At 37.9% G+C, this 72,089-nt stretch overlaps 3 protein-coding genes across 3 annotated transcripts; 1 reads left to right on the top strand and 2 right to left on the bottom strand.

Annotated features, from left to right (window-relative positions):
- Positions 1-7,337: 7,337 nt before the first annotated feature.
- Positions 7,338-10,035, top strand: LOC149174735 (uncharacterized). Its single transcript, XM_089420948.1, has 3 exons — positions 7,338-8,783; positions 8,995-9,063; positions 9,439-10,035. The coding sequence occupies exons 1-3, from the start codon at positions 7,338-7,340 to the stop codon at positions 10,033-10,035; spliced, it is 2,112 nt and encodes a 703-aa protein (XP_089277074.1).
- A 7,291-nt stretch (positions 10,036-17,326) lies between these two features.
- On the bottom strand, positions 17,327-19,717 carry LOC149174734 (LEAF RUST 10 DISEASE-RESISTANCE LOCUS RECEPTOR-LIKE PROTEIN KINASE-like 1.2). The gene is made up of 3 exons (XM_089422672.1): positions 18,363-19,717; positions 17,952-17,996; positions 17,327-17,847 (listed from the first exon to the last, which is right to left on the bottom strand). Exons 1-3 carry the CDS (start codon positions 19,126-19,128, stop codon positions 17,633-17,635), a joined length of 1,026 nt encoding a protein of 341 aa, XP_089278798.1. The 5' UTR covers positions 19,129-19,717; the 3' UTR covers positions 17,327-17,632.
- Positions 19,718-43,129: 23,412 nt separating this feature from the next.
- On the bottom strand, positions 43,130-46,611 carry LOC149174733 (uncharacterized). Its single transcript, XM_089422671.1, has 3 exons — positions 45,263-46,611; positions 43,610-43,654; positions 43,130-43,505 (listed from the first exon to the last, which is right to left on the bottom strand). Exons 1-3 carry the CDS (start codon positions 45,528-45,530, stop codon positions 43,291-43,293), a joined length of 528 nt encoding a protein of 175 aa, XP_089278797.1. The 5' UTR covers positions 45,531-46,611; the 3' UTR covers positions 43,130-43,290.
- Positions 46,612-72,089: the final 25,478 nt, after the last annotated feature.

Below are 72,089 nucleotides of genomic sequence, written 5' to 3'. Positions count from 1 at the left end.
TCTTCTCTACCTAGACTACTTGTCTGCCAAGATTAAACAGTTTGGACAGACTTCTTTCTCTATTCTACAACTGGAAATTCAAAACATGGCATGATCCAGATTAGGTTGTTGGACCATCCATCAAAAATGAGACAACATCAAGCTATATACACAGATTGTTTTCTCTTGGAAATATGTGATCTTTGCATGATCAAAGCAGAGCATATTTGGAACTTTTCATTGTCAATCATGAAATATGAAACCTATTGGTATAGGTAGCTAACATGTGGCACGCCAGTGCATTGGGTTCCCTCGAAGCATGTAGACGAACAACGCATAGGTCATGTATTCTTCAAAGATTCCATGTCTTTCGCATGAGCCTACAATGCCGACCGTGTGCCTAACCAAGGCTACGTGTCCTCCACCATCATATGTTTTATGTGACAAGTTATCCGAGAGATTTTCCGAGATAATGAAGTCGTTTCCATAAGACATACTTTCCGTAAGAGAAACTCTATAGTTAGTCATGATAAATATGTAGAGATTCAAAACAGATATGAGGACTCAGCTTGTCATCTGGCCCTCCTTCTAGTGCAAAAATGTTGATGGTGCTGGACCCACCAACATGTTAGGGGATCTCCCTGGTAAGAAGTCCCAATTAAACCTCAGATCATTTGGTGTAGGATTCCCAACAGTGGGTCATACGGTATCACCTTGACTGCGATTTCACACAGAGGCAAGTAAGTTGTCCCTGTTGGTAGCAAGGGTATGACATATGTAGTAAGTCAAGGAGGTGCATGAGAGGTTCTAACACACGGAGGGTGAGGTGAGTGCGCCCCTTGGAAACTTGTGATAGCACAAAGTTAAGAAGGGAACACACGAGCAAAGATGCACCAAAACATGGAAGGAAAGTTAACTAGCAATCCATAGTGTTGGTTAAACCAACAACACATTTCAATAAGATTCATACATACATATATAGAAAATAGCTACACATGCATGCGTAAGCAAACAGATACATATATCATTTAGAGTACTCAAGATAGTTGAAATACAATACAACATATGCATGAAACGTGTTGGTTATGTGATATTAAAGTGTAAGTTCCAGTCATACAATACATCCATGTCCAACCACTAGTTCCCACAGCGGAACGTTACAACCACAACCGCCTGCTCCTCCAAAGAGATATACTAGCTCTGCACAGTGGAGAAGCCAAAGCTCATTACAATATTGTCCAAGATTTCTCTAAGATACTCCTATTGGAAGCCTGGCTGGCCAAAAGCCTTTATAATGAGTTATAAGGGACTATTTATAGCAAAGGGTGGGTTGACCCTTGACATTCCCCGTTGTGACCATTCATATCCCCTCACGACTCTTCAAATACTCTATGACTATTACATTCAACTATTGACACTTGAACTTCCACTTGACAAGATGTTACGTTACAATGCACATGTGCCCATGTGAGACAAAATGACTTGAGCAAGCAATGCAAGGCATCACTGACACTCGAACTGTTGTGGTGAGACAAACTCTTTGACATCCTCGTGATGGTCGAAGGTGGTGAACTGATGCCAATCTTGGTCATCCGTGATGGTGTCCGTGCGCTCAATGGTGACATCTGGCTTAAGCGAACTCTTGCCTTTCTTGCATTCGGGTACACTGATATGGCTCCTCCATCCAACTCATCTGATAGCATGCGCATGGTCATCCTGGGTGCAACCGGACCGATAATATGTTGATGCATAGTGTCTACACTGATCTCCAAGCATGTGTTGGTGGCTGTGCGCATCAACTTGTCAAAATACACGTACAGATTAAGTCGGACTTGCTTCTTGTATTCGCCTCGATGAGTGTGCCAAATGGGTGGGATCGCATGTGTGCACACAATGACATGCATGATGTTTCATATGTTACATTCCCTTGCATGCGATCGATAACATTGCTCACCATGTCTACTTCGTGCTAGCTGCTAGGATGGATCTATAACTTGTATGGGTGCAGTTTCATCCGTCTGTGCATGTTGCGCTCCCTACTGTACCTGTTCTTGCTGCAACTCATTCTCTCGTTTGTGCAGTTCTTTTTCTTCCTTGAGTTGCTACTTCATCACCTAAAACTCCTTCTCTACTCCTTTCTCTGTCCTCATGTGATCTTTGTGTTGCGTCATCACCTGGTAGCCTCACTCTCCAAAGCTTCTTTTGTCATGAGTGGATCTGCTTTGAACTTGCAGCTTTGCTCCGCCTCTATGCTATTAACAACATTCCTCTTCCATTCGCCGTGCATGGGTGCGTTTCCTTCTGCTACTGCTGATGGTGCTACTCGTTGTGATGTTGTTTCCATATCATTTTGATGTCCTTGTTCATGAACAACTTGATGCCTTCATATATAGGCAAGTTCGTAGACACTTGATCGACTGCATCCCCAAGTGTGCTCTGAACGGTGTCTTCGACTCTGCTCTCCTGGAAACCATTGTACCTGTGTTGCTGAGAGGCCGGAAAACACTTGCGATACCTAGAGACATAGCAACATTCATGGCCAGAAATCTATTAGTCAAAAACCAAAACAAACTTGAGAACTGACTTGCAACATACCTTTGTGACTGATCATGAAGGTTGTGCAATTTCCACCGGGAGGTCGGGAGACTGACTGCCAAAATAGCACAAGGCATAGTTCAGGATGTCAGGAGGATGACTAACCACTAGAACTATGCAATGCATAGTCCAACCTAACCCACTGAGGACTGAAACTGCGCAATGCGCAATTTCAGTCAACAGTGACATGCAACTAACAAACTGCATTGCGTAGTTTCTGGGGTCAGCAGGACACTGCCTCCAAGAATTGCACAATTCAAACCCAGAGGTCAGTGTTGGTCCAGAATTGCACAATTTCTAGAGGGAAGGCAGAGCCTTCGCTTCTGGAAATATGTAGTGCTAGTCGGGCAAGGCACGATCCGGGCCAAGGCAACTTAGACTGACCGACGGGTGACCGAAAACATGAGAAGTGTGAATGCATGATGATATGAGTGCAAACAAGAGTGAATGATCATACATGCAAACAGCAAGTGCAGGATTCAGAAAACGGGAAAGTATGCATGTGTGTGAAGCGAGTCGCCGCAACGATGATCATCCATGCAAAAACAGTGTCATGCATGTGATAGCAATGAGATGCGAATGAAAACTAAAATGGTGCTTCTACAAGCTAACATAAATCAAAACGATAACAAGCACTCATTGAAATCAAGCAGACAACACTCACACAAAGCAAAACACAAAAAGCGACAGAAACACAACACTAGACATGAAAATCAGGCTTACCCCAAACAAATGAGTTGAACGTGCCAATGACTCCTAGATGCATTGTGGGATGTTAGAGCTGCAAGGTCGATGTGAGGAATGAGCTCTGCAGCATCCGATTAATGAGTTTTGATAAAATCGAGGGTGTGACGCGCATGCCAGAAATCTAGGAAAAGCAACACTTGACGGGGGGTTTTTGAATTGATCCTTACATGTAACCTCCATCTGCTAAAAATAGATCCTTGAATCAAGGGATGCCTTTGCATGCTGCCTTGGGAGAAGTAGTCCATGCATGGAACTCAATTTTTCTCGGTCCTGGAGGGAACTAGTCAACCTGAAGGCACATGCATCGGTCTGCGAGCTTGGGATGAAAATCTGCACAGTTTCTAGGCTCAGCGGAGATGGATGTTCCAGAGGGATTGCACAATTTCTAATAGGAACAGGTGACTGTCTCCCAGGATTGTGCAATTTCTGGGCTCATCTGCTATCTTGGGTCAGACCTCGCAATTTTCTCAAGGAAGCCTGTCTAACTGTATTGCATGATTTCTGAACCCAACAGGCTACTTGGATGGATTTTTGTAATTTCTGCTAGTTGTTGGGCTAGATGTCCCAGATGGATTGCGCAATTTTTGGGAGAAACATGTGACTGTTGCCCAAAATTGTGCAATTTCTGGGCTAAGCAACCGTCCTGGGATGAATTGCACAAATTTTTAGAGGAAGACTGTTAGGAAGAATTTCATAATTCTAGAGCCCAACTGGGTGTCCAGCTAAGTTTGCGCAATTTCTGGAGGGAAGGTTGGTTCCCCTCCAGAATTACGGAATTCCCGTAGGGAGCTACTCAACCAGTAATTGACACGAAGTCTGAAAAGAAATATGTGAAGGGGGTGGAACAAACTTACATGCACAGGCTGACAAGGCTCTACGAAACAGCTGAAGCTGATGTGCCTGACAGTGCAAGACATGCTACTGAGGATGGTCGGTAAGGAGGCTCCAAAACGAAGCTAAGGAAAAATTTTGGAGGGTGGTTGTAGCCGCTACAACAGATCCCAAATTCATGCTTGGAATATGGCATGGGGGTGATTGGCAAAAAGAAATATTTGGTGCAATCCAATCTATGGTCGGGTGGTACGTGGAAGTCCTTGACTTGGTTGGCTTTTGCATAATTTAATATGGGCTAGTCCTCCCATGTAATTAATGAGCACAATTACTTGTTTTTATGAGGATTTTATGGTTGATTTGTCATAGTTTCTATTATGGTTATATACCTGGTTATATGATGCGCTATAGTTATGGCTCTTGTTCATGATTTGATAGTTTATTGAATGGTTAATGAATGCATGGGATAAAAAGTGTTGTTGCAACTAGCTTGAGAGGGAATTGAGCCTTCTTGGTGATTCTCAGATGAGGTTCAAAAGTTTATGATTAGATATGCATTCATGACCTATAGCTTATATGTTTATCATGTGTTTGACGAAATGTCTATCATGTACTAGGCATGTTCTAGTCAAGATGTTGTTCAAGTTTTGAATGGTTAGTCTTTTTATCATGTTATTTATGATTCTTGAAAGTTAGCGACAGTTCTGGGCGGTGGTCTAGAGGCTTGCCTGAAAACGTGGGATAGGTCTCACAACCGCATGCTCTAAATTGAGGAATTTGGGTCATAACCACATGCAGGCCAGCTATGGGTGTAGTTACAACTTTCCAACAACATGCATAGAGTGTCAAGGGTGCGGTTGGGGAGTTTCTCTTGTGAAAAAGAGCTCCAACTCAGGGACCGAACACTTGGGGTGGTTTGCAGGCTCCTCAGTGGTATATAATCCCTTAGTGATGGTTGTAAGTTGCTGGTTATTCGACCCAACTTCCATAACTGGAACTTGGAGGTCGAGTCATACCATAGTAACTCTCAGCTCACATTAACCTTGGAGAGCTTTTCAAAGAGGATAAATGTGGGAGGAGGCATTACAACTAGAACATATATTACAAACTACAATTTTCTAAAATATGTCAAACTAACTACCATATAAGCCATAAACAATCCTGCTAAAGCCCAAAACATAAATTAGGTTTTTTCTTATACAAAATTACCTAATTTTCATTAATACTATAAACCCTCTAATATATGCCTAATATTCTAAAATTTTTGAAAAACATGAAAAACTAACATAGAGCACAGTGACTGATAATATCCTCTAGAGTTGGGTTTGCTTTTCTTTTTTCTAGTTCATAGCTTCCATCTATTTTTCAAATTGATTATAATTCCTTCTCTTTAAAACTCTTTAGTGGATGAGTTGGATATCATCCTTTGCTTAGAAGTTATAGGATAATCGCCCTTGTGTAAATTTAGAGACCAATTCCAAAGAAGACTACACTTAACTTTCACTACTTCCAACTACTTCTTCAAATTAAAAAAAAAAATACCACATAATTTCTACCACTTGTGTGGCAATTTGACAAATTCCATTTCATGATTTTTTGAGATAAGAATGAGAATTCTTGACGCATTATAATGCACTTGATCCTCATGACCTCCAAGTTCATGGTATATTTCTTAAATCTCTCTAGAGTCCATTTGATAACCTGTATAACAAATTTATTTAAAGAAGGGAATGTGTTGTACTCTCCCCACTATGACTATGCCTCTCCTCAAATCCTTAGCACTCAAATATTACCGAAGTTGAAGAGGTACCAGCTAGTGTATCTATTGGATTCCATAGTCGTTGTAGTTATGGAATCTTTAATGGCTCTATAATTTGGGATTTTACTAAGGGGTTGTATCCCCTAAGAGATCCAAAGCACCAAGAAAATATTATGCATAAATGACCTTGTTGGGGGATTTAACAATCCACTAGAGGCTACTTAATAAGAAATACCATTATCCATAATGAGTTGAAGCAATAAGCACCATTGAGAGATAAGTAGTAAGGTTAATACCTAAAGCATGTGGCTAGTGGAGTCCCATCCCTTTACAATAGAGTTTGTATAGTTAATAGGATCAATAATGTATGTGAAAACTAATGGAATTCTTGTAGCTTTCCATATGTCTTTCCATGTGATGCTTTAAGGCCATTAAACAAGTCATATTATTAATCAATAAGTTAGGCGATGGATTGTTGGCTTAGTGTGCCATTAACCACTAATTCCTTAATTTTAAAACTTGAACCATAGTTTTACCACTAGTTTACTTCTTGGTTATTTAATGCAAGCCATGTAAAAATTGATGAGGGAGAACAAACATGCTTCCTACTTGCTATGATCATGAATTAAAGTTATGGAATACTCTGATGGATTAGATATTTATACCATACTGATTTTGGAATATTCTATCACTATAAACAATTAAATATTAATTCCTTTGGTCACTTTAAATCCATGCCATAGAACATAAGCTTCTACCTCATTGTTTGAAACATTGTCAAAAACTCAAACATAATACTCTTCAACTGTCGTTCAAAATTCATTATAATCCCTCACACTTTCTCAATTAATTTCCCTTCTCAATTCCATAATAATCCTCACACTTACCATCATATAATAATTTTTTTAACTATTAAAAAAACAAAACAAACTCAATCTATCATGAAATAGAACACACAATCATACTTATTTATTCTTACCTAAGTGGAATGAGCTTTCCACAAAACTCGAATTAGATTTAATAAAGGCCACTCTTTCATTTATATATGACATTTTTGTATCACTATTCATGACATTATATGACTGGTTATGTATATGTGCGGGAACATGAATGATTTCCTTTTATCATTTATGCAATAATTTTATTTTGAAAGTAAAGGTTAAGCCTACATTAAACATTGTTATGGGATTACATAATGTGCAAATATATAAATGAAAAATCTACTTGGTGATATTTTCAGATCGGAGATGCAGGGATCGGGGAAGAAAGGGTTTCTGAAGCATCAGGGTTAGCAGCGGTGGGAACGCAAGAGAAGCGAAAGCCGAGATCAGGGCAGGGAGGCGGGCTTCCTGCGTTCAACTAGATCAGCGACAGCATAGAAAAGTGGAGGGTGGTATCATAAAACAGGGAGGAACTGAAAAACGCCATGGCAGGGGAACCAGGGAGGGGAGAGATCCCCTCCTACAAAAACGTAACGGTGGGAGAATCAAGTGGAAGCGGATTACAAAGAGACCCAAAGGAAAACAGTAGAGATTCGCCAGTAATGGGAAACCGATGGCAAACAAGACTAGGGGGCAGATGCCTTCCCAGAGCTCTGAAAAAACCCAGATTCGTAATTCCGAATAACAAACTTGAAGAGTATAGATGCTATATGAGGGACCATGCGTTAATATGTAAGTTTGTAGGGTTTTGGTCGTCCGAAAAGGACCTGGCAAAGTGGATACAACAAAGATGGAAACCGAAAGGGCATATAGATCTGAAGCTGGGGGCAAAGGGTTTTTTTACAGTGATATTCTCAAATCTAGAGGACAAGGAAAAAACCTTTGAAGGGGGACCGTATTTTATGAATAACGCTGGTTTATTCATGAGGCACTGGGAGGACTGCTACAATCCAGACCAAGAAAAGATGTTAGCAGCGCCCATCTGGGTAAGACTGTTCGGCTTACCAATAGAGTTTTGGGACCCTGAGATTCTTGAAGGAATAGGTAATACAATCGGAACATTTGTCAAAGTAGCAGAGACCACAAAAAGAGGGAGATATACATCCTATGCAAGGATATGTGTATACATGAATATATCAGAACCCCTGCCGGAGTACGTAGAGTTAGAATACCACGACGAAGTCTGGCAGCAACCGATGGATTATGAACACATCCCCTTCCGCTGCAGAAGATGCCATGAATACGGCCACCTCTTCAAACAATGCCCATTAAATGCTGTAGAAGAAACATCAAAGAAAAAAGAAGAAGAGAAGAGGAGAACAGAAGCCACCGAAGGAGAGGAGGAGGGTTTCCAGGAAGTACCCATAAAAAGAAGACAGGGGAAAGGAACGCCAAGAATGCAACAACCTGTCAAAACAGTGCCAGTAGAATGCCAAAATAAGTTCAAAGTACTTCAGGAAGAAGAAGGGGAGATGGAAAAAGGAGAAAGCGCAGAAGAACCTATGGAACCAGCTAAAGATACAAAGGAGCCAGACTTAAACCAGAGAAACATGGAACAAGAAGGAACAGAGGAAAATATGGACATGACAGTTGAGCAATCACAGATGGAGATTGATTTCCAAAAGGACAGTGGAAGCGATGAGGAGAGAATAATGAAAAACCTGCTACAGGAATGGAAGAACCTAGATGAGAGGTTCATACCTGACGACCAAAAGCAATTGTATAAAGAGATGTTCCAGAAATACAAAGAAAAAAAAGGAACTATTCTGGCAAGTCAACTGGAACAAATAGGAGCGCAAGGAGGACAGAGCATGGGAATGGGTAGCACTGGCAAAGGAGGTAGAAAAAGAGGGAGAAGGCCATTGAGCGAAACCATTCAGGTGGTAGGGGAGATGCTGGTAAACTCAGGTAGAGTCATACCTCTTTCAGAGGTATTTCAACAACCATCCAAAAAATTTTAAAATGATAGTCACAAGTTGGAACATCAGAGGTCTTAATAGCAAAGGAAAACAGAGGTATCTGAAGGAAAGGGTGAAGAAAGACAAGCCCAGTATAATGATAATCCAAGAAACAAAGATCAGTTCCCAAAAGTTAGAAGAAATAATGAGAAAACACAATATTCATTATGAAGTAATGGGTCAGGACGCGGCAGGCACGGCAGGAGGATTGGCAATCCTTTGGAACCCTGAGGAAGTGCAATTCCAAAACTGGGTCAGCCTTCCTAGAATCCTCTCAGGAACTTTCAGAATGATAGGATCGTCTGAGTGGATACTCATCACAGGAGTCTATGGACCGCACCTATCAAGGGAACGCAAAAATTTTCTCCAAGACATGAAAACAATCCGAAGGATCTTTCCAGAGACTCCATGGATTGTAGGGGGGGACTTTAATATGATTAAAACCTTAGGAGAAAAGAGAGGAGGTTTAAAAAGACTAGACCAAGACATGGAAGCTTTCTGCGAAATGATAACGGAGCAAAGACTAGTAGATATTCCAACAATAAATGGGATCCATACCTGGAATAATAGAAGAGGAGGCAGAAACCAAATAGCATCGAGACTGGATAGGTTCTTAATATCGGAACAGATCATCAACAGGGACGTATTTGTAGAATCAATGATCCTTCCTGCCATGGGATCAGATCATTGGCCCATCCGATTGGAGATAGACATCAAGAAGAGCCCTAACAAATGGCCCTTCAGATTTGAGGCCTTTTGGCTCAGGAATCAGCAGTTCATGCCGAAGGTGGAGGAATGGTGGACTCAGAGTCAACAGAGAGGACGAAGCAAGATGCAAACCTTTCAGTTAAAGCTCAAAGAACTCAAAGGGAAAATCAAAAAATGGAATAAAGAGGAGTTCGGGAACATATTAATGGAGAAGCAACGATTAGAACAAAAAATGGAAGAGATGCAACAAAAAATTATAGAAGAAGGCCGAAACGAGGAAAGAAGCAGAGAAGAGGGAGCATTGATAAGCCAATTAGAGGAACAGAGAAAACAGGAAGAAATTTTATGGAAACAAAAGTCCAGGATAAACTGGCTTCGTGATGGAGAAAGGAACACAAAGTTCTTCCACCAAGCTATGGTTCAACACAGACAAAGGAACAGAATTTTCTCTATCAAAAATGAAGAAGGGCAAAGAATAACACAGCATGAGGGAATTGAACAGGTATTAGTTGGGTAATACAAAGTCATGCTGACCGAACCCCAAGTTGACAGAGAAGAGGCTACAGGAAGGATCTGCAACGAAATCCCAAAAATAATAACAAGGGACTAAAACATGGCCTTGATGAGGGTAGCAACGTTGGAAGGAGTGGAGGACATAGTGAAGGGAATGAAAAAAAACAATGCCCCTGGACCTGACGGATTTACGACGGAATTTTACCAAGCAGGCTGGCATTTTCTTGGACAAGACATTCTAGAGGTGGTAGAGGTATCTCGCAGACACCAGAAGGTATGGCCAGGTCTTAACTATACTCTTTTAACTCTTATTCCTAAATCTGCTAAATCAGCAAATGCCCAAGCTTTCCGCCCAATATCCCTTTGTAATGTAATTTATAAAATAATTGCTACACTAATGGTGAAAAGATTGAAACCAATTCTCTCCAGTATAATCTCCCTGGAACAAACTGGGTTTTTGGAAGGGAGACAAATCCTAGATGGTTTGGTTGTATCTCAGGAAGTGATCCATTCTCTAAAACAAAAAATGGAGAGGGGAATGATGATAAAACTGGACCTGTCAAAAGCTTATGACCGCCTAAACTGGAAGTACCTCAAATCAATTCTTATGGCATTTGGTTTTAGTAATATATGGATAGACTGGATCTATAACATGATATCAATGCCTAATTTCTCTATCCTGCTGAATGGGACGCCAACTTCGACCTTTAACGCCACAAGAGGGCTGAGACAGGGGGATCCCTTATCCCCCTTCTTGTTCATTATTGCGGCAGAAGGACTTGGAAGATACTTCAAGAAAGAGATGAGGGAAAGAAAGATTAAAGGCCTGAGGCTATGGGGAAACAACTTACCTATCACCCATCAGCAGTTCGTAGACGACATTATGCTCTTTTGTGAGGTCTCACTAAAAGAAGTGAAGAGGGTAAAAAAGATTCTGGACTTATTCATGGAAGCCTCGGGTATGGAAATCAACAAAGAAAAATCCTGTACATTTCTCTTTAACACCCCAGAACCGATCAAAGCCCACTTGACAAGAACGTTGGGATTCCGCCCAGGCGAATTACCAACAAAATACTTGGGGAATCAATTAGCTTTAAATCCTCTAAGAATAGCAAACTGGCAGCAAACGATGGAAAAACTCAAGAACAGACTCGCAAATTGGTCCTTTCGATCCCTGAACATAGCAGGAAGACTGGTGCTACTGAAATCAATTCTCCAGGCTATTCCAATCTATCCCCTTTCGGTGATGGCGGCCCCCAAAGGAGTATGCACAAGAATGAAGGAAATTTTCGGAAAATTTATTTGGGGAGGACCTAAACAGCAAAGGAAATGGGCCCTTGTGTCTTGGAAAGGTCTGTCAAAACAAAAGGAAGAAGGAGGACTAGGTCTCAGGGATCCAGGCATCTTAAACCAAGTTCTAGGGGCGAAGCTGTGGTGGAGGTGGATGAGGGGTGGTAATGATTTATGGAAAAGGATATGGACCCAAAAATATAATATGCCCTCAACTGCAGAAGGTATTCTCAGAGTGGAGGAAGTCCCAAAAGGATCCACAATATGGGACCTGGCCAGCCAGAACAGAGATATCATAAGCCATTATGCCTTCTGGGAAATTAGGAACGGAAGAATAGCCAAATTTTGGGAGGAGGCATGGCAGTAAAGGGAAAGAATGGTAGGCATACAAGCTCTGCAAAGTACATATCAGAAGGCTGTAATGGGGGGGCTAAAGTACGTCAAAGAATACTGGAAAGAAGAAGAGCTAGATGAGACATGGAAAACTTGGAGGAAATCGGAAGAATGGGACAGAAATATAGACCAAGAGCAGAAAGAGATACTAGTAAAAGAGATGGAATCAAGAAGAATCAAAATAAGATTGGGACCAGATATTCTCAGATGGGGAAGATCCACAAGGGGGACCTTCACAGTCAAAGAAGCCTATTATTTAATCACCCGTCAGGAACAATAAGAGGAAGTTCTGGATTGGAAGCAAATATGGAGGAACAAGTGGTGGCCGAAGGTAACTATGTTCGCCTGGTTAGTAGGAAAGGGAAGAATCCTGACGTGGGACCAGTTACAGAAGCGAGGATTCTAGGGACCCCCCAGATGTAGCCTTTGCAAACAAGAAAACGAAACACAGGAACACATTCTGAACTCTTGTCCCTTTGCCCAGCATCAATGGGATGAAGTCAGGAACCTCTTTGGAAAATCAAATAGGGACCCCCATGATATTAAACAGACCATCTTCCAATGGGGAAAGGGTCAATTTTCATGCCCGGTAGTAAGGAGAGCCTGGAGTCTAGCTGTGGGATTCGTCATATGGCTTATATGGAAAGAGAGAAATCAAAGAATCTTTCAAGATAAAGACAATCCACCAGAAAGGATCTGGAGAAGAACGCAAAAATTAATAAGGGAGACGGTTCTAGCAGAGACTTGGGAGGAAGAAGACTGGAAATCGACTCCAGATGAGGTTCGAATCTTAGCTAACCTAAATATGGATTACAACATGGTGTATCCCCATAAGAAAAGAAACCAATGACCACAGATCCAGAGTTCAGCTCAGTTCAATTATCCTGGCGAAAACTTCATTAAACTGAATTTTGACGGGGCTTCCAAAGGAAACCCAGGGCCAGCAGGATTCGGAGGTATCTTCAGAGATAGCGAAAGACGCATTAGATGGGTGTATGCTGACCGGGGAGGCATAATGACCAATAATGAAGCAGAATTGATGGCAGTCTACCAAGGCATCAGAATAGCAATAAGAAATGGATACACAAACCTGGAAATTGAAGGTGACTCACAGATAGTAGTTGAAATGCTTAGGAATCTTAATAATGGGAAGAATTGGGAACAGGTAGCAAAGAGCTGGAGGACTGCAGGGATAATTCAAGACTTGGCAGACATACTGAATCGAATTGAGTATAAAATCATTAATCATGTAAGGAGAGATGGAAATAAAGCAGCAGACTTCCTCGCAAACTGGGGATGCAATGAACAGGAGGGGAGGGTAGACAACAAATGGCCAACTTTAAGGAACAATCCTCGATGGGAGACACTCAACTCCATTATCACTCAAGATAATAATGAAATCACAGCTGTATAAAAAGGATCACCAATGGCCCCCAATCGGGGTGAAAATGGCGGCGACGAGGGAGATTATTGCAATGACAGGGAGGGGGTATGATAAGCCACCTTGCACAAGGATAATAACTCAGGTTGACAGGACAGTCTACAGGCAGGGCATAATTCCAAGGAGCTGTGGAGACGGAGCAATGAAAGGCAGAGGTGGGGAAAGAGGCGGTGCTCCAACGATGGGACACAGGTTAGCTGGCGCAGAATTAAGCAGAGGAGGAGTGGGAGATCATGGAGAATGCAAGCGACAGAGGGAGGAGGTACAGAAGAACAGAGGCGGGCGGCAAGATAAGGTAAGTGGATACGGGAAAAGGCGTGTGGGAAGGAAATCTGTTAATGACCTCGGAGATAGCTTGGATAGGAGTAAGGATTCGAACGGAAGTTCAAGGAAAAAAGCAGGCAGGCGAAAGCAGAAGGATCGGCCACCCATCCTTGGAAAAACCAAACGAAAGGCAACAGAGAGAAGAATGAGAAAGACAACAACTGATATGAGCAGGGTAGGAAGCTGGATGGGGCAGGAAAGAAGCATAGCTGACCCCCGCGAAGTTATGGAACAGAATCAGTCGGGCATGGAGAGGAAGATAGGAGGGGCGGAGCTGAAAAATCCAGAACAGGGGTATCATGTGCAGACGCGGAAAAGTGGTATGGGGAAGGGGAGGCCTCCTGAGGATAGGCTACCAGAAGAGGCAAAGAACCTGGAGAAGAAAGCTAAGGGGCATGGAGATGAAGGATGCCTGGGTGGCCCCTCTGTCATAGCTGGTCAGGGAAGCAAAGTAAAGGAAGACAATAAAGCTGGTAGCTCAGGCCGAGGAAGGGGCCGTAGAGGCAGGGTGAGAGGGTGCCAAGCTGGTAGCCAGGAGCGGAGCTCCTCATCTCCGGTTGGAAAGCGTCGTGGCAGAAAGACGCTGAAGCATCAGGTCCAGAATGCGGAGAGAGCGTATAGTGAGGAAACTAATGCTAACATTCGGAGGATAATTCAGGAGTTGGAGGTTGCGGCCACGCAGGAGGAGTCGGAATATGAAATGGAAGATTGGGAATATCTGTTGCTGGACCCAGGAAACACCAGAGGCCGCATGTCCCTATATAAGCAGGCCCTTCATGTTTACTGGGTAATGAAGAGGTTGCTGGCAAAAGCAATGGAACAGGTAGCTATGGAGATGGCAGAAATGGCCCAGGGTATTCCAAATTTGAAAAAAGAGATGAAGAACCTTCAGATAACTCTTCTCATGCAGGATGGAAAGCTCGATGAGATTCAGCAGCAGTTAAAGAAGATAGCTCCTGGAACAAAGGAAGAAGACAATCAGCAGGGTACTATGGCAGACTGATACCTCCGGTTATGTATAAGGTTCTCTTAGTTAGGTTGCTGAGAGCATGCTTTCATTTTGTTATAGTTCATTATGCAAATAGGAAACAAGATTAGTCTCTTTGGTTGTTTAGTATACTTAGCATGGACAAGCAGGCTTAGTATTTTTTGTTTTTGGATGGCATATAAAAACCTAAGGTGGCCAACAGACCCGGTTTCCCTTCGGGGCGGGTTGAGGCCACTGTATGCATGTACAGTGTTTTAACCTGAATTAATAGAACACGAAAGGTCCTATGTTAGCTTACAAAAAAAAATGTGCAAATATATAAACACAAATAAAGATTGTTTACTTATGGGTTATAAAGCCGGGTCAAGTTTTTAAGTTTTTATTTAACTTAGTAAATTTTAGGATTAGAATCTTAATTTAAGTGGATAAATAAGTTTTTAGTTATTAGAATTTAATTTAAGATAAAAATTTGAAATATAAATATATATATATATATATATATATTATTTCATTTTAATTTTTGATTTACTAAATATTAAGATAAATTAATTTTTTCAAAATGTGAATTTGAATAAAGATTTGTCCTTTAAAAGACTTGAACCTTATTCACACTTATATATTTGAATTGATTTTTTATAATACTATTTATATTATGTATAAATTTCATATCTCTATAGATAAAAATATTTTTACTTTTAATTACACTAAAACTCTTATAATACATACAGCGATAAAACTCTTATAATACATACAGCGATATTTGCTTGTGTATGAAATTTTTCTAACATGTTTAATAATTTTATTGATTCTAATTTCTTAATTTGATATGTGTGATGTAGATTTTTTTACAAGTATTAAATTTTTATATGCTTATTAACTAAATTTTAATATGAAATTCAAATATTATGATTATTGATATTACATTTGAAAATAATAAAATAACACTTACACTAACAAATTAAAAATACTAGTAACCAAAAAAATCAATGTCCCCCATAAATAAAATATTTAAATTTCTATCTTAATTTTAAGTCAAAGTTTACATAGCTAAATCAAGCAATTAAAACTAAAAGAAATTTAATTTGTTTTTTAATATGAGGGAGGTAGCAATTCCTTTACTATGGAGTTGACAATGACATGTAAAAACAATATTATTGACCATAGATTATGTGCGCATTATTTTATGTTGAATTGACATGTAAGTTTAATATTGGTTGTAATTCAAATATTTCAATATGTATGTTAAGTAAAAGACTTTAATATCATATCATATATATACATAGAGATATTAATAAGTTTTTATTTCATTAATAAGTTCTTTCTAATTCAAGACATGATAGAGATTTGCCACATTTTAAATGTTGAGGTTTTCCATTACACTAAAACCAGTAGGCAAAGGTAAACTTCCAAACCATTATCATTACCTTTATGAGTGGTCCCACGGTGGATCCGAGAGTGGTGGTTAGTCCATGTGATCAATTCCAAACGAGGTGAGTGTGGAAATACAATGTTCTCCCTCAAAGGAAAATCGGGGAATCAAACCTAGGCTGGGGAATCAAACCTAGGCCAAGACTCTGATACCATATTGTAGTTTTCCATTACACCAAAACCAGCAAGCAAAGGTAAACTTCCAAACCATTATCATTACCTTTATGAGTTGTCCAAGGTGACGTGAGTGTGAAAATCCAACATTAAAAAATATTGATAATGTCCAGGGTGCTATGGCACTGTGAGCAAGGATGTTGGTCCCAGAGGTTCCTAGTTCAAGTCCTCCCTTGGTGAAAAATGTAATCATATGTAATAATGTGTCAACCTACAAAAAAAAAAAAGTATGAATAATAAAAATAATTCAATGTAATTTGTGTATATATATAAAGAGATGTAACATTTTAAAAAATATTAATAATAATTTTTTTTACAAATTATATAAAATAAGTGAAAACTAAAATTTCTTATAGTAAAAACATTTTATTAGTGCTTTGTTTAAAATAAAAATAGATCCATCTTATCTCTACAACTACCAAGAGCTCAGAGAAGAATCAAATCTCTCATCTGTAAACTTTTCCTCAAATTTTACACTCAACAAGAGATTTGCATCTTAAAAGATTTGATCCCTCTTAACTCTAAATAAATATAGAATTAATATAAATCTCTGGTGATTGCATATAGTTCAAATAACTTTATACATAAAAATATTATTTTTAAATTTTATTAAAATCTTAAAAAAAACACACACACATATCATTTTTCTTCAATATATATTATTTTAAGTATTAATTTTTTATATAGTTTATTAACAAAAATTTTATGGTGTTTAATATGAATAATTATTATTATTTTTTTTAATGTGATAATTGTTTTATATATTTTTTGAATAAAAACAAAATTACACGAAAGGAAAATTAAATAAATTTTAACTTATTATGATTATTATTTTTTTCCCGTACTTAATGTTTATTTATTTATTTATTCAATATTTCATTAAAATATTTAAATTGTTTATTTATTTATTTATTCAATATTTCATTAAAATATTTAAATTAAATTGTATAATAACTTTAAGGTAATAAACTAATCAAACATAATAAAGAATATAAATATAACACTATCATATCCCAAATCCAATAACCTTAATCCTAACAATTTTCCTTAAATAACAATTATTAACTTTATCTCGGATATCCACTGCAAACCGATTCCCTTTCCTTTAATACCGATTCCCTTTCCCTTTCCTTTATATTTTCCCCTTTCAGATAATTGAGTCCTTTCCAACTTGAAAAACTTACCACCCACAATCAACATATATAATTAATAATGCACAAGCATACACATGAATCATGATTCACAAACAATAGACAATGCAATTTAATGGTGTCTACTCATTTTATTAAAATATAAAACAACATCGCAATTTTTGTGAAATTTTATGTATGATTCACCTCTCTTGTGAAACAAGAGTCAGTCATCTATAACACCACTTGAAAGACCATTCAAGATTGCGAAAGAACTGGAAAACAACATTCATATAAAAGAAATAGGCAAAGGTGAAGTGCCGTTTCTACCTAACTCTGTTCCCAATTCATAGAGTCACACATATGGTATCTACAAGCGATTGGGGAACAATTCAAAGACCTGTACTGACTAAAGGCAGTCTAATGTACAAATCTAGACTCCAATTTCAATGGAGGAAGATTTTTCAGTGGAAGTAAATACAGAGCTTTTGAGTGCAGAGGAGGGAGGGGCAGGATTGGCCACGTAGTTTCCATTTCCTTGTGATATTTGAGGAGGAGGTGCGTTTCTCTTCTTGCAGGCATCATATGTCGAGAACAGTACTACTGCTACTGCTATAGCTGTTACCGCCACTCCTGCAAAGAAGTAACCTGCGGTGGAATGAACATATTGATGTCAGTCTTTCGACCCCACAAAATTGAAATTCACCTTGCCATTAAATTGGAGATACAGAATAGGAAGAAATTATCTTTACCTGTTGCAATCACTGACATTTTTCGATCATCTGTATCTTCAGTACCTGCAAGGAAACGGATTTACTGTTTAAGATGGGAAACACATAATATACATAACATGAATCAAGAGTACACTGGAAAATTAGAGTATTAAATATATCTTTACAGATTGATAAGTTAGGGTTTAATTCAAGAAATTTTGGGAATATTTCATTAGATAATATTTCAAAATCTAATGAATAGAAGTAAATTGCTAAATTATTTTGAAAATATTCAAAAGTTTGCTAACAGATTTTAAAGAATTTAAAATATCTCAGAATTTAAATAAACAAAAGCATTCCTAAATATTTCCTGAATCTGCAATGGACTTAAATTCAACAATATTCAACAAATAATTAATTAGTAATGAGAAAATTTGATCAGAAACCCACCAGGTTCGGGGCATTTGTCTGGATATGTATTGCCGTCTGGACAAAAGCAAAGAAATGCCGTCGGTTCCTGCATGCCGTAACCACATCTCCCGTTACTGTGCAGACAAGCTTCACAGCTTTGATATCTGTTGGTGTCGACATGCCATGTTACCTCAAAACCCTCCCATGGAAACGTCTCATTCATATTCATGAAATGCTGATACTCTCTGTGAATTGGCAGTTGAAAATGCGTTTTACAGCGGTGCGTCCCCTTTTCTGGTCTCCGCATATTGTAATACCAATCGTTGCCACATAACTCACCAGATCTTAATGGAAAAAATTCTTTAGTGATTTCAGGGCATTCTCCCCAAATTGTGATATTGGTGTACGTATCTGCAATCTGAAAATGAGAGGCAGGAAACCAGAATTGAGAGTAATTGCCTGAAAGATCGCATTTACTGCTCCACAGATTGTTGTTAATAATTCTCATGGAATTATTATTGACACCTCTCATCAAGAAAAAGGGCTCCAGTATCCGATACTCGTCTCCGCCAATATTAATGAGAGGATTGCCGCCCTGGTAATCACAGTGAAGCTGAAAGTCAGGGTCACCGCAACCGCTGTTTTTCAACCCGAAAGGGTACCCGAAAAGAAAGCTCCCACACTGAGAAATAGCACAAACGTCATAGTAAGAGGCGAGACAAAAGGATATGGAGGAACAGAGGAAGAGGCAAAGGTAAACTTTGACAGCCATTGAATTTGTAAGAAAGACACTCAGAATTCTCATGTTCTGCTCTTCTAATGGGGATAAAAAGAAAAAATCTTGAAATGCACTAAGAAGACGCAGAGGAGATGATCAGACGATCTTGGAGAGCGTGGACGTGAGGGCAAAGACTGCAAACCAACGGGCAAATTCTTGATTTCTCGCAAATCTTGAAATCTTGCAATGCACTAAGAAGACGCAGAGGAGATTATCGGACGATCTTGGAGAGCGTGGGCGTGAGGGCAAAGACTACAAGGCAACGAGCAAATTCTTGATTTCTCACAAATCTTGAAATCTTCTTGAAAATATCTTTAAATCTTGAAATCTTCTTGAAAATATCTTGAAATCTTGAAATCTTCTAATGGGAAACGGGGCAAAGACTGCAAGGGAAGCAGACTTGGCTTGACTGATTGTCCGAATTATCCGGCCATGTCTATAATGCCGTCTTTGTTTTGACTAATTAAATTCCAGACGCCTTCTCGCATCGGTCCATTCAAAGTTGTGGAAAGATTTAGACTGGAGACTCTTGGAAGCGGTGATGAAAGCTCAACGTCTGGTAGAAATTCATCGGAGCCATCATAATTACCATTCAGGAAATACAGTGGAAAGAACCAAAGTGGTGTAAGGCAGTGTGTTGGAATTTGCCAGGCACTTTAATCATTAAACTGTTTTTTATTGTACCTGCACCCAAGTGGTCCAAAGCACTGTGTTGGACTTTGCCAACTACCATAAACTATGTTTTTTTATACCTGCCCGGGGCAGGTTGTATAATATTCCATATGCTTTTGACTATCTCTGGCTGAGAAGCTAAGACGCCTAATAAAACGGCATTGTCTTTACTTGAGTTATTGGTGGGTGTTCAACCAAACAAGGGTGTAAATAGTTACTTTTTATGTTTTTTTTTTAACTGTACTTCAATTTTCAAGAGCTAACCATTAAAATTTATGATTCCAACAAATATCTACTCAATCCTAAACCAGTTGGCCTACCACAAATGTCTACTCAATCATAAACAAATTGACCTTTAAAATATATATATATATATAAGTTTTTTATTATACTTGCCTAGTTCGTATAATATTCCATATGGTTTTGACTCTCTGGTTGAGAAGCCAAGACACTTAACAAAATGGCATGGCATTCTCTGTGTTTGAGTTATTGAATGGAGTTATGTAAAACAATTATTGGGTAAATAGTTATTTTTTATGTTTTTAATTATATATAAGGGTTCAAGTTCTTGAAATTTTTTTTAATGTTTAAGTTTCTCAGAACTCACAACCAAAATTTATGATTATTCAACATATTCTAAATAAATTGGTCTCTAAAATATAAGCAATTTATATATATATATATATATATATAAAATATGGTGATTATTGAGTAGAAATTCAATATAATTGATTAAATCATATTTCGATTTTATTTTTTTATTTTTTTTGGAAAAATTGATATATAGCAATTATTTTACTCATAAGACAAAGAATGGATACTTTAAGCTACCCTATAACTCTAAGTACAACCACTATAACCCCAAGTGCAACTACACAACCCTAATCAATGCACACTTGTAAAACAAAAATTAAACCTATAACTTACTCTAGCCATCAAACCACACACCTCACCCCTAAACACTGAAGTAAATATTGAATTTATGACTAGCTAACTAGCTATGAAGCTGCACCCCTCATGACACTTTGAATTTATTTCTTGATTATACTCACCATATATTAATATTTATTGATTATAAATTTATGTAAGTACTCTAGCCATCAAACCACACACCTCACCCCTAAACACTGCACACTTGTAAAGTAAATATTGAATTTATGACTAGCTAACTAGCTATGAAGCTGCACCCCTCATGACACTTCGAATTTATTTCTTGATTTTACTCACCATATATTAATGGTTTATTGATTATAAATTTATGTAAGTACTCTAGCCATCAAACCACACACCTCACCCCTAAACACTGCACACTTGTAAAGTAAATATTGAATTTATGACTAGCTAACTAGCTATCAAGCTGCACCCATCATGACACTTTGAATTTATTTCTTGATTTTACTCACCATATATTAATGGTTTATTGATTATAAATTCATGTAAGTAATCTAGCCATCAAACCATACACCTCACCCCTAAACACGGCACACTTGTAAAATAAATATTGAATTTATGACTAGCTAACTAGCTATGAAGCTGCACCCCTCATGACACTTTGAATTTATTTCTTGATTTTACTCACCATATATTAATTGTTTATTGATTATACATCTGTTTATTGAAAAACAAAATACTGCATTATACATTGATTTTTAATTTTTCTACGGGATTCCATATGCTTTTGACTCTATATATTAATTGTTTATTGACTATAAACTTGTGCAACTTTAAAAAAACAAAATACTGTATTATACATGGATTTTCGTTTTTTATATTTTACAAATATGTAAATCGGTTTAGCTGGGATTTTATTGGTGACTTAATTTAAGGTCTGATACAGAGAACGACCTTCTTGAAATTGATTAAATATTATTTAAGGAATTGTTAAATTTTTCGGTTTTTTTTTTTTTAAATTAAAAAATTTTGGTTATTTAAAATGTATTTTTAATATATAAATAAATTTTATGTTTTTGAAAAAATATTTTAAAATTTTAATTATATAAAAATTATAATATAAATTTAAAATTTTCTATTTATATTAAAACATAAAAATTTAAATTAAATAAATCTATTAAAACAAATAAGTGTTATGTATTAACTAGTATTTGCTACTTAGTTTAATATAGTTAAATTAAATTAAAAACAATAAAATATTAAGACAATTGTATTTAGGCAAATTAATGTAATAGCTTTTGTTGCATTTATTATTTATTATCTTTGTTTTTTTTATGTATATTTGACGTTAGTAAGTAAACTATCTTAGTAAAGATGTGCTTAGCAGATACTACATTGTAGCTTATCTAAACTGCTTAGTTTAAATATAGATAAATTAAAGTAAAAAATAAAAGAGACATGAAGATTTCATCAAAAGTTTATATTTCATTATCTTTAAACTTAACTTTGTGTTAACTTGTTTCTAGAGTCTCCAAATTGTTGTTACTATTATGTCTAGTTTCTCTTGTAAAAAAGGATGTTTATTTGTAATATTCTTCTAAAAAGAATATGTTAGAGTCACAAACCAAATCTTTTACTTGTCTAGCAACCAAACACATATTAGTTAGAAAATACTATTATGTCTTAAATAATATAATTCAATGTTGAATCCTCAAAGCATATGAGAGCTCTTTTACCAATATCAACACTTTCAAGAAAGAAATATAAAATTGTTCAATATGTTCAACCTAAAAACATAATATACTTCAATACTCAATAAGATAATCATGCTTGTTTGCATAAAAAAATAACATAATACTACTTCTGAGAACAATAAATTACTCATGTTACTTATACTATAGCTTGTTGGAGTGCAAAGTAACTGTGATATTGATGATGCCTAAAACCTCAATGCATATGGTAGTTATTTTACTAATATCAACACCTTCAAAAAATAAATATCAAATTGTTCAATACGTTCAAACGAAAAACATAAAATGCTTTAATACTCAATAAGATTATCATGCTTGTTTGCTTAAGAAAATAACCTAATACTACATCCAAGAACTATTAAATACTCATGTTACTTATATAATCGTTTGTTGGGTGCAAAGTAAATGTTATATTAATGCTTGAAAGCTAACATATTATCCAAAGGATATTCTTTGTAGAATATGTAAACATGCATAAATTAGAAAGTGTTGGAAAGCCTCTTCAACCAGAAGTTGTTGCTAGTTCATTTGAAACATTATTGACTAAAATTCAATCTCACTTCGAGATAAAATTTTGTCATTACTGTTTTTATGGTGCATCATATTTAGATGCACAAATGCTACAATGAAAAGGTTCTTAAATTAGGAACTTGTTCATGGTTGAATTTTTGCATTGAAATAAGATGGACCCTAGCTCAATTGGTGCTTTGGGACCAACTTAGCTAGACACATAACCATAATTTGTATTATGCAAAATGACATTTTTAGTATATTCCACTTAGTTTAAATATAGCCAAATTAAAGTAAAAAATAATAAATATTTGCTAATGGATAGATGGATAAACTAGAAATGTTACCACCTTTTTTGTTATGTTTTAAATTTTCAACAAAATTATATTTTCCAAAGTGAAAAGTTGATTTTTTTTTTTTTTTGAAATCTCCATTTTCTACAACTGAAAACTTTCGGTAATCATTACATAGTGGGTGAGTTGATGCACCAAATAAGGCAAAAGCACCCAATGGAAAATGAAACAATGCAATCAAAAGAAAATGAAATTCACAAAAGCCTCATACAATTTCCAGCGTAAATAATATGATTTCTAGTTGACAACACATGCAAAAGATAAAAAAATATTTGAGGAAATAGATGGTTGAAATTTATGCAATTAAAACCCCGCTATACCATACAATTTCTAGCTACTAAAACACATTTTCCAGTTGAAAAATTATGCATAATTTCACCAATGTATAATGAACAAGATGGCTAGAAAAAGCTGCAATCAACCCATGGTTGCCCCATGAAATTTCCAATGTCCACGATGTCATCTTTCAAATGAGAGATACAATTTTCTATAAAACAAACTACTTTGAAGACAAATCATTGTACAAATAATTATTATGTAAATTAATAATAATACCTATATTAATGCCTAATACATAGTAGTAGCTCATATAATATTAAAAGTGGTGAGGTCATTGAGGTTAGCTCGTGCATCAAAAAATGATATCAGAATAATTTGTAATGCATGTGTTGTCACTCACCGCATTATGAGTTTTTCGTTAATCAAAGTTGCCAAAGAGAAGTGAAGTTTGAAGCCATCTTCCATGCCAAAAAATCACTCAAAACTTTATCATACCCTCTCCATTGCATAGTGCTCTGAACGAGCTTTCCAATGGTATATAGAATTCCGAAAATGGACTCCTGGATCAGAAGTTAGAGCATATTAAAGATACCCCTTTCAAGGCCACGGAACAAAGGAAAAATGATTAAGGTTCGGGCTCATCGCAAATCGCATATCGACGGGTCCGATCCATCGATTTATCGGGCATATTGGTGAGTCACAGCATAGAGCGTCAATATCGCATATTGGCGATCGCGGACGCAAAGAGGTGGCACACAAGCACTTGGCCATGGAAGGCTGCAAACCTTTAACAAAGAAAATCAATGCAAAAATAGGGACAAGCGAGCCTTTTTCTCTCTCCTCGAGGGGCTCACGTGGCGGAATATCATTGGTCATTATGAACCCACATGGAAGCTAACAGCGTCCTGATGTGGTAGTACAGAGATGACGTGGGAGTACGGAGGAAATGTGGCATGAAGATTCAACATTTTTCGGTGTCCTATGGGGGCATTTCCGGATGACATGTGTCACCACTCATAGGGTGAGTGGTGACACGTGGCAGTGATGACATCACCCATGGAAAATCTCATATCGGCAACCACACAATTCAAGGTCCTCCTCCACCGTAGTCCCTCCGGCTTGCAATTGTGATATGTGGGGGATCCTCCCCGATGTGATATTTTATTTGTCATATCTTATGAAGATTTCGCGTTTGGACAATCAGCCAGCACTATGAAAGGTGGTAAAGAGGCTTCCTCTCCTGTTTTGTGATTGCAATACCCTGGGTGGGCCCAATCCTGCAGATCGGCAATCACAATCTCAAGCAAAAATGCTAAAGGTAAAATGCTATAAGTTGCAAGTATGCGGGATTCCAAGTAACAAAGGAAAAAGACCCCAAAACAAGAGTCTAAAGGTCCTAGCACCTGAGGTCTAAGCACATGGTCATATCCCCTAGTCATATGAAGAATATTACAGAAAGGGGCTGAGTAAAGACGGCCTAAAGGGGATCGAGAGTCGCATGTTTAGCAATGTTTTAAGTGATAAAGGCCAACACTGGAAACTCCTCCATATTACACCACGAGTGGATCACCGAGCATATCACGACGTCGAAAGTATAGGACAAGACTTTAAGTCCTTGAACTACTCAGCCTCCACTATTTTTTGCATATATTTATGTGAACTGCATATGTGAAGAAGTTAAGGAAATACATGTCTTATACCTTTGGATGAATGAACCAACCATTTATATATATATATATATATATATATATATATATATATATGAGGTCTCCATTTTACTGTGAATCATTTGAGATACTCCAATTCTAGATGTGCCCAGGCACTGGTCTTGAAAGGAATCCAAGTCTGTCTTTGGGAACTACAACATCTTATGCACCATTTCCGGGGAACGTATTGAAGGATTTTTCCCTTGGGATATGACAGATTGAGCACTATTTGTGTAGGTGAGCAAAGAAGTTCTAATTGCATCCACATCGCCTTGGCGACTCCATGCACCCCATCGTCATTTCATCATCCTGGCTTTTAACAATCCTCACACTCGCTCAGATACCTCTCAGCAGAAAGCCCAATTTGTATCTGATCTAGAGGAAATAATTTTCAGGAAAGTCTAGAAGGAGAAAACTACTACTGCTTGCACTACTGTCTCATCAGTCTTTGAAGCCTCCTCATCCAGCTCTCAACCCTCTGCTACTCACTACTCAAGACTTACTCATAAGACCCTTACATACCCTACATTTGGTCTAGCCACTCCTACCACTGGGTTTTTGGGCCAAGTTCCTCAGGCAAGTCTCAATTCCCCTCCATTAATCCAAACAGATATTCTAGGTTTTTTGCTAAATAAATATGCCCCTCTTAATTTACCTCAACCCCTAAGTGCAATGCCCCAGGACTACCTAATGCTTCTGCCTAGGTTCAATGGGGAAGATGATAACACAACACATAGACACATTGAAACCTTCAGTGCCTTTGCTAAGAATCTAAACGTAGAATAGTTGGATGTGGTCCTGAGACTTTTTATACAATCTCGTGATGGAGAAGCCAGCAAATGGTTTAAAGCCCTACTCAATGCTTCCATCACTACCTGGGAGGAAATTGAGAACTCTTTGACATAGAAATGGGGTGAAAAGAGAAATCATGAGTATCTCCACATAGAGTTTAAAGCTATTAAGAAGAAGCCAAAAGAGGATATCTCAGAATTCATCAAAAGATTCAATAAGTAGTACAATAACCTACCACTTGAGATAAAGCCTCCTCCAGTTGTTGCTCGAGTAGTTTTTTTGGGAGCTTTTGAATCTGACTCTGGCTTTACTCTAAGGGAAAGGAAGTCTCTCACTCTAGATCAACTCCAAATCGATGCAATCGAGGTGGAAGCAAATTTCACCTCAGTAAGAAAGTCAAGAGGAAAGAAAGAACCTACTGAAAACAAAAGAGGGAAAGAAGAGGAATCCTCCTCTAGTCGAGATAGAGAATCACCGGACCTGAAGTTGGATGAACTGGAAAAACTCATTAGGAGTTTATCACAGAAGGTTGGAAAGCTTGAAATTAACAACAAGAGCCTCTCCAAACATAATTCTCAAGTCAACAACTGGGGTTACAACCCACAGTATAGAAGACCTACTTTACAAAAACTTCTAAGGGAGAGAAAGGAACAACTCAACCAGATCCCTCATCCTCTATATTTAGAATATGATCCCGATGAACAATCGTCAGATACACACGAGATGCAAGGAAACTCGTGTTCTGCTTTCTTCGAAGAAGAATATGAGAATATGGCTCACCAGAAGGCCAGTCACGATAGAGAAGCAACAGTAGATGAGGTAGATATAGATTATTGTTGCAAACAATTTTTATATTTCATGTAAGTGCAACCACAACGTAAGTATGATCTAAGATATTCAAAGAAGATGTCAAGAGAACGAGAACAACACGAGGGAACTGCTCCCCAACGTATTCCTCTAGTACTAGACAAAGGGAAAGGCAAGCTAAATCTCGACCCTTCCGAGATGAAATTCCCCCCCAATAAGGAAAGCAATAGTTCAAAGGGACACACAGAAACAGAGGCACCTATCTTGCTGAAAACTGTTAGTGGTAAGGAAGAAGGAACAGAGCTAGGAGGTATAGAAAGGGTCCAACCTACATTCAATCTTCAGAAGGAGCTTGAAAAGATAAAAATTCTTGTTCCTCTGACGGAGCTTCTAAAGAAGCCTACCTATAAAGCTCAAGTCTCTCAATTCATGCATCCATCCTCCTCAGCACCAACCTATGACAATTTAAACCTCCAAGAGGAGAGGCCAATGGTTGTTTTTGGGCTGCATGTGGAAGAGTTGGATCCTTCTACTGCACCCTTTTATGTGACCCTAGTAACCCATGACCTCTTACTGCATAATTACATGTTGGATTCCAGAGCCTCACACAACCTCATGCCATCAACAGTGATGGAACAATTGGGCTTGGAGATCACCAGGCCCTACAAGGACCTATACTCCTTTGACTCTAAGAGAGTCAAGTGCTTAGAAATGATAAAGGATCTTATGGTAAGCTTGGCTGACATCCTTGTGAAGAGTGTGGTAATGAACATAGTGGTGGTCGATATCCCTCCTCGGTTTGACATGCTATTATCTAGATCTTGGGGTTTCAAGGTGGGGGGATCTATCAAGTTAGATCTTACTTATGCCACTATTCCCACTTTTGGAGGTGAGAAAAGGAGGTTGTACAACGAATCTAGGTTTGTAAAAACTATGACCCCAGCTAAAGGCTCAGAAAATTCCCTTGTGCATGGGAAGGAAAGTGACATATCTTTCCTATTCCTAGAAGAAAATGAGACCTTCTTAAAGGAAACATCAGTACACCTAACAAGGCAGTTAGAGCACCAGCGCACAAATGAAAATGGAGTGTGGAAATTGTGCTTCGATGTAGCAAACTCAAAAGAGGGAAATGGAGCTAGAATATTTTTGGTACCTCCGGAGGGCAGCCTGATATCCCTCTCATTCAAGCTGGAATTTGAGGCGACCAACAACATGGTAGAGTACAAAGCATTGCTCCTTGGGTTACAAACGGAAAAAATATGAATATTGAATTCCTAACAGCCTATGGAGACTCTGAGCTGGTCGTAAGGCAAATCAGAAATAAATGCCAAGCCAAACACCCTAGACTGAGGACGTACCGAAATGAAGTGTGGGATCTAATTGATAATGTCTTCTTGGCCTTTAATATCCAATTTCTGCCCAGGTAAGAAAATACGATGGTTGAATCCCTTGTTGTAGCTGCAAGTAGTTTCAGGCCCCCTCAAAATTCGGTCCTCAGGTATGAGGTAGAAGTCAGATACAGACCTTCAATACCTGATAATGTCAAGCACTGGCAGGTATTTGAGGATGACGAGTAGGTGAAAATATTCATAGAATTCATTGGGGAGTTCACCCACTCCAACATCGATCAAGAACAAGAAGAAGTAGATCAAGAAGCCACTTTGTGGAAAGACACAGTGGATGGGTGCAAAATTTTGCAACTGAAAGGGAATACTATCCCTCATGGACTAGTCCAACTAGAAAGGTTTTTTAAAAAGGACGACATAGTCTCCAAATCAATGGCCCCCGAAGCATTTGATACTAACATCATTCAACATAAGATTCCTTTGAAGAGTGGAATAAACCCATGCAAACAGAAACTCTGGAAGATAAATCCACTTTTACTCCCCTCCATTGAAAAATAGGTGAGAAAGTTGCTACATGCAAAGATCATAGTGCCTTTAAGGTACTCTGAGTGGGTGGCCAACCTATTCCTTGTCTAAAAAAGGAGCGAAGAAACAAGGCTATGTGTAGATTTTTGGAATCTAAATAGGGCATCACTGACAGACAACTATCGTTGCCTAAGATGGATCATATATTGCAAAAGGTTGTTGGCTCAGCGAAAATGTCCATGATGTATGGGTTTTCTGGTTACAACCAGGTGGCAGTCCACCCAGATGATAAAAAGAAAACTTCTTTCACCACCCAGTGGGGAATGTTCATGTACGCTCGCATGCCCTTCGGTCTTATTAATGCAGGGGCCACATTTAAGAGAGCCATGGACATAGCTTTCATAGGGGAGCAAGAAAAATTTGTGGTGTTTTATTTAGATGATATCACAGTCTTTTCTAAGACCGATGAAGAACACATCCTCCACTTATAGCTCACCTTCAAGAAATGCAGGAGGTATAGTATTTCTTTGAACCATAAGAAATCTCAGTTCTCCCTGAGTGAGGGGAAGTTACTAGGACATATAGTAGCGCGGGAGGGTGTGGAGATTGATCCTAGATGGGTAGAAGCCATCAACCATATTCCTCTACCCAGGAATAAGAAATAGGTCCAAGCCTTCCTCGGGATAATAAATTTATTGAGGAGGTTCATACCCAACTATGCAGAAATAGTCAAGGGTATTACACACATGATCAAGAAGGAAAATGAAGTCAGGTGGAGCCCTGCCCCCTGAGATTATTTCATCAGAATTAAAGAAGCTTTGGTTGAAGCCCCGGTACTAGTCAACCCCAACTATTCAATGCCTTTGTACATATTTTCTTTCACCTCTCCACATACAATTGTTGCAGTGCTGCTACAGAAAAATAAAGATGTTTATGAGCAACCCATCGCCTTCTTCAGCCAAGTCCTAAGGGATGTTGAGGTGAAATATAACATATTGGAGAAACAAGCCTCTGCACTAGTCAATGCTTTGAATGTATTTCTTATGTATGTGCTACAATAGGAAATCACAATGTTTGTCCCATTGACAACAGTCAAGGACATCCTGGTGCAAGGAGATAGTGAAGGAAAAAGGGGTAGGTGGATAGCTAAAATACAAGAATATAAGCTAGAAATAAAGCCTACCAAGCTCGTAAAAGGCTAGGGGTTGGCCAAGGTTTTATCTGAATCCAATTGCCAAGATTTAGGGATAAACCTAATCACAGAGGAAGGCAGAGGAGAGGATCATCAATAGGGAAAATTGTAAACATGGAAAATTATCTTGAAGTTTAAAAACATTGGCGAATCTCACTAGTCCCTAATATGCAAACTATAAAATGTTTGTTGATATATTTTTAAAATTATTCAAATTTATAATGATTTTATATATAGTTTCTATATAATGTTGGCAATTTTTAACGTGATATAGTTTGATATTGCAAAATTTGGGCAAATCAATTTTAGAAAAAATGGAAATTGGCGAATCTTTTTTTTTTTTCTAGAAAAATCATGGAAAATTAGCCCACCTACAAATATTAGCCCCTAAAATTTTCCATGATCATCAGAGTGGGATTAAAACATCTGAGTAGAAAATATATGCCAAATATGAGGGGTCACCTTGATATAAGAACATTTTTCACTATCTCTTATTCTTGAGGTGCTCGTTGGGGCTAGATATATCCAAATACTGAAGTAGCAAGCACAAAATACATCATATCCAATGGTCTAATCTACTGGAAGGACCCAATGGCAGCATTGTTTCTATGTTTGGTAGAGGGTGAAACCCATAAGGTGATTGAGGACTTTCATGGAGGAGTTTGTGGAGGACACTACAGCTGGAAGACCACAACACATAAAATCCTCAAGGTAGGATTCCACTGGCCTACACTGTTTGGGAATGTTCATTCCCAGGTAAGGTCATGTCAGAAGTGCCAAGTGTTTGCTGAAAGGCAAAAGATTTCTCCTCTCCCCCTGATTCCAGTACATGTGGAAGAACCTTTCAGACAATGGGGACTAGATCTCATAGGAGAAATAAACCCACCATATAGTGGCCAACACAAGTGGATATTGACTGCCATGAATTATTTCACCATCTGGGTAGAGGCCATCCCAGCCAGAAATGTTAGAGACTCAGTGGTAATCAAATTCATGGAGGAGAACATACTATCTCGCTTTGGGTGTCCTTTCATAATTATCACTGATAATGCTTAGGTCTTCAAATCTGCCAAGTTCACTAACTTTTGCCATAAGTTCAATATCATCATCGGGCACTCCACTGCCTAGTATCCTCAAGGTAATGGCTTGGCTGAGTTCTCCAACAAAATTGTGGTGAGGGTGTTGAAAAATACCATCGTTGAAAATCAGAGGAACTAGGACTCCTAACTGAAGTTTCCCTTATGAGCCAATTGGGTACCATGAGGAAATCACCTTTTGAGCCAGTGTATCGTAAGGTTGTGGTATTCCCGATCCAATTAGCAATGCCAGTGGCGAGATTACTACAAGAAGTAGAGGAAGAGCCAAATGCCTTAACATGAAGGATAAATCAGCTGGTCGAGCTTCATGAGAATAGAGAATAGGTAGGGGCCTAATTATCAAATTACCAACAAAAGATGAAATCCGTATTTGACAAGAAGGCTAAGGATTGACTGCTTCAATCAAGAGATTTAGTTCTCTGCTGGGACGTCCGACAGGAAGACAAAGGCAAACATGGAAAATTCGACCCGCCATGGTTTGACCCTTTCAATATTACAGAAGAAAGAGGAAATAACACATACATGCTTGAGAATCTAGACAATGAATCTCTAGAACTACCAGTAAATGGTCAATTCCTTAAACTCTATTTCCAAAACTAGAGGTACCTGTCTTACACCCATTGTAAATACCGGTATATGTATTGTAATTGTTATATGTAATTTTTAGTTTATGTTGAAAAGTCCATACACATAGATAGTTTGTTTAAAAATTACTCCATGCCCAATGGAAGGAAGACTATTGGTCTGTAGGTTCTCAGCACCTAATGTTGTACAAGTCCTCTTGTACTTCACCCAACTTGTTCCAAGAGTCACACACAATCCATGCCAAACTAACTTACAGACATAAACAAGAAAACAAACCAAAAAGAAAAGCAAGAAGAAGAAGCAAATGTGCATGCAAAGAGAGTAAGCAAGCAAACAAACAAGTAATCAAGAAAACACACAAATAAAGAAGAAAATATGCATGCGAGAAAACAAAGCAAACACTACTCCTACTCCTAAGCTAACAGTGCATGGGCCTGATTACACAAAGTGATATTTCCAATGCAACCATCAGCGCATTGGTCGACCAAAGTTGGTGAAGGCATGGTTCATGAACATCGCAGTTACACAAACCAGCAAGCATGAAATATATAACGATGAAGATGAACACACTCTGAGCTTAAGTGCATCCATAAAAAGGAAGTAAGTGAGAGCGCATGAGATGCACTTTGTGGAATTGCCATGGTGTTGTGCTACACTACGTGTAGATGTTGAGTGTATGCATCCTCTTGACTGTGACATGAAAGAAAACATGAGAAAGGTAGACCGCTTAAGTTTTTCAAGTGTGTTTGCTGTGTAAGATTCCTCCAGTGCATGAGTGATGGGATCATGTAGTTCGAGTGGAGGAAGCAAAATCTGGATGTTTGGTTGATCTTCAATGCAAAGCAGAGAGTGATGAGGAGCCTTACATGTTTCAACAATTTCCTGATCAGAAGTGAAACCAACCTCAGGACAGCGAGGGCCTGACATAACCATCAGCTCGGGCTGAAGTGCCTCGACAGTCTGGGGGGTTTCGACTTCGTCGACATATAGATCATCATAGACCAGTGTCTTAGACAGATTAACAATGATTGAATCAACATCATGATCAGATGAAGAAGTGGAGAGATCACGACAACCAAGATCAAAAAATTCAGGATGTTTTTCGGCATCCTCATGATTTGATGAATTGTGCAGAGGGGTAGATGAGAAGCAAGGATGTTCACCCTCTATGTTTTCAGAAATGACAGATGACAGATTGGACGGATTTTCGGAGGAAGATGTGTCCTCTATGCAATGTAATGATAGACTAGCATCCAAGAACAATCGGAAGTAGAAACATCCAAAAATGATATTTCACAGGGAAAATCAGCAATGGCAGAATAATAAGGGATGTTAGGATAAAGCGGATGAGGCACGGCTGGAAGGGAGTCATCCTTCACCGCTGTTTCTTCTTTATATTCCCGCACACACTCATCATGAATGATGGCGCAGGTTGGCTACATAACACCAACTCCATCAACAAATCGATCCTCGTTCACAATAGGTGATGAGTCAAGAATGGAAGAACACAAGACAGTACAATCTGGAGGATCAACAGAATGTGGGGACGTAGGTTGAGGGAATGAATCCACGTGACAATCGACCTACTTGCAAGCCAAATCTGTTCAGATATGAAGAGTAGGTGGGGTGGCAGGATGTGACAGTTTAACATATGTGCGTGCATAATCTCCCACATCACTCTGCGGTGGTGGAGTTGTCTGATGAGGTGAAGGCGGACAATCACTTGTGACAGCAACTGTGCCTTCCCGTGATTGCGCAGCTCCATCACCGAAGTGCGTTGAGTGGGATCTGAATGATTTCAAGAATTGCAGATTTTCGGATATGTAAATAAGATACTCGAATATTCCATCGAGAAATTCCCAATCAATTTCTTCTTTGGGGAATTAGTATGCAAGATTATGAAAGCGTGTGTAAAACTGCTCAACGGATTCACTGGGTGCTTTTCGTAATTTCAAAATTTCTTTACCGAGTGCTTTATGGTTAAAGTGATTGAAAGAACGGTCTATCTCTGCGACCAGATGAGCAAGAGAATGAATAGATTTTTTAGGCAGTGTGGCACACCAGTGCATTGGGTTCCCTTGAAGCATGTAGACGAACAGCGCGCAGGTCATGTATTCTTCAAAGATTCCATGTCTTTCGCATGAGCCTACAACACCGACCGTGTGCCTAACCAAGGCTACGTGGCCTCCACCATCATATGTTTTATGTGACAAGTTATCTGAGAGCTTTTCCGAGATAATGAAGTCGTTTCCATAAGACATACTTTCCGTAAGAGAAACTATGTAGTTAGTCATGATAAATATGTAGAGATTCAAAACAGATATGAGGACTCAGCTTGTCATCTTGCCCTCCTTCTAGTGCCAAAATGTTGATGGTGCTGGACCCGCCAACATGTTAGGGGATCTCCCTGGTAAGAAGTCCCAATTAAACCTTAGAGAATTTGGTGTAGGATTCCCAGCAGTGGGTCATACGGTATCGCCTTGACCGCGATTTCACACAGAGGCAAGTAAGATGTCCCTATTGGTAGCAAGGGTATGACATATGTAGTAGGTCAAGGAAGGTGCATGAGAGGTTCTAACACATGGAGGGTGAGGTGAGTGCGCCCCTTGGAAACTTGTGATAGCACAAAGTTAAGAAGGGAACACATGAGCAAAGATGCACCACAACATGGAAGGCAAGTTAACTAGCAATCCAAAGTGTTGGTTAAACCAACAGCACATTTCAATAAGATTCGTACATACATATAGAGAAAATAGCTACACATGCATGCGTAAGAAAACAGATACATATATCATTTAGAGTACTCAAGATAGCTGAAATACAATACAACATATGCATGAAGCGTGTTGGTTATGTTATATTAAAGTGTAAGTTCCAATCATACAATACATCCGTGTCCAACCACTAGTTCCCACAGCGGAACATTACAGCCACAACCGCCGCCTCCTCCAAAGAGATATACTAGCTCTGCACAGTGGAGAAGCCAAGGCTCATTACAATACTGTCCAAGATTTCTCTAAGATACTCCTATTGGAAGCCTGGCTGGCCAAAAGCCTTTACAATGAGTTATGAGGGACTATTTATAGCAAAGGGTGGGTTGACCCTTGACATTCCCCGTTGTGACCATTCATCTCCCCTCACGACTCTTCAAATACTCTATGACTATTACATTCAACTATTGACACTTGAACTTCCACTTGACAAGATGTTACATTACAATGCACATGTGCCCATGTGAGACAAAATGGCTTGAGCAAGCCATGCAAGGCATCACTGACACTCGAACCATTGTGGTGAGACAAACTCTTTGACATCCTCGTGATGGTCGAAGGTGGTGAACTGATGCCAATCTTGGTCGTCTGTGATGGTGTCCGTGCACTCAATGGTGACATCTGGCTTAAGCGAACTCTTGCCTTTCTTGCATTTGGGTGCACTGATATGGCTCCTCCATCCAACTCGTCTGATAGCATGTGCATGGTCATCCTGGGTGCGACCGGACCGACAATATGTTGATGCATAGTGTCTACACTGATCTCCAAGCATGTGTTGGTGGCTGTGTGCATTAACTTGTCAAAATACATGTACATATTAAGTCAGACTCGCTTCTTGTCTTCGCCTCGATGAGTGTGCCAAATGGGTGGGATCGCATGCATGCACACAATGACATGCATGATGTTGCATATGTTACATTCCCTTGCATGCGATCGACAACATTGCTCACCATGTCTGCTTCGTGCTAGCTGCTAGGATGGATCTATAACTTGTATGGGTGCGGTTTCATCGGTCTGTGCATGTTGCGCCCCCTACTGTACCTGTTCTTGCTGTAACTCATTCTCTCGTTTGTGCAGTTCTTGTTCTTCCTTGAGTTGCTAATTCATCACCTGAAACTCCTTCTCTATTCCTTTCTCTGTCCTCATGTGATCTTTGTGTTGCGTCATCACCTGGTAGCCTCACTCTCCAAAGATTCTTTTTTCATGAGTGGATCTGCTTTGAACTTGCAGCTTTGCTCTGCCTCTATGCTGTCAACAACATTCCTCTTCCATTCGTCATGCATGGGTGTGTTTCCTTCTGCTACTGCTGATGGTGCTACTCACTGTGATGTTGTTGCCATATCATTTTGATGTCCTTGTTCATGAACAACTTGATGCCTTCATATATAGGCAAGTTCATATACACTTGATCGACTGCATCCCCAAGTGTGCTCTGAACGGTGTCTTCGACTCTACTCTCCTGGAAACCATTGTACCTGTGTTGCTGAGAGGAAGGAAAACACTTGCGATACCTAGAGACATAGCAACACTCATGGCAAGAAATTTATTAGTCAAAAACCAAAACAAACTTGAGAACTGACTTGCAACATACCTGTGTGACTGATCATGAAGGTTGTGCAATTTACACTGGGAGGTCGGGAGACTGACTGCCAAAATAGTGAAAGGCATAGTTCAGGATGTCAAGAGGATGACTGACTACTAGAACTATGCAATGTATAGTCCAACCTGACCTGCTGAGGACTGAAACTGCATAATGCGCAATTTCAATCAATAGTGACATGCAACTAACAAACTGCATTGTGTAGTTTTTGGGGTCAGCAGGACACTGCCTCCAAGAATTGCGCAATTCAAACCTGGAGGTCAGTGTTGGGCCAGAATTGCACAATTTCTGGAGGGAAGGTAGAGCCTTCGCTTCTGGAAATATGTAGTGCTAGTCAGGCAAGGCACGGTCTGGGCCAAGGCAACTTAGACCGACCGACGGGCGACCGAAAACATGAGAAGTGTGAATGCATGATGATATGAGTGCAAACAAGAGTGAATGATCATACATGCAAACAACAAGTGCAGGATTCAGAAAACGGGAAAGCATGCATGTGTGTGAAGCGAGTTGCCGCAACGACGATTGTCCATGTAAAAATAGTGTCATGCATGTGATAGCAGTGAGATGCGAATGAAAACTAAAATGGTGCTTCTACAAGCTAACATAAATCAAAATGATAGCAAGCACTCATTGAAATCAAGTAGACAACACTCACACAAAGCAAAACACAAAAAGCGACAGAAATGCAACACTAAACATGAAAATCGGGCTTACCCCAAACAAATGAGTTGAATGTGCCGACGACTTCTAGATGCATTGTGGGATGTCAGAGCTGCAAGGTCCATGTGAGGAATGAGCTCTGCAACATCCGGTTAATGATTTTGATAAAATCGAGGGTGTGACGCGCATGCCAGAAATCTAGGAAAAGCGACACTCGACGGGGGGTTTTTGAATTGATCCTTACATGTAACCTCCATCTGCTAAAAATAGATCCCTGAATCAAAGGATGCCTTTGCATGCTGCCTTGGGAGAAGTAGTCCATGCATGGAACTCAATTTTGCTCGGTCCTGGAGGGAACTGGTCAACCTGAAGGCACATGCATCGATCTGCGAGCTTGGGATGAAAATCTGCACAGTTTCTAGGCTCAGCGGAGATGGATGTTCCAGAGGGATTGCACAATTTCTAAGAGGAACAAGTGACTATCTCCCAGGATTGTGCAATTTTTAGGCTCAGCTGCTGTCTTGGGTCAAACCTCGTAATTTTCTCAAGGAAGCCTATCTAACTGTATTGCACGATTTCTGAACCCAATAGGTTGCTTGGATGGATTTTCGTAATTTCTTCTAGTTGTTGGGCTGGATGTCCCAGATGGATTGCGCAATTTTTGGGAGCAACATGTGACTATTGCCTAGAATTGTGCAATTTTTGGGCTAAGCAACCATCTTGGGATGAATTGCACAATTTTTTAGAGGAATACTGTTAGGAATAATTTCATAATTCTAGAGACCAGCTGGGTGTCCAGCTAAGTTTGCGCAATTTCTGGAGGGAAGGCTGGTTCCCCTCCAAAATTACGGAATTCCCATAGGGAGCTACTCAATGAGTAATTGACACAAAGTCTGAAAAGCAATATGTGAAGGGGGTGGAACAAACTTACATGCACAGGCTGACAAGGCTCTATGAAACAGCTGAAGCTGATGTGCTTGACAGAGCAAGACATGCTACTGAGGATGGCCGGTAAGAAGGCTCCAAAACGAAGCTAAGGAAAAAATTTGGACGTGGTTGTAGCCGCTACAACAGATCCCAAATTCATGCTTGGAATATGGCATGGGGGTGATTGGAAGAAAGAAATATTTGGTGCAATCCAATCTATGGTCGGGTGGTACATGGAAGTCCTTGACTTGGTTGGCTTTTGCATAATTTAATATGGGCTATTCCTCCCATGTAATTAATGAGCACAATTACTTGTTCTTATAAGGATTTTATGGTTGATTTGTCATGGTTTCTATTATGGTTATATGCTTGGTTATATGATGTGCTCTAGTTATGGCCCTTGTTCATGATTTGATAGTTTATTGAATGGTTAATGAATGCATGGGATAAAAAGTGTTGTTGCAACTAGCTTGAGAGGGAATTGAGCCTTCTTGGTGATTCCCGGATGAGGTTCAAAAGTTTATGATCAGATATGCATTCATGACCTATAGCTTATATGTTTATCATGTGTTTGATGAAATGTCTATTATGTACTAGGCATGTTCTATTCAAGATGTTGTTCAAGTTTTGAATGGTTAGTCTTTTTATCATGTTATTTATGATTCTTGAAAGTTAGCGACAGTTCTGGGCAGTGGTTTAGAGGCTTGCCTGAAAATGTGGGATAGGTCTCACAACCGCATGCTCTAAATTGAGGAATTTCGGTCATAACCACATGCAGGCCAGCTTATGGGTGTAGTTATAACTTTCCAACAACATGCATAGAGTGTCAAGGGTGCGGTTGGGGAGTTTCTCTTGTGAAAAAGAGCTCCAACTCAGGGATCGAACACTTGGGGTGGTTTGCAGGCTCCTTAGTGGTATATAATCCCTTAGTGATGGTTGTAAGTTGCTGGTTATTCGACCCAACTTCCATAACTGGAACTTGGAGGTCGAGTCATATCATAGTAACTCTCAGCTCACATTAACCTTGGAGAGCTTTCCAAAGCGGATAAATGTGGGAGGAGGCATTACAACTAGAACAGATATTACAAACTACAATTTTCTAAAATATGTCAAACTAACTACCATATAAGCCATAAACAATCTTGCTAAAGCCCAAAACATAGATTAGGTTTTTTCTTATACAAAATTACCTAATTTTCATTAATACTATAAACCCTCTAATATATGCCTAATATTCTAAAATTTTTTAAAAACATGAAAAACTAACATAGAGCACAGTGACTGATAATATCCTCTAGAGTTGGGTTTGCTTGTTTTTTTTCTAGTTCATAGCTTCCATCTATTTGTCAAATTGATTATAATTTCTTCTCTTTGAAACTCTTCAGTGGATGAGTTGGATATCATCCTTTGCTTAGAAGTTATAGGATAATCGGCCTTGTGTAAATTTAGAGCCCAATTCCAAAGGAGACTACACTTAACTTTCACTACTTCTAACTACTTCTTCAAATTAAAAAAAGACCACATAATTTCTACCACTTGTGTGGCAATTTGACAATAACCATTTCATGATTTTTTGAGATAAGAATGAGAGTTCTTGACGTATTATAATGCACATGCTCCTCATGACCTCCAAGTTCATGGTATATTTCTTAAATCTCTTTAGAGTCCATTTGATAACCTATATAACAAATTTATTTAAAGAAGGGAATGTGTTGTACTCTCCCCACTATGACTATGCCTCTCCTCAAATCCTTAGCACTCAAATATTACCGAAGTTGAAGAGGTACCAATTAGTGTATCTATTGGATTCCATAGTCGTTGTAGTTACGGAATCTTTAATGGCTCTATAATTTGGGATTTTACTGAGGGGTTGTATCCCCTAAGAGATCCAAAACACCAAGAAAATATTATGCATAAATGACCTTGTTGGGGGATTTAACAATCCACCTACTTAATAAGAAATACCATTATCCATAATGAGTTGAAGCAATAAGCACCATTGAGAGATAAGTGAGTAAGGTTAATGCCTAAAGCATGTGGCTAATGGACTCCCATCCCTTTACAATAGAGTTTGTATAGTTAATAGGATCAATAATGTATGTGAAAACTAATGGAATTCTTGTAGCTTTCCATATGACTTTCCATGTGACGCTTTAAGGCCATTAAACAAGTCATAGTATTAATCAATAAGTTAGGCGATGGATTGTTGGCTTAGTGTGCCATTAACCACTAATTCCTTAATTTTAAAACTTGAACCATAGTTTTACCACTAGTTTACTTCTTGGTTATTTAATGCAAGCCATGTAAAAATTGATGAAGGAGAACAAACATGCTTCCTACTTGCTATGATCATGAATTGAAGTTATGGAATACTCTGATGGATTAGATATTTGTACCATACTGATTTTGGAATATTCTATCACTATAACCTATTAAATATTAATTCCTTTGGTCACTTTAAATCCATGCCATAGAACATAAACTTCTACCTCATTGTTTGAAACATTGTCAAAAACTCAAACATAAACTCAAACATAATACTCTTCAATTGTCTTTCAAAATTGATTATAATCCCTCACACTTTCTCAATTAATTGCCCTTCTCAATTTTATAATAATCCTCACACTTACCATCATATAATAATTTTTTTAGCTATTGAAAAAACAAAACAAACTCAATCTATCATGAAATAGAACACACAAATCATACTTATTTCTTCTTACCTAAGTGGAATGAGCTTTCCACAAAACTCGAATTAGATTTAATGAAGGCCACTCTTTCGTTTATATATGACATTTTTGTATCACTATTCATGACATTATATGACTGGTTATGTATTTGTGCGGGAACATGAATGATTTCCTCTTATCATTTATGCAATAATTTTATTTTAAAAGTAAAGGTTAAGCCTACATTAAACATTGTTATGGGATTACGTAATGTGCAAATCTATAAACACAAATAAAGGTTGTTTACTTATGGGTTATAAAGCTGGGTCAAGTTTTTATGTTTTTATTTAACTTAGTAAATTTTAGGATTAGAATCTTAGTTTAAGTGGATGAATAAGTTTTTCGTTATTAGAATTTAATTTAATATAAAAATTTGGAATATATATATATATATATAATTTCATTTTAATTTTTGATTTACTAAATATTAAAATAATTTATTTTTTTCAAAAAGTGAATTTGAATAAAGGTTTCTCCTTTAAAAGACTTGAACCTTTTGCACACTTATATATTTTAATTTAAGATAAATTTATATTATTTTTTATAATACTATTTATATTATGTATAAATTTGATATCTCTATAGATAAAAATATTTTTATTTTTAATTACACGAAAACTCTTATAATACATACAGCAATATTTGCTTGTGTATGAAATTTTTCTAACATGTTTAATAATTTTATTGATTCTAATTTCTTAATTTGATATGTGTGATGTAGATTTTTTTACAAGTATTAAATTTTTATATGCTTATTAACTAAATTTTAATATGAAATTCAGATATTATGATTATTGATATTAAATTTGAAAATAATAAAATAACACTTACACTAACAAATTAAAAATACTAGTAACAAAAAAATCAATGTCCCCCATAAATAAAATACTTAAATTTCCATCTTAATTTTACAACAAACTTTACATAGCTAGATCAAGCAATTAAAACTAAAAGAAATTTAATTTGTTCTCTAATATGAGGGAGGTAGCAATTCCTTTACTATGGAGTTGACAATGACATGTAAAAACAATATTATTGACCATAGATTATGTGTGCATTATTTTATGTTGAATTGACATGTAAGTTTAATATTGGTTGTAATTCAAATATTTCAATATGCATGTTAAGTAAAAGACTTTAATATCATATCATATATATACATAGAGATATTAATAAGTTTTTATTTCATTAATAAGTTCTTTCTAATTCAAGACATGATAGAGATTTGTCACATTTTAAATGTTGAGGTTTTCCATTACACTAAAACCAGTAGGCAAAGGTAAACTTCCAAACCATTATCATTACCTTTATGAGTGGTCCTAGGGTGGATCCGAGAGTGGTGGTTAGTCCATGTGATCGATTCCAAACGAGGTGAGTGTGAAAATACAACGTTCTCCCTCAAAGGAAAATTAGGGAATCAAACTTAGGCTGGGGAATCAAACCTAGGCCAAGGCTCTGATACCATATTGTAGTTTTCCATTACACCAAAACCAGCAGGCAAAGGTAAACTTCCAAACCATTATCATTACCTTTATGAGTTGTCCAAGGGTGAGGTGAGTGTGAAAATCCAACATTAAAAAATATTGATAATGTCTAGGGCGCTATGGCACTGTGAGCAAGGATGTTGGTCCCAGAGGTTCCTAGTTCAAGTCCTCCCTCGGTGAAAAATGTAATCATATGTAACAATGTGTCAACCTACAAAAAAAAAGGTATGAATAATAAAAATAATTCAATGTAATTTGTGTATATATATAAAGAGATGTAACATTTTAAAAAATATTAATAATAATTTTTTTTACAAATTATATAAAATAAGTGAAAATTAAAATTTCTTATAGTAAAAACATTTTATTAGTGCTTTGTTTAAAATAAAAATAGATCCATCTTATCTCTACAACTACCAAGAGCTCAGAGAAGAATCAAATCTCTCATGTGTAAACTTTTCCTCAAATTTTACACTCAACAAGAGATTTGCATCTTAAAAGATTTGATCCCTCTTAACTCTAAATAAATATAGAATTAATATAAATCTCTGGTGGTTGCATATAGTTCAAATAACTTTATACATAAAAATATTATTTTTAAATTTTATTAAAATCTTAAAAAAAAAATAAACACACATATCATTTTTCTTCCATATATATTATTTTAAGTATTAATTTTTTGTATAGTTTATTAACGAAAATTTTATAGTGTTAAATATGAATAATTATTACTAATATTTTTTAATTTGATAATTGTTTTATATATTTTTTTGAATAAAAAGAAAATTATATTAAAATTAAATTAAATAAATTTTAACTTATTTTTTTCTTATTTGATGTTTATTTATTTAATTATTTATTCAATATTTCATTAAAATATTTAAATTAAATGGTATAATAACTTTAAGGTAATAAACCAATCAAACATAATAAAAAATATAAATATAACACTATCATATCCCAAATCCAATAACCTTAACCATAACAATTTTCCTTAAATAACAATTATTAACTTTATCTCGGATATCCACTGCAAACCGATTCCCTTTACTTTAATACCAAAACCTCAATTTAACTAGGAGAATATATTTTCCCCTTTCAGATAATTGAGTCCTTTCCAACTTGAAAAGCTTACCACCCACAATCAACATATATAATAATGCACAAGCATACACATGAATCATGATTCACAAACAATAGACAATGCAATTTAATGGTGTCTACTCATTTTATTAAAATATAAAACAACATCACAATTTTTGTGAAATGTAATGTATGATTCACCTCTCTTGTGAAACAAGAGTCAGTCATCTATAACACCACTTGAAAGACCATATTCAAGATTGTGAAAGACCTGGAAAACAACATTCATATAAAAGAAATAGGAAAAGGTGAAGTGCCGTTTCTACCTAACTCTGTTCCCAATTCATACAGTCACACATATGGTATCTACAAGCGATTGGGGAACAATTCAAAGACCTGTACTGACTAAAGGCAGTCTAATGTACAAATCTAGACTCCAATTTCAATGGAGGAAGATTTTTCAGTGGAAGTAAATACAGAGCTTTTGAGTGCAGAGGAGAGAGGGGCAGGATCGGCCACGTAGTTTCCATTTCCTTGTGATATGTGAGGAGAAGGTGCGTTTCTCTTCTTGCAGGCATCATATGTCGAGAACAGTACTACTGCTACTGCTATAGCTGTTACCGCCACTCCCGCAAAGAAGTAACCTGCGGTGGAATAAACATATTGAAGTCAGTCTTTCGACCCCACAAAATTGAAATTCACCTTGCCATTAAATTGGAGATGCAGAATAGGAAGAAATTATATTTACCTGTTGCAATCACTGACAATTTTCGATCATCTGTATCTTCAGTACCTGCAAGGAACCAGATTTATTTTTTAACATGGGAAACACATAATATACATAACATGATTCAAGAGTACACTGGAAAATATATCTTTACAGATTGATAAATTAGGGAACAATTGAAGAAATTTTGGGAATATTTCAAAATCTAATGAATAGAAGTAAATTGCTGAAATGAAAAAAAAAAAAAAAAAAAAAAAAAATTGCGTTGAATCTGGTCATCGGAGCGAGGGAGGAGCGGGAGGAGGAGCTTGCAGGTGCGAAGGAGGAGGAGCCTGCGGTCTGAGGGCTTTTGGGTTTTTTGGCAGGAGCAGGAGGACGAGCCTGCGCTGATAGAGGATCGAACCTGGGGCTTTTGGCAGGAGCGGGGGGAGCGGAAGGAGCGACGGTGCTTCGACGCTGTTTCGAGAATCCAGAGCGAAGGAGGAGGAGCATCTGCGGTAAGATCTGAGGGCTTTGGGGTTTTTGGCAGGAGCAGGAGGAGCGGACGGAGCGAGGGAGGAGCGGTCGGAGCGAGGGATCATTCGAGAATTTTTTGGAGGGGAGGTTTTGTGCGCAGGTGTAAGGGAGCAGGAACAGGAGCAGGAGCGCGAGGAACAGGAGCAGGAGCAGGAGTTGGAGCGGGCGAACTGAGAGGAACAGGAACAGGGGATCCGGCAGCCGCAGGGGAGCGAAAGGGAATAGGAACAGGAGCAGCGAGCAGGAGCAGGTGCAGCGAGCAGGAGATCCGGGAGGTGCAGGAGATCCGGGAGGAGCAGGAGCGGGTCGTGAGGAGCGGGCTCCCCTGAGTAGGGCGGCGAGAGGCTAGCAGAGCGGTTTCGTCCTTCAGGCTTCTTTTCTTCTTCTGATCTCTTAGTCTTCTCCGAGCGGGGGCGAGGTGGCTTCCCATGCCGCCTCTGCCCCCGGTTCTCGCCTCTGCTCCGGTGGGTCTTCACCTTCTCGGCGGCAGTTAGGGTTGTTCTGGCCGCGGAATATCCTTTGGAGCGTTGAGGGAACAATGGGCTTTGCTCTGTTTCGTGCCGCTTCTATGGATTTTTCCGTTGGTCTTTTCTGCCGGCAGATGCGGTTGATTGTGGCAGTGATCTTGTTTCTCGTCTGATTTCGAGTGGAGAGTTTGAGGGGGCGGGGAAGGAGTGGCTTCTTGTGCTGCTCTCTTCCTCATTTCGTGCCTCTCCTTATTGTATTGGGCGGTCAGATCTTGCGCTGTCTTCCGTTGCTTATCTGCTTTGTGCTTTGGTGCCATTTCTGCACCTTATAGATGTGTTTGCCATGTTTCTGGGCATATTTGGTCTTTCGGGGCTATATTTGGTGATCTGTTTATACAGATTTGTATGTGGCTCGGTCCACGTTATTGCATATGCTTCTTGCATTTTGCATCATGTAATCTCTTTTTATATGAATATATTATGCTTTTTTCTTCTGAAAAAAAAAGTAAATTGCTGAATTATTTTGAAAATATTCTAAAATTTGCTTACTGATTTTAATAAATTTAAAATATCTCAGAATCTAAATAAACAAAAGCATTCCTAAATATTTCCTGAACCTGCAATGGACTTAAATTCACCAAAATTCAACAAATAATTTAGTAGTAATGAGAAAATTTGGTAAGAAACCCACCAGGTTCGGGGCATTTGTCTGGATATGTATTGCCGTCTGGACAAAAGCAAAGAAATGTCGTCGGTTCCTGCATGCCGTAACCACATCTCCCGTTACTGTGCAGACAAGCTTCACAGCTTTGATATCTGTTGGTGTCGACATGCCATGTTACCTCAAAACCCTCCCATGGAAACGTCTCATTCATATTCATGAAATGCTGATACTCTCTGTGAATTGGCAGTTGAAAATGCGTTTTACAGCGGTGCGTCCCCTTTTCTGGTCTCCGCATATTGTAATACCAATCGTTGCCACATAACTCACCAGATCTTAATGGAAAAAATTATTTAGTGATTTCAGGGCATTCTCCCCAAATTGTGATATTGGTGTACGTATCTGCAATCTGAAAATGAGAGGCAGGAAACCAGAATTGAGAGTAATTGCCTGAAAGATCGCATTTACTGCTCCACAGATTGTTGTTAATAATTCTCATGGAATTATTATTGACACCTCTCATCAAGAAAAAGGGCTCCAGTATCCGATACTCGTCTCCGCCAATATTAATGAGAGGATTGCCGCCCTGGTAATCACAGTGAAGCTGAAAGTCAGGGTCACCACAACCGCTGTTTTTCAACCCGAAAGGGTTCCCGAAATGAAACCTCCCACACTGAGAAATAGCACAAACGTCATAGTAAGAGGCGAGACATAATGATATGGAGGAACAGAGGAAGAGGCAAAGGTAAACTTTGACAGCCATTGAATTTGTAAGAAATAAACTCAGAATTCGCATGCTCTGCTCTTCTAATGGAGATAAAAAGAAAAAATCTTGAAATGCACTAAGAAGACGCAGAGAGATGATCAGACGATCTTGGAGAGCGTGGACGTGAGGGCAAAGACTGCAAGCCATCGGGCAAATTCTTGATTTCTCGCAAATCTTGAAATCTTGCAATGCACTAAGAAGACGCAGAGGAGATGATCAGACGATCTTGGAGAGCGTGGGCGTGAGGGCAAAGACTGCAAGGCAACGAGCAAATTCTTGATTTCTCACAAATCTTGAAATCTTCTTGAAAATATCTTTAAATCTTGAAATCTTCTTGAAAATATCTTGAAATCTTCTAATGGGAAACGGGGCAAAGACTGCAAGGGAAGCAGACTTGGCTTGATTGATTGTCCGAATTATCCGGCCATGTCTGTAATTTCGTCTTTATTTTGACTAATTAAATTCCAGACGCCTTCTCGCATCGGTCCATTCAAAGTTGTGGAAAGATTTAGACTGGAGACTCTTGGAAGCGGTGATGAAAGCTCAACGTCTGGTAGAAATTCATCGGAGCCATCATAATTACCATTCAGGAAATACAGTGGAAAGAACCAAAGTGGTGTAAGGCAGTGTGTCGGAATTTGCCAGGCACTTTAATCATTAAACTGTTTTTTATTGTACCTGCACCCAAGTGGTCCAAAGCACTGTGTTGGACTTTGCCAACTACCATAAACTTTGTTTTTTTATACCTGCCCGGGGCAGGTTGTATAATATTCCATATGCTTTTGACTATCTCTGGCTGAGAAGCTAAGACGCCTAATAAAACGGCATTGTCTTTACTTGAGTTATTGGTGGGTATTCAACCAAACAAGGGTGTAAATAGTTACTTTTTATGTTTTTTTTTTCAAACTGTACTTTCAAGAGCTAACCATTAAAATTTATGATTCCAACAAATATCTACTCAATCCTAAACCAGGTGGCCTACCACAAATGTCTGCTCAATCATAAACAAATTGGCTTTTAAAATATATATATATATATATAAAAATTTTATTATACTTGCCTAGGTTGTATAGTATTCCATATGGTTTTGACTTTCTGGTTGAGAAGCCAAGACACTTAACAAAATGGCATGGCATTCTCTGTGTTTGAGTTATTGAATGGAGTTATGTAAAACAATTATTGGGTAAATAGTTATTTTTTATGTTTTTAATTATATATAAGGGTTCAAGTTCTTGAATTTTTTTTAAAATGTTTAAGTTTCCAAGAACTCACAACCAAAATTTATGATTATTCAACATATTCTAAATAAATTGGTCTCTAAAATATAAGCAATTTGTTTTTCAAAATATATATATATATATAATATGGTGATTATTGAGTAGGAATTCAATATAATTGATTAAACCATATTTCGACTTTTATTTTATTTTTATTTTGCGATGCACACTTGTAAAACAAAAATTAAACCTATAACTTACACTAGCCATCAAACCACACACCTCACCCCTAAACACTGCACACTTGTAAAGTAAATATTGAATTTATGACTAGCTAACTAGCTATGAAGCTGCACCCCTCATGACACTTTGAATTTATTTCTTGATTTTACTCACCATATATTAATGGTTTATTGATTATAAATTTATGTAAGTTTTGAAAAACAAAATACTGCATTATACATTGATTTTTAATTTTTCTACGGGATTCCATAGGCTTTTGACTCTATATATTAATTGTTTATTGATTATAAACTTGTGCAACTTTAAAAAAACAAAATATTGTATTATACATGGATTTTTGTTTTTTATATTTTACAAATATGTAAATCGGTTTAGCTGGGATTTTATTGGTGACTTAATTTAAGGTCTGATACAGAGAACGACCTTCTTGAAATTGATTAAATATTATTTAAGGAATTGTTAAATTTTTCGGTTTTTTTTTTTTTAAATTAAAAAATTTTGGTTATTTAAAATGTATTTTTAATATATAAATAAATTTTAGGTTTTTGAAAAAATATTTTAAAATTTTAATTATATAAAAATTATAATATAAATTTAAAAATTTCACCTTATATTAAAACATAAAAATTTAAATTAAATAAATCTATTAAAACAAAATAAGTGTTATGTATTTGCTGCTTAGTTTAGTATAGTTAAATTAAATTAAAAAACAATAAAACATTAAGACAATTGTATTTAGGCAAAATAATGTAATAGTCTTTGTTGCATTTATTATTTATTGTTTCTGTTTTTGTTTTTATGTAAATTTGACATTAGTAAATAAACTATCTTAATAAAGATGTGCTTAGCAGATACTACATTGTAGCTCATCTAAACTACTTAGTTTAAATATAGATAAATTAAAGTAAAAAATAAAGAGACATGAAGATTTCATCAAGAGTTTATATTTCATTATCTTTAAACTTAACTTTGTGTTAACTTGTTTCTAGAGTCTCCAAATTGTTGTTACCATTATGTGTAGTTTCTCTTGTAAAAAAGGATGTTTATTTGTAATATTATTCCAAAAAGAATATGTTATAGTCACAAACCAAATCTTTTACTTGTCTAGAGAACAAACACATATTAGTTAGAATATACTATTATGTTCTTAAATAATATAGTTCAATGTTGAATCCTCAATGCATATGAGAGCTCTTTTACTAATATCAACACTTTTAGGAAAGAAATATAAAATTGTTCAATATGTTCAACCTAAAAACATAAAATACTTCAATACTCAATAAGATAATCATGCTTGTTTGCATAAAAAAATAACATAATACTACTTCTAAGAACAATAAATTATTCATGTTACTTATACTATAGCTTGTTGGAGTGCAAAGTAACTGTGATGTTGATGATGCTTGACACCTCAATGCATATTGTAGTTATTTTACTAATATCAACACCTTCAAAAAAAATATCAAATTGTTCAATACGTTCAAAAGAAAAACATAAAATGCTTCAATACTCAATAAAATTATCATGCTTGTTTGCATAAGAAAATAACCTAATACTACATCCAAGAACAATTAATTACTCATGTTACTTATGTAATCGCTTGTTGGGTGCAAAGTAAATGTTATATTGATGCTTGAAAGCTAACGTATTATCCAAAGGATATTCTTTTTAGAATATGTAAACATGCATAAGTTAGAAAGTGTTGGAAAGCCTCTTCAACCAGAAGTTGTTGCTAGTTCATTTGAAACATTATTGACTGAAATTCAATCTCACTTCGAGATAAAATGTTGTCACTGTTTTTATGGTGCATCATATTTAGATGCACAAACGCTACAATGAAAAGGTTCTTAAATTAGGAACTTGTTCATGGTTGAATTTTTGCAGTGAAATAAGATGGACCCTAGCTCAATTGGTGCTTTGGGACCAACTTGGCTAGACACATAACCACAATTTGTATTATGCAAAATGTAGGAATTTACAGGGTAACTTCCTCAGACAGAACACCAAAGGACACCGCTCACAAATAGATCACAAATCAATACACCAGTATTTTGACGTGGTTAAAACCCTCAAAGAGGGAAACAGTCCACGGCCTAAGCCAACGCGGCCACTTCAGGCAATTTATTAATAAAAGAATGAAAATTTACATATGCTTCTCTCATAGACGGATTACCCTACAAATGACCCTCCATGCGCTTTAAATAGAAATCATGGACCAATCGGGTGTTAAGCCACGGATCAAGTGTCGGTAATACTGAGGAGAGAATGAACCGTCGGATCACTACATATCGTGACCGTCGGATTGTAAGTTACAAAATGTACATAGTAAAGAAACACACTTTACCTAACTCTATACTAGACCAAGTTGTACTTAACTATTTCCTATGTGTCGGAATATCCTAACATCCCCCCTTAAGAACAACTTGGGATAGGATTGAAGGATTTACAAATATGACACAATAGGAGAAGGAAGGAGGCACTAGAGCCTATCCCCCCTTAGTGAAAACTTCCTGAACTCCAACCATAAATCGAAGTTTAGTGAACTTCACCTCTGTGAGAGCCTTTGTAAAGATGTCTGCAACTTGATCATCTGTTGAAAAATATTGCACTTCAAGAACATGGTCGTGAATGAGCTTTCTGATGAAGTGCATGTGCAGTTCAATGTGTTTGCTGCGCTGATGTTGGACTAGATCTTTGCATAGCTGAATGACACTTTGATTATCACACCAAAGTGTAGTCCGATGCTGCTGCTGAAAGGCAAACTCTGACAGGATCTGACGAAGCCACAAGGCTTCCTTACTAGCTTCTACGGCACCACGATATTCTGCTTCTGCTAAAGAAAGAGAAATTGCACCTTGTTTCTTGCAAGCCCATGTAATAGGTCCTGAACCAAGAGTGAACACATAACCTGCAGTAGACTTCCAATCATCAGGGTCACCAGCCCAATCGGAATCAGTGAAACCAACCAATAGAGGAGATGCTTCGGCACTGTAATGAATCCCAAACTGAACTATACCTGGAACATAACGAAGTATTCCTTTTAGCTGCTTTCCAATGACTTTCACGTGGGTTTTGCATAAACCGAGCAACAAGGTCAACAACAAAGGAAAGGTCAGGACGAGTATGGGTTAGATACAAAAGTTTTCCTACAAGTTGACGGTATAAGGTAGCATCAACTTCAGGAGAAGTACAAGTGACAGAAAGTTTGACTCCAGACTGAAAGGGAGAAGGGGCTGGCTTACAGTCTTCCATGTGAAAATGGCGTAGAATATCACAGGCATACTTGGACTGAGAAAGGGAAATACCTTCCTTGGATTGCAAGACTTGAAGACCGAGAAAATAATGTAAGTGTCCTAAGTCTGTCATTTCAAACTTCCTTTTAAGGCTAGACTTCACATGGTTTATAAGGTTGGGATCACTACCAGTCAGGATAAGATCATCAACATAAAGAACAAGAATGATAAGAGACTTGCCCACTTTCTTGGTGTAGACAGTATTGTCAGAATGACACCTAGAGAAGCCAGATTCTAAAAGAAAGTTATCCATTTTGGCATACCAAACTCGAGGAGCTTGCTTGAGACCATAAAGGGATTTCTTAAGCCGACATACAAGGCTGGAGTCTGTTTGTATAAAGCCAATAGGTTGTTCCATATAGATTTCTTCATGCAAGTCCCCATGCAAGAAGGCGGATTTAACATCCATCTGATGGACTTCCCATTTGAAAGAGGCAGTAAGGGAGAGAACAAGGCGGATAGAGCTCATTTTGGCAACAGGGGAGAAGGTTTCAGTATATTCAATGCCTTCAACTTGTGAAAAACCCTTAGCAACAAGACGAGCTTTATGTTTATCAACTTTCCCATCTGGTCCATACTTGGTTCTGTAAACCCATTTGCATCTAACAAGTTTTCGTCCCTTTGGTAGAGGAACAAGATCCCATGTATCATTTGCCAATAATGAATGATATTCTTCATTCATAGCTGCTTCCGAATCTGGATGGCCTGAAGCTTCTGCGAAGGTGTCAGGATCATAATTCACTGAAGCTTGAGCCAGTAAAGAAGAGGCTCTCTCGAACTGAGAACGTGTACGTCAGTGATCTATAGGATCACCTGCAAGATCACCTGCTGCATCCCGAGTAGCACGGACCCATTTTGGAAGCTGAGGAGCTGAAGGAGGATCCTGAGAAGGTGGGGGAGGATTTTCATCCTCGCTTTCATCATCTGAAGAAGAAATATTTTCAAAAGTAGAAGAGATAGGGAGAGGTGGCACATCTGCCGAACTAGGCTCGCAGGCCGATATATTTTCAGCAAACTTTACATCTCTTCTAATGATAACATTTTTGGACTTAAGTGGAATAAGTCTATATCCTTTGACATCTTCAGAATATCCAACAAAAATACATTTTTCACTCTTAGGTTCTAAAGCTTTATGTTTCTCATCTGGAATATGGGCCCATGCTTCACTTCCAAAAACACGAAAGTGACTTACATCTGGTTTGATTGAGCTCCATGCTTCTTCTGGAGTGATATTCTTTAAAACCTTAGTAGGAGTGTGATTTATTATGTAATTTGCACAGTTAATTGCTTCTGCCCAATAATTAAGACTAAGTCCTTTAGATTGAAGCATACAATTAGCCATTTCCTTTAAGGTGCGATTCTTCCTTTCAGCTACACCATTTTGTTGTGGAGTATATGGAACAGTATGTTGCATTTGAATTCCATTCTCAGTGCAAAATTTGATGAATGTGTTTTTAACATATTCTCCGCCATTATCAGATCTTAGCTTAAGAATTTGATGTCCAGATTGTTTTTCAACAAAGGCCTTAAAGGCCAAGAACATGTTAAATACTTCACTCTTGAGTTTTAAGAAGTATACCCAAGTGCGTCTGGAGAAATCATCAATGAAAGTTAAGAAATACTTGTAGCCAGAGAATGAAGCAACTGGAAGTGGACCACATAAATCACTATGCACGAGCTGTAAAGGGGTTGAGGCGTGCCAAGAGGCACGTTTTTCAAAACTTTCCCGCTGATGTTTTCTGAGTACACATCCGGAACAAACACCATCTCTGCAAGATACCATTGGAAGACCTGTCACCATATTTTCTTTACATAAATTCTGAAGAGAGCGATAGTTTAAGTGACCAAATCGCTCATGCCAAAGTTTTCTCACTTCATCATTATGAGCAAAAAATATTGAGGGAAGATTTGATGACCCAAAGTTATGAAACTTATACAACCTTGTAGAATCATCAGCAATGCCAGTAGCTAAAATCTGTCTAGGATCTCTTAGGTCCTTAATTACAACATCGTGAGGTGAAAATTCAACGATTTTACCTTCACCTGAATGAGTTATCTGATATACAGATAGAAGATTGCAGGATAAGGTTGGAACACATAATACATCATTAAACTGACCATTGTCTATATGAACAGTTCCAGTCCCTACAACACTAAGAGATCTATCATCACCAACATATATATTTTTGGTGTTACAATCATTTAAAGAAGAAAACATGGCTTTGTTTTTGGCCATGTGATAAGAAGCTCCAGAATCAATGAGCCACTCATGAGAATGAGAAGAAGAAGATACATTTAGTGCATAGCCAGACCGAGATGCTTGACAACCACATGCAGAAAGTGCCATTCCTGAAGATGAAGTTGAAGTTGAAGAGTGCTCCAAATGGATGTTGTGCTTCTTCATTGTTGCTTCCAAGGCTTCCATATTCTTAAAGCATTTGGATTCTAAGTGGCCATCTCGATTACAAAATTTGCAATGTCTATCAGTCTTCTTCCCTTTGTTTTTATTTGTCTTATTATTTTGTTGAAATGATTTTACATTTTGAGGCTGAAATTGCTTAGGACCCTTGTTTGGTTTAGGACCATTCTTTTTAGGATACAACTTCTTAGGATTCTTTGGATTTGGTTGTTGCTGGGCGGCTAACGCTTTCTCAGAAGAGTTTCCAAGATGAAGAAGACCAAGGTGTAAGAGTTTTTCTTGTTCTCTTATTAAAGAATCACAAAAGGAATCAAAGGAAGGGGACTTGTAGGTTTGTCCTTGAGAAATGAAGGCTTCTCTTGTAGAATGGAAGGTGGAAACAAACACAGAATAGGCTGGTCCCAACTTAGTAAGAATGGAGTAGATAAGGCTACTATCTTCTTTCTTAACCTTAACACCTTCCAAGAGAAGTCTAAGGGTCTTGAACTTGGACAAAAAATCTTCAATGCAAGAAAAATTATTGGGGTCCAATGTAAGAAATTCATTTTCAAGTTGATGGGCTTTAAGTTCATTTTTAATTCCAAAGACTTTAGTAATTTGTTGCAATGCTTCATCAGGAGTATCAAGTTCTGCAATATGGAATCTAAGATCTGGAGAAATAGACATCCCTATCAACCCACGTGCTTGGTCTTGCCTATTTTCCCATTTAGCTATCTTATCTTCATCTTTCGGTTTGGTCTCTTGGCATGTGGCTATTCTGTAAAGACCTTTACTTCTAAGTAAATCCACAATGTAGGACCACCATTGGAAGTAGTTAGTGCTGTCAAGAATAACTTGGCATGGAATTTCCATTTAAAAAAAAAAAAACTGAAGCTATAGATGCTGAAACTAAGTGTACCAATGGAAAGATCTCGAAAAATTAGGCTGTTTCAAAAAAAACGGTTCTGAAAACGGCTTCCGGATGAAGAAGTTATGGCTTTTTGAAAAAAAAAAATGATGAAGTCGCCGACGAAGTGCGGGAATGTGCGGAAATGAAAAATCCGCCCCCACAAAATGGAGACTTGAACCCAAGACCTCTACTCTCATAAATTAGCTTTGCACCAAGTGAGCTATACAAAAAATTTGAGAGAGAGAGAGAGAGAGAAAGAGAGAGAGAGGGGGGGGGGTGGATGCTTTGGTTTGCGTGCTTGCTTTGAGAAACTCTTTTTCCCTACAAAACAAAAAACACAAAACCCAACACGGACATACAAAAAAAACGAACCTTGCGGCTCGAAGTTAGCTTTAGCCGGAAACTAAATATTTTCAAAAACGAAAGTTAGCTTTAGCCGGAAACTAAATATTTTCCTCAATGTTTCTGATTTTCCGAGATCACACTAAGGCGCAGCGGAAAAGAGCATACGCATGAGAAAAATCCTTCCTTTCTGTTTCTGATTTGCCCAGATCGCACAGAGTCGCGGGGCAAAGAGCATACGCAGAAATGAAAGGTATAGATCCGGTAATAAAAAAAGGTTAAATAAACCAAAACCGAAATAAACAGAGAGAAAATAACTGTAAACTGCAAATAAACACTGTATACCTCCAGATCTTAAAAATGACGCAACTAGGGCTACTGGAAACCTTTTCGCGTGCAACGAAAGGGGTTCCTCACTGGAACAGATGCTCCCAACACAACAGAGCAGTCCTCTCGGCCCGAAAGTAGTAAGAAATAGTAGATCTAGGAAATGGTAGTCGGATGCAGTTCTACCGGCTTCAGATTTGGATCACCAATGGACGCGGCCCTCAAATAGCTCTGATACCACTTGTAAGGACTCTGGACACCACATATCTCCACAATGGTATGATATTGTCCACTTTGGGCCTAAGCCCTCATGGATTTATTTTTGGGCTTTACCCCAAAAGACCTCATACCAATGGAGATATTTGTCCATCCTTATATACCCATGATCCTCCCCACTTCTAGTCAATGTGGGACTTTGGTCGTATACCCAACAATCCTCCCCTTGAAAAAAGGACCATCGAGCCTCCCCTCAAACGATTATCCATCCGTCCACTCTCTACCAACCAGGATTCTTCGCTCCAATGTGTTGGGAGCACACGCCTTACATGGAAGCACCACCTGCCTCGAGAGCTTGCTCTATCCCAGGTCAACTCCTCTTCACCGTGTTGGGACTAGGACACGTCCATGAAGAATCCGGAGCACACCGCCTGTCTAACCGAGCTCATCCACGGATCCCATCGTGATATTACCGGGGCCCACCACCTTTGTTCGACATTCTGAGGATTCATCCACTTGGCTAACTTCGGAACTTGGCTCTGATACCATGTAGGAATTTACAGGGTAAGTTCCTCAGACAGAACACCAAAGGACACCGCTCACAAACAGATCACAGATCAATACACCAGTATTTTGACATGGTTAAAACCCTCAAAGAGGGAAACAGTCCACGGCCTGAGCCAACGCGGCCACTTCAGGCAATTTATTAATAAAAGAATGAAAATTTACATATGCTTCTCTCATAGACGGATTACCCTACAAATGACCCTCCATGCGCTTTAAATAGAAATCATGGACCAATCGGGTGTTAAGCCACGGATCAAGTGTCGGTAATACCGAGGAGAGAATGAACCGTCGGATCACTACATATCATGACCATCGGATTGTAAGTTACAAAATGTACATAGTAAAGAAACACACTTTACCTAACTCTATACCTAACTCTATACTAGACCAAGTTGTACTTAACTATTTCCTATGTGTCGGAATATCCTAACACAAAATGACATTTTTAGTACATTCCACTTAGTTTAAATATAGCCAAATTAAAGTAAAAAATAATAAATATTTGCTGATGGATAGATGGATAAACTAGAAATGGTACCACCTTTTTTGTTATGTTTTAAATTTTCAACAAAATTATATTTTCCAAAGTGAAAAGTTGATTTTTTTTTTTTGGAAATCTCCATTTTCTACAACTGAAACCTTTCAATAATCATTACATAGCAGGTGAGTTGATGCACCAAATAAGGAAAAAGCACCCAATGGAAAATGAAACAATGCAATCAGAAACAAATGAAATTCACAAAAGCCTCATACAATTTCCAGCGTAAACAATATGATTTCTAGTTGACAACACATGCAAAAGATAAAAAAAATATTTGAGGAAATAGATGGTTGAAATTTATGCAATTAAAATCCTGCTATACCATACAATTTCTAGCTACTAAAACACATTTTCCAGTTGAAAAATTATGCATAATTTCACCAATGTATAATGAACAAGATGGCTAGAAAAATCTGCAATCAACCCATGGTTGCCCCATGAAATTTCCAATGTCCACGATGTCATCTTTCAAATGAGAGCTACAATTTTCTATAAAACAAACTACTTTGAAGACAAATCATTGTACAAATAATTATTATGTAAATTAATGATAATACTTATATTAATGCCTAATACATAGCAGTAGCTCATATAATATTAAAAGTGGTGAGGTCATTGAGGTCGGCTCATGCATCAAAAAATGATATCAGAATAATTTGTAATGCATATGTTGTCACTCACTGCATTATGAGTTTCCGTTGATCAAAGTTGCCAAAGAGAAGCGAATTTTGAAGCCATCTTCCAGGCCACAAAATCACTCAAAGCTTGATCATACCCTCTCCATTTCATAGTGCTCTGAACGAGCTTTCCAATGGTATATAGAATTCCGAAAATGGACTCCTGGATTAGAAGTTAGAGCAGATTAAAGATACCCATTTCAAGGCCACAGAACAAAGGAAAAATGATTAAGGGTCGGGCTCATCGCAAATCGCATATTGACGGGTTCGATCCATCGGCTTATCGGGCATATTGGTGAGTCACAGCATAGAGCGTCGATATCGCATATCGGCGATCGCGGGCGCAAAGGGGTGGCACACAAGCACTTGTCCATGGAAGGTCGAAAACCTTTAACAAAGAAAATCAACGCAAAATAGGGACAAGCGAGCCTTTTTCTCTCTCCTTGAGGGGGCCATGTAGCGGAATATCATTGGTCATTATGAATCCACATGGAAGCTGACGTCATCCTGAGGTGGCAGTATGGAGATGACGTGGGAGTATAGAGGACATGTGGCATGAAGATTCGACATTTTAAGGTGTCCTGTGGGGGCATTTCCAGGTGACACGTGTCACCACTCATAGGGTGACATGTGGCAGTGATGACATCACCCATCGCAAATCTCATATCGGCAATCGCACAATTTAAGGTCCTCCTCCACCATAGTCCCTCCAGGCTTGCAATTGTGATATGTGGGGGATCCTCCTCGATGCGATATTTTATTTGTCATATCTTATGAAGATTTCGCGTCCGGACAACCAGGCAGCACTATGGAACGAGGTAAAGAGGCTTCCTCTCCCGTGTTGTGATTGCAATACCTTGGGTGGGCCCAATCCCGCAGATCGGCGATCACAATGTCAAGCAGAAATGCTAAAGGTAAAATGCTGTAAGTTGCCGGTATGTGGGATTCCAAGTAACAAAGGAAAAAGACCCCAAAACAAGAGTCTAAAGGCCCTAGCGCATGAGGGCTAAGCACATGGTCATAGCCCCTAGTCATATGAAGAATATTATAGAAAGGGGCTGAGCAAAGAGGGCCTAAAGGGGATCGGGAATCGCACGTTTCGTAACGTTTTAAGTGATAAAGGCCAACACTGGAAACTCCTCCATATTAGACCACAAGCAGATCACCGAGCATATCACGATGTCGATAGTATAGGACAAGACTTTAAATCCTTGAACTACTCAGCCTCCACTATGTTTTGCCTATATTTATGTGAACTGCATATGTGAAGAAGTTAAGGAAATACATGTCTTATACCTTTGGATGAATGAACCAACCCTTGATATATATATATATATATATGAGGCCTCCATTTTATTGTTAATCATTTGAGACACTCTAATTCTAGATGTGCCCAGGCACTAGTCTTGTAAGGAATCCAAGTCTGTCTCTGGGAACTACAACATCTTCTGGCACCATTTCCAGGGAACGTATTGAAGGATTTTTCCCTTGGGATACGACAGATTGAGCACTCTTTGTGTAGGTGAGCAAATAATTTCTAATTGCATCCACATCACCTTGGCGACTCCATGCACCCCATCATCATTTCATCATCCTGGCTTTTAATAAGCCTCACACTCGCTCAGATACCTCTCAGTAGAAAGCCCCATTTGTATTTGATCCAGAGAAAATAATTTTCAGGAAAGTCTAGAAGGAGAAAACTACTACTGCTTGCACTATTGTCTCATTAGTCTTTGAAGCCTCCTCAACCAGCTCTCAACCCTCTACTACTCACTTCTCAGGACTTACTCCTAAGACTCTTACATACCCTGCATTCGGTCTAGCCACTCCTACCACTAGTTTTTTGGGCCAAGTTCCTCAAGCAAGTCTCAATTCCCCTCTATTAATCCAAACGGATCTTCTAGGTTTTTTGCTAAATAAATATGCCCCTCTTAATTTACCTCAACCCCTAAGTGCAATGCCCCAGGACTACCTAATGATTCTGCCTAAGTTCAATGGGGAAGATGATAACACAACACATAGACACATTGAAACCTTCAGTGCCTTTGCTGAGAATCTAAATGTAGAACAGTTGGATGTGGTCCTGAGACTTTTTGTACAATCTCGTGATGGAGAAGCCAGAAAATGGTTTAAAGCCCTACCCAATGCTTCCATCACTACCTGGGAGGAACTTGAGAACTCTTTGACACAGAAATGGGGTGAAAAGAGAAATCATGAGTACCTCCTCATAGATTTTAAAGCTATTAAGAAGGAGCCAAAAGAGGATATCTCAGAATTCATCAAAAGATTCAATAAGTAGTACAATAACCTACCAGCTGAGATAAAGCCTCCTCCAGTTGCTGCTCGAGTAGTTTTTTTAGGAGCTTTTGAATCTGACTCTGGCTTTACTCTAAGGGAAAGGAAGTCTTTCACTCTAGATCAACTCCAAATCGATGCAAATGAGGTGGAAGAAAATTTCACCTTAGCAAGAAAGTCAAGAGGAAAGCAAGAACCTACTGAAAACAAAAGATGGAAAGAAGAGGCATCCTCCTCTAGTCAAGATAGAGAATCACTAGACCTAAAGTTGGATGAACTGGAAAAACTCATCAGGAGTTTATCACAGAAGGTTGGAAAGCTTGAAATTGAGAACAAGAGCCTCTCCAAACATAATTCTCAAGTCAACAACTGGGGTTACAACCCACAATATAGAAGGCATCCTTTGCAAAAACTTATAAGGGAGAGAAAGGAAAAACTCGACCAGATCCCTCATCCTCTATATTTAGAATATGATCCTGATGAACAATCATCGGATACACACAAGATGCAGGGAAACTTGTGTTCTGCTTTCTCTGGAGAAGAACATGAGAATATGGCTCACTAGAAGGCCAGTCACGATAGAGAAGCAACAATAGATGAGGAAGATATAGATTATTGTTGCAAACAGTGTTCATATTTCATGCAAGCACAACCACAATGTAAGTATGATCTAAGATATTGAAAGAAGATGTCAAGAGAACGAGAACAACACAAGGGAACTGCTCCCCAAGTTATTCCTCCAGTACTAGACAAAGGGAAAGGCAAGCTAAATCCCGACCCTTCTAAGATGAAAGTCCCCTCCAATAAGGAAAGCAATAGTTCAAAGGGACACACAGAAATAGAGGCATCTGTCTTGCTGAAAACTGCTAGTGGTAAGGAAGAAGGAGCATAGCCAAGAGGTATAGAAAGGATCCAACCTACATTCAATCTTTAGAAGGAGCTTGAAAAGATAAAAATTCTTGTTCCTCTAATGGAGCTCCTAAAGAAGCCTACTTATAAGGCTCAAGTCTCTCAATTCATGCATCCATCCTCCTCAGCACCAACCTATGACAGTTTAAACCTCCAAGAGGAGAGGCCAATGGTTGTTTTTGGGCTACATGTGGAAGAGTTGGATCCTTCTACTGCACCCTTCTATGTGACCCTAGTAATCCACGACCTCTTACTGCATAATTGCATGTTGGATTCCGGAGCCTCACACAACCTCATGCCATTAACAGTGATGGAACAGCTGGGCTTGGAGATCACCAGGCCCTATAAGGACCTATACTACTTTGACTCTAAGAGAGTCAAGTGCTTAGGAATGATAAAGGATCTCATGGTAAGCTTGGATGACATCCCTGTGAAGAGTGTGGTAATGAACATAGCGGTGGTCGATGTCCCTCCTCGGTTTGACATGCTCTTATCTAGATCTTGGGGTTCCAAGGTGGGGGGCTCTATCAAGTTAGATCTGACTTATGCCACTATTCCCACTTTTGGAGGTGAGCAAAGGAGGATGTACAATGAATCTAGGTTTGTAAAAACTATGACCCCAACTAAAGGCTCAGAAAAGTCCCTTGTGCACGGGAAGGAAAGTGACATATCTTGCCTATTCCAAGAAGAAGATGAGACCTTCTTAAAGAAAACATCAGTACACCTAACAAGGCAGTTACAGCACCAACACAAAAATGAAAATGGAGTGTGGAAATTGTACTTCAATGGAGCAAACTCAAAAGAGGGAAATGGAGCTAGAATATTGTTGGTATCTCTAGAGGGCAGCGTGATATCCCTCTCATTCAAGCTAAAATTTGAGGCGACCAACAACGTGGCGGAGTATGAAGCATTGCTCCTTGGGCTACAATTGGAAAAAATATGAATATTGAATGCCTAATAGCCTATGGAGACTCTGAGCTGGTCGTAAGGCAAATCAGAAATAAATGCCAGGCCAAACACCCCAGACTGAGGACGTATGAAATGAAGTGTGGGATCTAATTGATAATTTCTTCTTGTCCTTTAATATCCAATTTCTACCCAGGGAAGAAAAAAGGATGGTTGACTCCCTTGTTGTAGCTGCAAGCAGTTTTAGGCCCCTCAAAATCCGCTCCTCAGGTATGAGGTAGAAGTCAGATACATACCTTCAATACCTGATAATGTAAGCACTAGCAGGTATTCGAGGAAGATGAGTAGGTGAAAATATTCATAGAATTCGTGGGGGAGTTCACCCACTCCACCATCGATCAAGAACAAGAAGAAGTAGATCAAGAAGCCACTTTGTGGAAAGACATAGCGGATGGGTGCAAAATTTTGCGACTGAAAAGGAATACTATCCCTCGTGGACTAGTCCCACTAGAAAGGTTTTTTAAAAAGGACGACATAGTCTCCAAACCAATGGCTCCGGAGATAGACGATCAAGTAGAAGACTGCAACATTGGCTCAGATGAGGCACCCCAGATGATCAGGGTATCAAAAGGAATCCCCTTGCAATACAGACGAAGGTATTTAAATCTATTCAAAATCTTCAAGGATGTATTTGCTTGGTCTTATGAGGATTTGAAAGAATTTGATACTAACATCATTCAACATAAGATTCCTTTGAAGGGTGGAATAAACCCATGCAAACAGAAAATCTAGAAGATAAATCCACTTTTACTCCCCTCCATTGAAAAATAGGTGAGAAAGTTGCCACATGCAAAGATCATAGTGCCTTTAAGGTACTCTAAGTGGGTGGCCAACCTAGTCCCTATCCAGAAAAGGAGCGAAGAAATAAGGCTATGTGTAGATTTTCGGAATCTAAATAGGGCATCTCTGACAGACAACTATCCTTGCCTAAGATGGATCATATATTGCAGAAGGTTTTTGGCTCAGCCAAAATTTCCATGATGTATGGGTTTTCTGGTTACAACCAAGTGGCAGTCCACCCAGATGATAAAAAGAAAACTGCTTTCACCACCCAGTGGGGAACGTTCATGCACGCTCGCATGCCCTTCGGTCTTATTAATGTAGGGGCCACATTTAAGAGAGCCATGGACATAGCTTTCGTAGGGGAGAAAGAAAAATTCGTGGTGGTTTATTTAGATGATATCACAGTCTTTTCACAATCAGCCCCAACTATTCAATGCCTTTCTACATCTTTTCTTTCACCTCTCCACAGATAATTGTTGCAGTGCTGCTATAGAAAAATAAAGATGTTTATGAGCAACCCATCGCCTTCTTCAGCCAAGTCCTAAGGGATGTTGAGCTGAAATATAACATATTGGAGAAACAAGCCTCTGCACTAGTCAAGGCTTTGAAGTTATTTCTTATGTATGTGCTACAATAGGAAATCACAATGTTTGTCCCAATGACAACAGTCAAGGACATCCTGGTGCAAGGAGATAGCGAAGGAAAAAGGGGTAGGTGGATAGCTAAAATACAAGAATATGAGCTAGAAATAAAGCCTACCAAGCTCATAAAAGGCTAGGGGTTGGCCAAGGTTTTATCTGAATCTAATTTCCAAGATTTAGGGATAAATCTGATCACAGAGGAAGGCAGAGGAGAGGATCATCAACAGGGAAAATTGTAAACATGGAAAATTATCTTGAAGTTTAAAAACATTGGCGAATCTCACTATTCCCTAATATGCAAACTATAAAATGTTTATTGATATATTTGTAAAATTATTCAAATTTATAATGATTTTATATATAGTTTCTATATAATGTTGGCGATTTTTAACGTAATATAATTTTATATTTCAAAATTTGGGCAAATCATTTTTAGAAAATATGGAAATTGGCGAATCATTTTTTTGGAAAAATCATGGAAAATTATCCCACTTACAAATATTAGCCCCTAAAATTTTCGATGATCATCAGAGCGAGATTAAAACATCTGAGCAGAAAACATATGCCAAATATGAGGGGTCACCCTGGTATAAGAACATCGTTCACTATCTCTTATTCCTGAGGTGCTCGTTGGGGCTAGATAAATCCAAATACCGAAGTATGAGATTGCAAGCACAAAAATACATCATATCCAATGGTCTAATCTACTGGAAGGACTCGATGGAAGCATTGTTGCTATGTTTGGTAGAGGGTGAAACCCATAAGGTGATTGGGGACTTTCACGAAGGAGTTTGTGGAGGACATGACAACTGGAAGACCACATCACATAAAATCCTCAAGGTGGGATTCCACTAGCCCACACTGTTTTGGAATGTTCATTCCCACGTAAGGTCATGTAAGAAGTGCCAAGTGTTTACTGAAAGGCAAAATATTTCTCCTCTCCCCCTGATTCCAGTACATGTGGAAGAACCTTTCAGACATTGGGGACTAGATTTCATAGGAGAAATAAACCCACCATCTAGTGGCCAACACAAGTGGATATTAACAGCCACAAATTATTTCACCAAGTGGGTAGAGGCCATCCCAGCCAGAAATGCTACAGACTCAACAGTAATCAAATTCATGGAGGAGAACATACTATCTTGCTTTGGGTGTACTTTCAAAATTATCACTGATAATGCTCAGGTCTTCAAATCTGCCAAGTTTACCAGCTTCTGCCATAAGTTCAATATCATCATCGGGCACTCCACTACCTATTATCCTCAAGGTAATGGCTTGGTTGAGTCCTCCAACAAAATTGTGGTGAGGGTGCTGAAAAAGACCATCGCTGAAAATCAGAGGAACTAGGACTCCTAACTGAAGTTTGCCTTATGAGCCAACGGGTACCACAAGGAAATCACCTTTTGAGCTAGTGTATGGTAAGGCTGCAGTCTTCCCAATCCAATTAGCAATGTCAATGGCGAGATTACTACAAGAAGTAGAGGAAGAGCCAAGTGCCTTAACGCGAAGGATAAATCAGCTGGTCAAGCTTCATGAGAATAGAGAACAGGTGGGGGCCAAATTGTCAAATTACCAACAAAAGATGAAATCCCTATTTGACAAGAAGGCTAAGGATTGACCGCTTCAATCAGGAGATTTAGTTCTCTACTGGGACATCCGATGGGAAGACAAAGGCAAACATGGAAAATTCGACCCGCTATGGTTTGACCCTTTCAAGATTGCAGAAGAAAGAGGAAATAACACATACATGCTTGAGAATCTAGACGATGAATCTCTGGAACTGCTGGTAAATGGTCAGTTCCTTAAACTCTATTTCCAAAACTAGAGGTACCTGTCTTACACCCATTGTAAATACCGATGTGTGTATTGTAATTGTTATATGTAATTTTCAGTTTATGTTGAAAAGTCCATTTGCATAGAATTATAGTTTGTTTAAAAATGAATCTATGCCCAGTGGAAGGAAGACTATTGGTTTGCAGGTTCTCTGCACCTTGCCAGCAAGGCACTATCCCCAGTTGGAGTCAATTTTGTCACTCACCGCATTATGAGTTTTCAGTTGATCAAAGTTTCCAAAGAGAAGTTAATTTTGAATCCATCTTCAAGGCCACAAAAGCACTCAAAGCCTAATCTGACCCTCTCCATTGCATAGTGATCTGAACGAGCTTTCCAACGATATATATATGTCAAAAATTGGACTCTTGGATCATAAGTTAGAGAAAATTAAATATACCCCTTTCAAGGCCACAAAACAAAGGAGAAATGGCTAAGGGTCAAGCTCATCGCAGATCGCATATCGGAGGGTCCGGTCCATTGGCTTATCGGGCATATCAGCAGGTCACATCGTAGATGTCAATATCGCATATTGGTGATTGTAGGCACAAAGGGGTGGCACACAAGCACTTGGCCATGAAATTGTCGATCGTCTGTATCACAAATCACATATCGGCGGGTCCCGGGAGTTCATCGCAATCGGTGAATCGGCGGATCAGTGGGGGTACCACTCTAAAAACCTTACAATATTGTGATTTTGCAAGAATAGTGTAAAGTGCCGAGAAAAATATTAACAAATAAAAGCAAGGAAAAACCAAGGGCAGGCGACCCCTTTCTCTCTCCTCTAGGGGGGACACGTGGCGGAATATGGTTGGTCCTGCATATCAGACTTCTCGCAGATTGGCGATCGACGATGTTGAACGAGACTGGGGTTAAATAGGTCGTGATGTGGGGAAGTGTTGATATAATGTTAAATCATCGGGGAAGGCCAAAAACCTTTAACAAAGAAAATACACGTAAAAATAGGGATAGGCGAGCCTTTTTCTTTCTCCTCGAGGGGGCCACGTGGCAGAATATCATTAGTCCTTATGAATCCACATGGAAGCTGACGTCATCCTAACCTGGTAGTACAAAGATGATGTGGCAGTATGGAGGACACGTGGCATGCAAATTTGGGCTAAGCACCTGGTCATAGCCCCCGGTCATATGAAGAATATTAGAGAAAGGGGCCGAAGAAAAGGGGGCCTAAAGGGGATCGGGACTCGCATGTTTCACAACGTTTTAAGTGGTAAAGGCTAGCACTGAAAACTCCTCCATATTACACCATGAGTACATCACCAAGCATATCATGGCACCGATAGTACAGGACATGACTTTAAAGGAAGGATGGGTTGATAGCTGTGGCTTTTAAGAAAACGGGTGGTGCATTCAAACCTGACATGGGTTGATCTAGAAAACCCCATTGTGACACAGAATCATGGTCGGCGCTGACAGGAGTTAAAAAGGACTTAGTAGCTCAGGAGGATTTAATTATCAGGCATGGTGTCCCATACAGAGGGAAGACGAAGTACCGCCAAAGGGTCTCCTATTTCATTACTGCTGCATTAAACTGATGGTGCCCACTCCCAGCTTTAAAAGATGAATAGTTCAAGCAGTAGAGGCTGAATCGATGGGAGTCAGCTGAGTAACATAGGAGGCCAGACCACGAGCACAATCCAACTTGAAGCAACGACGATCATAGGGAAAGGCGTGGAGATATCTTCTTATCATGTTCATTTGATTTTGACTGAATTGTTGTCCTGTAATGTGCCTCCCTTCAATGAGGAAATTAATTCTGTAATGTTTTTGGGCCACAGAGCCATCCCTAACTGAGACAACTAGTCAACCTAGCTGAGACTTGGCCTAAGATATTTTGATGTAATGAATGTTCAAGGCTCCTCCTCTCCTGATAAATAGGAGGAAGCAAGACTTAACAAAGGTTCAGAAATTCTAAAGAAAACTCTACATGTAATTTTGAGACTGTATAACTTCATAATACAGATCTTTCAAGAATATCGAGAAAATAGTGGTGATTCCCCCTTCAAGTATTATAGTATGTTATCCCTATGTTAAAATCCATTTTATGTTCATGTCTCTTTTCTGAATTCATGAAATCATAGCTACTAGAAATATTTCAAACTTCTTCACAGACTCATTTGTATCAATATGTTAATGTATGTTCCTGTGACTTTATCACAGATTCATTTGTATCGACATTGTTAATGCATGTGCTTGTATCGATTATTGAAATCTACGCTACATGAATCATAGCATTCAGTCCCTCTTTCATCCATTATATCTACCTGTAACTCAAATAAGTATAGAAATTCTCAATGCCTCAAGTTCTATGTGTTAAGTGTAGAATTCTTGAAGCTTTATGCTCTATGTGATTAGTTTCTCTTTCTCCTTATCCTCTCTCATTTGCTCTACAAAAGTTTATTAAATTGTATGTCCTTGAACTACTCGGCCTCCACTATTTTGTGCATATATTTATGTGAAGAAGTACCAGAAATACATGTTTTATACCTTTGGATGAATGAACCAACCCTTTATATATATATATATATATATATATATATATATATATATATATATATATATATATATATATATATATATATATATATAAATACATGTGAGGTCTCCATTTTACTGAGAATCATTTGAGACACTCCAAATCTAGATGTGCCCAGGTACTAGTCTTGTAAGCAATCCAAGTCTGTATTTGGGAGCTACAACAACATGCATGACTATAGGAAAACTTTTGTAGGAATCTAGTACTTCACAATTTTGGAACGGTCGATGAGGAGACATTTCAATTGAAATATAAATAACCACACCAAAACACAACTAAATCCTCAACAGTATAGATGAAAATATGAACATGTTAAATTTTTTTTAAAGCATACAACATAGAGATATAAATAAAAATATGAACATATTAAATATTTGGTTCTAAAAAAAAAAATTAAAAATCATCTCATATGTATGAGTTATAACAACTATAACAACTATGTTGAATAATAATAACACAATAATCTCCTCGAATCCAGTTGACTTGAGGGTGATCACCCTAGCAGACTGATGGTAGCATGCACACGGAAGGTGTCGTTAAGCTCATGGACAACACTTGGCCTCATTACTCTGTCTGTCCCCTCTCCTTGGATGGCGCATACCACCCTATCGATCGAGGCTTCTTATCCCGAAGCGACCTAGCCTCAAGAATATTCTTCCTTTGGTTGCCTGCCCCCATCCTCCTTGCTGCTCTTTCTGACCTTATATTTACATCTCCCTTCTCCTGCATCCCACTCATGAGTGGTGACAGAGGAAGAGGACGTTGCCTAGGTCAGGGCAGAGGGCGTGGATGACCCCCAACCACCTTGGACGACACTTCCATATCCACTCTATCTAACCACAACATACCTGAACACATTCACATAAAGGTGGTGGCCATGGAAGAAGAGGAGACCCATTGTGGGCGCTCGTCCCTATGGGCCCTCCGTAACCTCTTGGCCCGACATCTGAAGGAAAAGGAAGAGGTTAAAACTAAGGCCACCAATCGAATCATTGAGCTCTTCGTGCTCTTTCGCCACTTGTCCTCCTCACTAAAACGATTGGCTAGAGACGTATATATCGACTACCCTCCCAATGTCCCTTCCCCTATTGTGTATCTCGTGCGCTCCCCTCCAACCAGTTCATCTCCTCCCCCCTCTTGCAAAGCTCCTTCACCTCCCTCTGCGCCCCTCGCTCCTCTGCCGATGACTAAAGCTCCCCCTCCCTCTCCCCTTCGGCCCAACCCATATGGGTGTTTCGTATTGGAGGAGCTCCTGGAGGCTACCAGCGCAGTGCAAGCTTGTGGAAACTCTCCAGCACATGTAAACTCGAGTTCGACATCAATATGGCTTCACAGTGGCATGTGTTATCCGTGGACTACTTGATCAGCACAATGTCGGTTCTTTCTCCTTCATTTTGATTGATGACTTGCAAAATAGTCTTGTTTTGGCTTGGTAAACATGAGTGCGATAGCACCCTTCCTGCTCGGCTTATTAGTGCCAAGTATGAGACTGAGGAACCTCCAGTTTTATTGCAATTTGCATCTGCTACCACCCCTTAGTCAATTGTCCAGACGTTGTGAGGCTCAACCCTCCTATGTAATTCGTTTGGCTACACATTTTTAAGAACCAATCTGGAAATTGTAAGCTCTGGTTTCCCCTTTCAAGGACATAGAACTTTTGATTTATCTCTCTAGTTTCCTCATTCCGATGCCAATTTTAACTTTACAAGTTGTCATTTTCCAAATCTACGATATTTGAGTGTAGACAATAATGACAAGAGGTCTTAAAGATTTAAGTAGAATGAAGAATGATATATATATATATATATATATATATATATATCTATATATATATATATATATATATATATATATATATAAGACAAGAGGAGAAAATTACATTAAGTTTTGTTTTAATGTTATTAATTTCTTATTTTTAAAATTGTTTTTTACTAATTTAATTATATTTATTGAAATGAAAGTTTTATTGTATAGTTGTTGCTTCCAATAAAGAAAGTTATAGAAAGGTGAAGGAAAAAAAACAGAGAGGAAAAAAAAAACTATAGAAAAAACAAAAAAGGTATAAGCCAAATTAAAAATAATAAAACTAAAAAAAATAGAAAAATTATTCAAAATTTTTTAAATTATTTTTCAAAACAATAATTCATGAAAATGGAAATAATAGAAAAAGAAAAATTAAAAAATAAAAAAAGTTAAATCAGAAAAAAATAAAACTAAAAAACAAAAAATTAATAATTGACAAAAAATTAATAATTAACAGAAAAATTAAAAAGGAAAAAAATTTCAATGATTTTTTTACAGTTGGAATTGATCACAACTTTAGTGAGTCATAAAAGTTATTAAACAACTCATAATAAACACTCAACTAAATTTAAAAAAAAAAATTAAATTAAATTAAAAATATAATAATGAAACTTCATCAAGGATTCTTTAGGGCAGAAATGGAGACCATCAAGGATTTTAGGGCAGAAATGGAGACCGGAAGTAGGGCAAATTCTGGTGAAGAAATCGTGGACACACGACTGTCCTGTTTGTGAATCATTATAAATATAAATAACATTAAAATCGGGTGAATTAAATTTCTTAGCGCAAAACGGTCGCCATTATTGTTGTTAGTCATGATATTTTTTAATTATATTTAAAAATTAGTGTAGAATGCTTGGTATTTAAAGTGAGTAATTTTTGCTTTAAATTTAGTTGGAATTACGTTACAATTTATTTAAATTTGAAATTTAATTTAAAAAAAAAAAAAAATTTATTTAGAGATTTAATTGACATAAATTTTTAGAGATTTAAATTAATTAAAAATTAAAAAAAAAACAAATTAAAAAAATATTTTAAATAATTTATGTCAAACCCAAAAACTTAATTGTAAATAAAAAGGGGAATTGTTATATGGAAATGGGGTTCTATTTGTAGCTACAAAAAATTATTTTTGAAGTTAATTTAGAAACTATTAAAGGGTTGTTTCTGGTTGGATCTTGATTGTAGTATTAAAATTGTGTATGGTTTTGTTTTGTGATGCTTCAGGTAAGAATTACTAATGATATCAAAGATTATTTATAATTAAATGTAGTTTTTTGAAAAGATCTAGTGAATTTTAAAGAAATACATGATGGGTGAGAGTGTAAGGAATTATATTAGTCTCTTACTTTTTAGATAATTGTTTTTACATAGTTAATGTTTTTTTTTATATATATTTTTGGTGATTTTTTATAGGATTATATGTTTTATTTTTTTTAATCTATTAAGATATTTATTAATAGTTAACCATTTGTGTGTGAGAGAGAGATTATGTAGCATCCAAAGCTCTTAATCTCTTAATTTTGATTAGATTACACAACCACAATTCGTTAGTCAAAAGTATAAATCCAGGGACTAAAGAATCATGCACCACAAAATGACTAAAAGAGAAAATTGTATGCCAATAACCACCAAAAGCAGAGGCAAAAAGTTGCTTAATTTTCTTCTCTAGAGGTGGGCGTGCTTTGACCCTAAACCCCCAGGATGGGTAGTTTGTTGTAACTGACACATATAAATCATGCATGGGGCTAGACATGCAAATAATATAACACATGTAAAATGTTTTTTTAAAGCAATAATTGGGTAAATTATACTTATAAAAACTACAACAAGATATACAATAAATGTTACATAACCATTATGTTCTAAAATGTCTCAAACTAACTATCATACAATCAATAAGAAATCCTACTACAAGCCAAAAATATAGATTAGGTTTTTTCTTATACAAAATTACCTAGTGTTCCTTAACACTAAAAACCCTCTAATTTATGCCTATTAGTCTAACAATTTTATCAAACATGAAAAAATAACATAGATAACAATGATTAGTAGCATCCTCTAGAGTTAGGTTTGTTAGTTGAGTTTTCTAGTTCACAATTGTTGTCTACTCGTCAAATTGATTCATAATTTCTTCTCTTTTAAACTATCCCATGGATGAGTTAGCTATAATAGGATAAACACATTTGCGAAAAGTTAGAGCCAAATTCCAAACGAGACTACACATAACTTCCACTACTTCTAAATTCTTCTTCAAATTCAAAAGGGACCCCAGAACTTGTACCTCTCGTGTGGTAATTTAACATTCAAAATCTAGAATTTTTTTAGATAAGATTGAAAATCAACCTATTGCAGTGCACATGCTCCTCATGAACTCTAAGTGCATGCTATATTTCTTGAAGGTTTTTAGTGTCCATTTGATAAACTATATAAAAAATTTATTTAATAAAGGGAGTGTGTTGTACCCTTTCTACTATGATAATGCCTCTCCTCAAATCATTAGCACTCAAATACTGTCGAAGTTGAAGAGGTAGCATTTGGTCTATCTACTGGATTCCATAATTGGTGTATGGAATATTTCGTGTCTCTATAATCTAATATTATACTAAGGGGTTGGATCCCATGGGAGATCCCCAACACCAAGAAAATCTTGAAACAAGACAAGAAAAGAAGGAACTCTAATTACCTTGTTGGGAGACTTAGCAATCCACTAAAGACTATCTAATAAGAAATACCATTGTCCATAATGAGTTGGAGGAATGAGCACCATTGAGAGATAAGTGTGCAAGGCTAATGCCTAAAGCATGCAACTAATGGACTCCCATCCCTTTACAATATAAATTGCATGCTAAATGTGATAAAATATGTGTACCATATGGTAACTAATGGATTTGATGTAGTTTGCCTTATGATTTGCCATGTGATGTTTTAAGGTTGTAAAACATGTCATAGTATTAATCAATAAGTTAGGGGATGTATTGTTGTCTTAGTGTGCCATTAACCACTAACTCCTTAATTTTTAAACTTAAACCATAGTTTTCCCACGGGTTTGCTTCTTGATTATTGAAGGCAAGACATGGTAGAAATTGATGTAGGAGAAGAAACATGCTTCCTATTTGCTATGATCATGAATGAAAGCTATGGGGTAGTCTGATGGCTCAAAGTTTTGTACCATATGATTTATAATGGTTATGAAATATTTTATCGCTATAATCAATTGCATGCTAATACTTTTGGTCAGTTTAAGTTCATGCTATATAACATAAACTTTTACCTCATTATTCAAAAGAATACCAAAACCTCAAGCATAATAAGATTCGATTGTCCCTTCAAGATCCATGATAATCCTTCACACCTACTTCATTATTGCAAATAATGCCAAAACCCCAAACACAATAGACTTTAATTGCCCCTTTAAACTCCACGGTGATCTCCAAACCTACCACCCGATAGTAACTAGTCCTTGTGGATTGATTTAAATATAGCTAAATTAAAGTAAACAAACAATAAAAATATAAAGATTTGATTTTTTTTAAATGCTATATAGTTAGATTAATTTTAAATTATAATTAAATGTAT

The sequence above is a fragment of the Pinus tabuliformis genome, chromosome 4_1 (genome assembly GCF_031772625.1).
Source record: "Pinus tabuliformis cultivar Carrire ecotype Pingquan chromosome 4_1, CPIR1, whole genome shotgun sequence".
Lineage (NCBI taxonomy): Eukaryota > Viridiplantae > Streptophyta > Pinopsida > Pinales > Pinaceae > Pinus > Pinus tabuliformis.
The sequence above is the reverse complement of the archived record's forward strand: the minus strand, read 5'-3'. Positions and strand labels throughout refer to the sequence as shown.

Bases quoted from the DNA above. Each gene is read 5' to 3' on its own strand.
- LOC149174735 (XM_089420948.1), top strand. From the start codon at position 7,338: ATGGCAGGGGAACCAGGGAGGGGAGAGATCCCCTCCTACAAAAACGTA. The intron at 8,784-8,994 runs GTATTTCAACAA...GTAATGGGTCAG, and splicing joins GAGTCATACCTCTTTCAGAG to GACGCGGCAGGCACGGCAGG. The intron at 9,064-9,438 runs GTCAGCCTTCCT...ATATCGGAACAG, and splicing joins AAGTGCAATTCCAAAACTGG to ATCATCAACAGGGACGTATT.
- LOC149174734 (XM_089422672.1), bottom strand. From the start codon at position 19,128: ATGAGAATTCTGAGTGTCTTTCTTACAAATTCAATGGCTGTCAAAGTT. The intron at 17,997-18,362 runs GTGGGTTTCTGA...GTTTCCTTGCAG, and splicing joins AGACAAATGCCCCGAACCTG to GTACTGAAGATACAGATGAT. The intron at 17,848-17,951 runs GTAAAGATAATT...ATTCCACCGCAG, and splicing joins AATGTCAGTGATTGCAACAG to GTTACTTCTTTGCAGGAGTG.
- LOC149174733 (XM_089422671.1), bottom strand. From the start codon at position 45,530: ATGCGGAGACCAGAAAAGGGGACGCACCGCTGTAAAACGCATTTTCAA. The intron at 43,655-45,262 runs GTGGGTTTCTTA...GGTTCCTTGCAG, and splicing joins AGACAAATGCCCCGAACCTG to GTACTGAAGATACAGATGAT. The intron at 43,506-43,609 runs GTAAATATAATT...ATTCCACCGCAG, and splicing joins ATTGTCAGTGATTGCAACAG to GTTACTTCTTTGCGGGAGTG.